Below are 70,189 nucleotides of genomic sequence, written 5' to 3'. Positions count from 1 at the left end.
CATTTATTAACTGCTTGTTTACTTCTCCAGCGTCTCTTTCAAAAGCTCTTCTTCTACTTTTCAAGCTTTCTGTAGCAACAGAGCTCTTTGAGGCTGCTTGGAAAAGCCTCACATCCAATAACGAGCCTCTGAAATATCTTTAATATTCTGCTCTGGGATTCTCTGCTGTTCACAAAACACTAAAGCAGCTCTGTATTAATCAGAGGTCGTACCAGCTCCATCGTGGCCTCGGAGCCGTTCAGGTTCAGGGTGTAGATTCCCTCCTCAGCTGCCAGGATCAGATGCTGGTCTGAGGAGAGAGAGAGAGGAAACACGAGCTGGTCAGACGGATGAAACACCAGTTTGATAAGATTGATTTAATGTGAGCTTTACTCAGTGACACAACCTTTGGTCGCTGAGTTTTCCCAGGATGTGGCGGAGTTCACTTTAAGAGGACAGCCATGGAAGATCTTTTTAAAGTAGACCTGGAGAGACAGAAGTAGTTTATATAAAAACCTCTGCGTGAGATCTCATAGCTTTTATCTGCTTAATCTACAAATAAACACATGCAGCACTCCTACAGCTTCAGCGGTAAAGGTCAACGAAACAACACAACGAAACTGTGGTTATCATAAAACCACAGGGTCGACATTTAAACATCTGATCTTTGAATTATGTGTTATTAGTTCTTTATATAGAAGCGACATGTTTATATGTCTTCGTCTAACTTTGATAGCCTGAAAAATACGTGGTTAGAAATGGTGGTTAAACATAAATGTGCAGAAGGGTGCAAATATGTGGAAAATGTTTTCAAGAATATCTTGCAAAATATAATGAATGTACATTTCTTAAAACACACTGCTAATATATACTGATATGTATCTTTTACATTGCAACAACATTAATTAATATTTTCAAACATAAGCTTGTGTCAACGCTTCATAAATGTGGAATTACAAAGTAAAAACAATGTTTAATCGGTATAAATGATGACAGAACACCTGGGATGTCAATATATTAGATCTACATCTATAGGAAATATATTTAAATATAACAATTTGTGTGTATTGATCATCTGTGTGTTAACAATACATAAATATTAGACCTTGTGAATGTTTTTACAGGCACACGTGTCTGAACTTCTTCTGTTCCTCATCTTATACATTATTCATCAATATGGTTTAAAAAAAATAAGTATGAAAGCATCTCTTCAAAATAAACATCATGAAAAAGTTTCATAAAAAGAAACATTTCGCTGTTAATATTTAAAAAGTTTGAGTTACACAACCGTTCTGTCTGCTGGGGCTCCGTGAATCTTTGATGCCGATCTCAGAATCACATCCAGCCTCATTATTTTAAACTCTGGATATTATGGTGAATACAGATCCTGCCGAATTAAACTCTGCACACACATGAAGCATCAAACACACAACACAACGACTCAGACACTCAGCGGGAGAGTTGACATGAAGGCAGGACAAGTTTTGTTGGAAGAATCAGAAACTCACAGGAGGTTTCTTCATGACGGGGCTCGCACAGTCTGCAGGGTCCTGAGAACAAAACAGAGAACCTCATGATCACTGTGACGAGGGGAGGATGTGGATAGTCGAAGAGGAAATGGAAAGACGAGCGACTCCTTTTGCTTCACTAGAAATTTCTCGTCTTCCGTACCTTTACGGCGGGTTGTCGTCTGCGTATGCCTTTAGGGGGGGAGCTCAGGAGGAAGCAGGTCTGCCGGGTTCTCATTGAACTGGACAGGTAACGACGCAGGATCTGGTTCACAAAACACATCAGAACACCAAATAAGAAATGGTGTGGTATCATTTGCATGATATTCATATAAAAAGGCATGTGTTTTCTTGTTATTGATGCTAAAAAACAAATCCATGGACTGATTATTCGTCTTTTTTTGGGTGAGTGTGATGACTGAGGATGAAAAACAAACTAACACCTGAAGTGTTTCCTGTTTATGGATTGAAGATGAGGATTATTTGCATTTATATTATCCTATAAAAGCAAAAACATACTCATGTTTGTAGCTAACATGTTCCTTTAGCTGTGATGTCGTGCTGTGACCCTGAACGTCTCACCTGAGTGTCGTGATGTTCGCGGTCGTGGCGTCGGTCTGACGTGCGTCCCGCTGGAGGTCCTGATGAGAGGCGAGGGGGCGTACAGAGTGGTTTGGTAGGGTTTCCTCGCCCGGTCGTCCTCCCCGGCCATGCTTTCCTCCGAGCTGGTCCGCGCTTTGGGCTGCACACACAGAAAACATAAAGACACGGTGATGCTCTCATGTCAAACACTTTAAAATGTCAGACCGAGAGAAAGTCTGACGGGATTCAGGGCTCATTAGCTGAGATAGGAACTGAATCTGTGACCGTCACTGCAGCTGTAGAGACGTTTGTTAATCAGTTACACACAAGTTTCCTTTTAAATGTGAAAATGCTTCAGGAAAACACTAAGTTAACATGATAAACTACTAATTATAATAATCAATACAGCTGCTAACCAAAGCTGCAAGCGACTAATCAGAAAAGTCCAAATTCTTCTTCTAAACTGAATATCTTTGTGTTGTGGACAAAACGAGACATTCAAGGACGCCATCGACATATTTCACCAAATTCGGACATTTTATAGACATGCTAACGAATAAATAATACAAAGCAATTCAAATTGGGTGTTGGATCAGTGGTGTGCACAAGGGCAGGGGGGCAATTTCCCCCGCTCGTGGCCCAATTGTTGAAAAACACGCGCTAAAGTGCCCTCTTAGGAGCCAAAACGCATACTAAAGTTCCCTCCTGGGATCCAAAATGTACGCTAAAGTGCCCTCCTGGGAGCCAAAACGCATACTAAAGTGCCCTCCTGGGGTCCAAAACGCATGCTAAAGTGCCCTCTTGGGAGCCAAAACGCATGCTAAAGTGCCCTCTTGGGAGCCAAAACGCGTGCTAAAGTGCTCTCCTGGGAGCCAAAACGCATACTAAAGTGCTCTCCTGGGAGCCAAAACGCATACTAAAGTGCCCTCCTGGGAGCCAAAACGCATACTAAAGTGCTCTCCTGGGAGCCAAAACGCATACTAAAGTGTCCTCCTGGGATCCAAAACGCATACTAAAGTGCCCTCCTGGGAGCCAAAACGCGTGCTTAAGTGGCCTCCTGGGATCCAAAATGTACACTAAAGTGCCCTCTTGGGAGCCAAAACGCGCGCTAAAGTGCCATCTTGGTTGGCAAAACACACTAAACTGCCACCTTGGCTGGTTAAAACATGATAAACGGCCCTCTTGGGTGGCAAAAATGCTCGCTAAAGTGCCTTCTTGGAAGCCAAAACGTGCACTAAAGTGCCCTTGTTTTCGCTCCTGCCCTTCAAAAAGTCTGTGCACGCCACTGTGTTGGATATTGTAAAAAAATACACTGTCACTGTAAAAAGCACACGTATCAAACTATGTGTCGTGTATAGAGTTTAGTAATCGTCTCTTGTCCTGTTAATAATCACCTTCGGAGGAAGTGGAGGTGGAGTTTCATCATCTGGCAGGATGAGACTGTTGGCAGAGAGAGTGTTGCTTCAGTCTGGTGTGTGTTCAATGATGACAAATACACATTAATGCAGATGTGAGTTTTGCGGACACTCGGCTCACCTTGTGGACTGCATCGTAGGGCTGAGGTGGACCGACGGCAGAGAGAAAGAGTCAGTGCAAACATGGAAATGACAAAACACTCCGATCCTCTGAACTTACTCTGAACATTACATATTAGTCGTAGGCTGGATTTAATCATTAATATGCTGTATTTATATGTACTGTGTGAGGTTTTCTTACATGTCCACATCGTCATAGTCATCGTCTGAGTCTGTGTCCCTGCTGGAGAGAAAAGAGAAAAGAGAGGTTAGAAACTTCATCAGGATATTTAATGTGTCTCCACGTCTGTGATGGTTCTAAATGACCCGGTTACCTCACTGGACTCTTGCTGCTGCCGGTCGACCCCGGAGACGGCCTCAACTGTAAAACAATGGCAATATTTGTTTAAAAAAACAGAGAAACAGTCGATATCTTTAAACTAATATCTGTAAAACAGACGACCCGACAGCCACATATTACCACCAGCGCTCTATTTGTTGTGTTAAATTACTGTTTTTGCGTGATAATTATAAGCTGTGTGCTCAGATTGATGCTGGAGAGACGACAGAGACGTCCTGAACACAGAGTTCACCTCTCGCTCTCGCTCTTATTGACTGTTACAGGACGTCACACAATCAGTTCTGTTGACTTTTCTCTGATTGTGATGTGAGAATAAAAACAACATTGACTTTGCGGCGCTGACAGAGAGAGAGAGAGGCTGCACGCTCCACCAGCTGCGCCCTCTACGTACTCCGATACACCACAAATACTACAACACAACACACACCCCGTGGCATCGATCAGTGTGTGTGTTTGTGCTGTCGTCACATTAAATGCGTCCTCAGCTTACCGTTGTGTTGGGCGAGTCTGTGTTGACGGGCCTCCGAGTGTAGATCTGTTCCACTGAGCAAACACAAGCAGAAAAACATTTAACACAGCGACACTTTTCACATTAAACCTCTGAGTCATTTTCACTTGGCAGAATACACGTCTATTATTTCACCGGTGTGATTATCATCCAATAAACACAGAGCAGCAGCGAGGGGTGAAACCAATGTGCCAAGACATCAGGATGAGTGAAACGATGCGATCGCTGCGATATTAAAACATCTTCAATTATACTGACAGCTCAGATGAAGATGAAGCGCCGGGAACAAAAGTAATGGCCAAGAAAATGATTCATTAAGTTGAGAGAGCTCAGGTGAAAAGAAATATCTGTCTGTGTTACGGTTTGGCAAACAAGGTGAGGACACGAATGAAAGACAACACACAGGAAGCAGGACGGGGGGAGAAAAGTTGACAGACACGGAAAAAACAAGAATCCAGGTAAAACGAAACTGAGTCATAGAGACAAAGTAGCAACAAAAGAGCTTAAAAGAAAGTGCAAAGTACAAATCAATGAACACACAGGAACGAAAACCAGACAGGAGTACAAGGAACAAACCGACAACACACACTAATGAGGGGATGCGGTGCAGGTGGAGTGAGGCTGGATTAAAGGACAGGTGAGGGAAAGGGATGGAAAAACACTGGAAGGAGGGAAAACAACACCGAGGGAGGAACTGACAAGCAACACGCGACAGATCACGACACTCTCTCTGTAAAGGCGTTTAAACACTTTACGTATCAGCAAGATTGTGCGGCTGTAAACAGATTTACATTATCACATTATCTCCAGCAGATTTCCTCATTTTTGCTGTCAGGAAACACTGAACTGTTGACTTGTAGAAGTCGAGCAGGAAACTCGGCATCTTGCATAAAAAAATAAGTCAGTTCAAGTGAGGGAGCGTTTGTTTTCTTACAGCTTATGTCAGAGCTCGTCCTCTCCGCCCGGTTGTGTTTGTTGACAGACTGGATCCTCTTCAAAGATCCCGGCAGCGCCACCTTTGAATCATCAAAGACAACAGGATTCATTCAGAGTCTGCGATCCCGGGACGAAGACGAAGACGAAGACGAAGGTGAATTAAGACAACATGCAAAGTTTGACGCCACACGGCTGAATCGTGACCGACCTCCATCTCTTCGTCCTCCGTCATCAGGCAGCTCTTCAGTTTCTCAGGGTTTCTAAACTTTTCCAGCAGGTCCAGGGTCAGCTCCTGGTTCAGGCACTGCTGGGTCAAAAACATGTGCTGCACAGAGGAAGAGAGGAGACACAGGAAGCAAAGGAATGAAAGAAAGAGAGAGAGACAATCAGTACAGATTAGTCCGGTCCAAAATAAAGAGAGAAACCAGACGAGACGTGGTGACAGTCAGTCTGAGGTTTCCCAATACAAGAAGACTGAATGTTGTTTTAATCCTGCAATAACTGATTTTCTGGCCACTTGGGGGCAACAGAAAGAGAAACAAAGCTCTAATACATTTATCATCATTACGCATTTTAGACTCAGTAAAAGTTTGTGAGCAGTTCTGACCGAGAGCATCTTGGAGGCGCTGGGTCTCTTCTTTGGGTTCCTCACCAACATGGCCTTTACAAAGTTATAAAACATGGAGGACCTGCAGACAGGAAGCAGCAAATTAAAACACAGAGCTGATATAAGATACGATATAATCCACACACACTTTACACACACAATGATTGATTATATTTAGATCTCACAGTTAAACACCAGTGGGAATCTTTCTTCTCTCTTCTCCACATATAGATAATTGATAAATGTAAATATATACAAAGAAAACGAATTCCTATAATGTACAATAGTGTTGTAGTGAGGTTTTTTATTTACCATTTGGACTTGTCCTTCAGTTTGGGGGGCTGGTAGCCGCTCTTGGACATGAGAAACAAAACCCTGCAGGAAACAACGCAGCAGATCAGTGAGAATCTCTGTCGCACACCAGATTCACTTCGTAGGCTGAACTATAACCGCGGTGTGTGTTGTGCTGTGTTCAGCAGAATAAGGAGGGTCGTGTGTGTGTGTGTGTGTGTGTGTGTGTGTGTGTGTGTGTGTGTGTGCATGTAGGAAACCAGTGATTACATGCATGAACATACAGACAGTTTGCTGGAGACGTGGGTGGTGGAAACAAGACCTGTTGCTGTTTCGGTGGGAGTTTGTGTGTCGAGACAAAAATCAGATGACTTCACAGTGTTTCTGCTCCATATATACATCTCTGCTCGTGTGTGTGTGTGTGTGTGTGTGTGTGTGTGCAGAGGGGTTCACACTCAGATATGTGTGCTTCACTGTGTATTTACCGCAGCGGGTGGACATCGAACAGCGGTGGCTGCAGCTCTGCCAGCTCTATGGCCGTGATGCCCACAGACCAGATGTCACAAAGTTCATTGTAGCCGCCTTTAATCTCCACGGCTGCAACCTCTGGTGCCATCCTGAGGACAGGAGGGGAACAACAGGGCATCTTAACGTCACAGATACTGCAGCATGGAGAACCAGTCAGAGAGAAATACTCTCATCGGATGAGTTGAAGCATCAAACTTCAGAGATTATCGAGTCTCGTCAGATAAAAACAGAAACATAAAGAAAAGGAATCTTATTATGAAATCTTATCTAAATCAAACCAAATACTTCTTGAATGCTGCTCACATGTAACTACAGTAAACGTCTTTACTTGTCGTATGACCAACAGTAACGATGGACAAATCTTGTTCTCAGGCTCCGACAACAACCACAAAATGTGTTTAGAAAAAATAATCACACGCCATCAAGAAAAAGGAAAAAAGGAATCAGAGACACACAGAGAAATATAAACAGGTTAACATTAAATAAAAGCAGTATAAAGGTCAAGCGGCAAAGTTTATAATAAATGTAAACATCTGTGTTTTAATCTCACCAATATGGCGTCCCGATGAAGGACATCCGCCGGGCCAGCGTGGCCGTGATCTGAGCTGAGATCCCGAAATCAGCTGCACGACAGACGAAACAAAAAATATGAATGATGTCTGAACTGAACTGAACCTTCTTGATGTCACACAGTTTTTACATCCTTGAATACAAATTAAAATAGTTTTTTCGACGTTTGCCTTCAGAGCTCCTGCTGCAAACCAACAGGCACGTCTCCAGAGCAGAAACCCACTTTGTGTATGAATAAATCACAGTGTCCCTTCAGGGTTATTCAGTTTTATATTGTGCATTCCCCTGAGCAGACTTTTGCTTTTGAATGAAAGAATACTCTGCAGCTGATTAGTAAGAACTGGATGCAGACACATTCAGTTAACGTACAAAACAAGCAGACATCAGAGACGTGTTAATGGAGTTGTTACTCTTGCAGCGAGTGACTCATGTTAACCACACGGTGCAGCGCACAGCAAACATCCACCTACCCAGCTTGACCTCGCCCTGGTCGTTGAGGAGGATGTTGGCACCCTGGAGGCAAAAAAAGAGGGCGAGACAAACATCAACACAGACACGACCACGGAGACGTCTCATGATCCTTTAACCCACTCGGTGATCTTTAACTGAACCCACGCAGGATGGAAATCAAACACACTCTCAAAGTCTCATTTGAAGTTCATTATGAATCCCTGTTGTGTTTCCTCTTAAGTGTCTGCTCGTGCTCACCTTTATATCTCTATGGATTTTCTTCTGTGCATGCAGGTAGTCCAGACCCTGTTCACACACACACACACACACACACACACACACACACAGCAATAATTATAAAACTGACTGCTGGGTTTTTCTTTGCATCGACTAACACGGGGAACAAAATAGCTGCTGAAGTGGGTGTTTGTCCTCTGATCATCATAACGTCGGCAGCAGCGTGTTTTCAGATGATCAATAATGAAACTTCAGTTACAAATGTGTCAAAGTCGTCAGTAGGTGATCGTACCTGGAGCATCTCCCTGCAGGTGTAGGCGATCTGCGGCTCAGACAGAGGTCCAGTCACTGTGGAGCACACTTCAGTGTTACAACACTTTAATGGAGACGCAGCATTTAGAAAACTAAACGTGTAATAAAGAGAACGACAGTAACGAGCTTCAAACATCACGTTTCCTGACATTCAGTGCCGAGGAACAAACATCTTACAACTGGTGCTGATCCAGTCTGACTTACACAGAGACAGTTTAAAGGATGATTGCAGGTTTTTACAACCTCAGTCCGACTTTTCTTAATTTGAATATGAAAACATTTGACTGACTAACTTTAATGGAGAGGCACACTAACTTGAGGGCCATAAATAACTTGAGGTCCATAAATAACTTGAGGTCAATATTAACTAAACGATTTAAACCGCTATCATCATTTGAAAACAGACCCGACCGTGTCTGCGGCTCCCTTAAACAAACTGTTTGCACTGCAGTCACACTGTCCCTCAGTCTCTACACTGACACTGGTGACTGAAATATCAGATCTGTTTATTAACGTAAAGGATTTACAGCAAAAACATTGATGACATTGATCTCTTGTCTCTGCAGGACTCAGATCCAAACATCCAAAGTGCTAACACGTTACTACCAGTAATACTAATTGTATAAATCTGTGTTGAAAAAGAGCGTTCAAAAGTCATGCTTGAGTAAAAGTAAAAAATATCTTTTTAAAACATCTAAAATCTAAAAAGTAAAAGTAAGTTACTCGTATATTTACATGTGCGTAGATACTGATCATCAGAATCAGTGATTGTTTTATCAGGTTGCTGATTAAATAGATTTAATTTAAACTGTTTGGCTCTGACGCAGGATGTAATCTGCAATCTGCAAAGTAACTTAAGTCATCAGATGTGAAGTGGAGTAGAAGTATAAAGTAGCAGAACATGGAAATACTCTCAAAATATCGGTCAACTTTTTTGGTCTTGATTCGTAAAAGCACCAAATCTCAGCGTAGCAAAGATTATAACTCCCTGTAGACACATTATTGTCGGTTTTAGAAGGTCAGTCAGGTCATAAAAATATGATGTAATGCCACTTCAATCCTTTATCGAGTTTAAATTAAGTTCCCTCACGGTCGGTTCTTCAAATATCGGCCATACGAACACTGACTCACCGTGGTAGATGTCCTGCAGGGATCCTCCTCCACAGAACTCCATACAGATCCACAGTTTATTAGCCCTGCAGATGGAGGAGGAAGCCTGTAAGTTAACGACCGTATCTGCGATTAATAACAGAGGGAGAGGAAACACAGAAGCAGACAGCTCACCGTATGTAGCTGCCATAATACGCCACGATGTTGGGATGTTTGCAGCTCTTCACGATGACGATTTCCTGCTGGATGATGGAAAAATCGTCCTCTGTGGAGACAAAGGGACACAAAACACACGTGTTGGTAATATCACATTAGGTGTAGGTGTTCATCAAACTGATCCATTACTTCCTACAGTGGGATGTCCTCCACTGTAAACATCTGTCAGCATGTCTTTAAAATAACATCACAATGTTTTTATGCCACATTGCAATTCACAATTTATATCTTGATATTTCTAAATCCCCTCAAAAGCATTTGAAACCAGAAAAAGAGAATTAATTATCATGATATTACGATATAATACTGATATATTTCTCAGCCCTTCATGAGAGTGGACAGTGTGAATGCACAGGAACACAAACTATTGATGTATTCCTCCTCAAGTAACTCAAAGGTTGTTGTTGTAAAACTCCTGACGCTGACACGTCTGAGCTCCTTCAGTCGTGCTTGTGATGTGTTGTTTGTCTCCACAGTTTGGCACTGACGCGTCTGCAGACGGGTCAGTGTGGTTTGTAAGGTTAAAATAAAGGCTTGAGCAGAAGTTTCCACCACTGACGCCTCAGTTTACAGCAGAAGAACAGAGTCGGTCTGCTGCAACAGAAACATTTCACTTCCATTCAGTGCAGATTTAATAATAAGCTGAAACACCGAAGGAGTCAGTGGGGTCTCTCACTAATTACAGAGGCTGCTTACACGAACATGATCAGTGTAATCAAAGCGTTGGAGGGATAATTGAATGCAGTTGCAGCCTCTTTTCTTGGTTTATTGCTGGAGTCTGATGGTTTGTAGCTCTGAATTGTTTGATTTATGTCACTGGGGGAAATAATGAGTCTCTCTTTCTTCCTCAGTATGCATGAACCCAGCTCTGCCCTCAAGCACTGAATGCAGTGCAGTGTTTTGTTAAAAGCTCCCATAATGGAATCATAATGAGTTCAGGAGCGAGTAATTGTGTTGCATTAAAAGACATTTGGGGAAGCTGGGACTGTGCAGTAATGTTTATTACCTTTGTCTAGGGGGCAGATTGAGGTTCAGGTAAATCTGTAGTCAGAGGCCAGACGTGTAATAGCACATTTTAGTATCTTACATTGCAGTAAATGTTGTAAAATAAACATTACAACTCCCACCTGGTTCCATCTTGATGACCTTGATGGCTGCCAGCTCTCCATTCTGCTTATTACGTGCCTGAAAGCACAAAAACAAACATGCAAGTTCATTATTTGCAGGCTGTAAACGTGTTTTGTTATAGCTGCGTCTCCCTGTGTTTCTCCAGCAGGGCGTCATTTGCATGTTTGCCGTCCAGATCAGTGGAGTGTAAAAAAAACCAGCTGACTCTGTGACATTAAAGATCCAGAAATACATCCACGCACACACAGTGACCTTTAGAGGTGTGATACCATGTGAGGAAAGTGTCACTTCTCTTTGCTTGTTCACACAATTTGAAACCAGAACTTCCTTCATGCCTGAATGTTTGTTAAACTGGTCCAGGTAAATTTTCTCTTAAAGCATTCTGAACACGCTGACGGGAAACTACCGGCGTGCACAAACAAACACAAAGTTCATCCAGTCAGTGACGACTATGACACACTGTTTTGTACTCTACTCTTTTACCCAGATGTTGAGCCGTGTAGATCTGAGTGACGCACACTTCATGTAAAACATAAAAAGCTGCAGACAAAACACATATTCTGGTTTCCCTGCCCACTTCATCCAATCAGGACAGAGAACCAGATAAAGAGGCGGTCCTGTTTGTCCCGTCTGAGAAGCCACAACAATTTTTAACAGCAGCTTTAAAGTTTTAGTTGTAAAGACAAATGTGATGTTTGTGGCTCAGTAACACCGACAGCCTGTGATGCTGATTGTCCATCACAGGGCTGGAATTTCATTATTTGAGGGGCACAAGTAGGGTTAGTAAGTAGGGTTAGGTGATTATGGTGACACTACACTGAATATTAGTAAAGTTAATGAATATTTCTCCCAATAGAAATCCCCCCAAAATTATGGCAAAGCACATTTTTTCCAAACAAACAGTTGTAGAATAACCAGCAGGAGACCATTAATGTGTGTGTGAGTGATTTTGGTGACACTACACTGAATGATAGTGAAGTTACTGAATATTTTTTGTAGTTTCTCTTTTCCGTGTTGCATCTCACAGACGGCTGACCGTAGAGAGTTAACGTCCAGCCCGGAGACAGTGGCGGCTCTAGACCAGTTTTAATAGGAGGGTCAGTTTGGGGCCGGCTTTTTTGTTAGGGGGCACATACAACCCGGGTAAAAAAGACCAATCCTTCATTCAAAGAAGGATACATGAGACTTAAAACTGCGTTTAGAATTGGGTATTAAACTGCCGAGACACGTTATTTCGCCACACGTAAATCATCGCAAGAAATCTGTCATTGTGTTATTGATGCAGACTCACTGTCAGGGGGCCACAGGGGGTCCGGACTGGCCGCTGTTGGACCCCCCCTAGAGCCACCACTGCCCGAGGAGCGCTCGTTTTGATGAAAATACGGCTGTAGCTCGTTATCTACCCTCCTACAGTAGGAAAGAGTTGTTCGATTATGAGTTGTTGATCCGGGAAGTTCAAATCTGTGAATATATTTCCAACTTTACCGAACTAAATCCTACCACGTAAGTCAGCTACGTATCATATCAAACCCGGCTGAGCTTGCCTGCGTACCTGAGCTGTAAGTGCTTCTGTTTTGAAATGCTGCTGCTGTTTGAGAGGCTTCACGTGAGATCATCGATGTGAACTCACTTAAGTTCTTTCAAGGCGAGCCCACTACGCTGCACTGGTGCTTTTTATATTTCTACATTTTACAGGTGATTTATTTTTCTCGTGTGGGGCAATGGCCGCCGTGAAATTCCCACCCTGGTCCATAACCTTGCTGACACGTTGTTTTTTTCTTTTTTAACGTGAGTTTAATTTATTTATTCACGTCACAAAATGTTCAGCGGAAAAATAACAACATAGATCGACACTGAGAGCAACTTATCAAGACTCATTTAGTGATTACAGCAGCAGAAGAGTCGCTGTTACGCTGACGATGACCACATGTTGTTTGGGAAACACTGAAATATGTCATCCTGGGAGTCACAACCAGTTTAACCTATAGAGTCATTTTGATAGGAGATAACCTTTTGTGAGGCTGATTAATCCGACCATTTTAGCTGACACATGACACATTATCTGGTAGCTGTCAGACTTTATCAAGAGGAAATCAAAGGAGAAATTGGAGGAAGCATCACAGCACTGAGCGACAACGACGATGAATCCAGTCAGAGAACGACGTGAACCGGCTCATATTGAGAATAAACTCCCTACGTTGGGTACAGAGGCTCAACAGTGAGGGGAGACAATGACTTTACACATCTCAGGCTTCCAGTCCACCCACTACACTCGAGAGGAAATACCCATTCACTATCTGCCACTCCTGAAATAGAACGCAGTCATAAGTGAACTCGGCCAGTGAGAACAGGTAGTACAGTTACAACGGAAACGCCGCCCTCTCAGAGAGGGATTTTCAAAAAAGCACACATGACACAACCATGTCCGATGGAGGGTTTTGACCAAAGCACTCAAAGAAAGGAGTGAGAATACTTTCAGGTGGAGTTGAACCAGCAGGACAGGGTCTAGGGCAGGACCAGAACCAGAACCAGGACCAGAAGACAGCTACTGCTAACTGAAACATATTGAAGTTAACACGAGGGAGAGACCCTGTCGCCAAGGAACTGCTCTAACAAAACAAGTTCGTCATCACACATCTCGTAAATTGAGAAGAGCATCATTTGCATTTTAAGAACGGGATGCAACTGTGATCAGATGACAAACAAGTTTTTCAGAGACACGAGGAGAAGGCAGACGTCGGCCTCCTCCGCTGTCACAGCACTAGTTTCGCTCGGTCGGAAAATTGAACCCACCAACAAAATGATAAACACCATAATGAAAGGTGACACTTCGCAGATTAACGTTAGCCGCTGTGATCTTCTGACAGTCTGCCTTTGAGTTCGACGTTGAAATGGCACAGTGGAAAGTCGAGGGGTTGTGGTCGCAGAGGAGGACGGTCACAAACAACCGTCTCGCGTGTTTATTTATGGATGACATTTTTATTTACAGCAGAAGCTTCCTTTTAGTTAACCGTGACCAAAACCAAAAACTACCTGATCTTAAAGTGTCAATTTGCCAAAATCACAAATACACCTCTCACTTTCCTCTAGCCGCGTTAAGTTTGATGTACCGAGGCCTCCAGACGTCTATCTCTGAGATTTCATCCGCTGTCCAAATATAATGCAACAGCTCTGACAAATTAATTACTCCTCTTCAGAAACAATGCCGTGATACACTGACGTCATTGTGCAGAGGGCTTTTATCAGCAGTGGCGTGCGAAGACTTTTTGAAGGGCAGGGGTGAAAACAAGGGCACTTTAGCACACGTTTTGGCTTCCAAGAAGGCACTTTAGAGCACATTTTTGCCACTCAAGAGGGCCGTTTATCATGTTTTAACCAGCCAAGGGGGCAGTTTAGTGTGTTTTGCCAACCAAGATGGCAATTTAGCGAGCGTTTTGGCTCCCAAGAGGGCACTTTAGCATACATTTTGGATCCCAGGAGGGCACTTTAGCATGTGTTTTGGCTCCCAGAAGGGCACTTTAGTATGCGTTTTGGATCCCAGGAGTGCACTTTAGCGTACTTTATGGATCCCAAGAGGGCACTTTAGCACGCGTTTTGGCTCCCAGGAGGCACTTTAGCGTACTTTATGGATCCCAAGAGGGCACTTTAGCACGCGTTTTGGCTCCCAGGAGGGCACTTTAGTATGCGTTTTGGCTCCCAGGAGGGCACTTTAGCACGCGTTTTGGATCCCAGGAGGGCACTTTAGCACGCGTTTTGGCTCCCAGGAGGGCACTTTAGCGCATGTTTTTCAACAATTGGGCCACGAGCGGGGGCAACTGCCCACCCCCACACTTCAAATTCAGTCAAATGAAAAAGCATTTTTATGTCAAATTGTTTCTACTTCTGTGGCGTATACTAATCCTGATACGTTGCCCGCGATAACGATGGCGTCGTAACTGAGTGATTCTGTGATAATCGATTCATTGCGTCTAAAACACATCATGATATTTTGTCCCTATGAACACTAAAAATACCCCTAATGACGAGAAATGAGCCTCAAAATATCCCTCAGCGCTCTAGGAAAATGTTTTTCTGTCTGACGTCATCTGTAAAAAGTGTTTCTGAGAACGTTTAGTCACGTTTATCGTTAGAGAGCAGATCACATTCACCTGTACTGTACACGCGACATTTCCCGTTAAAATTGAGGCATAAAGGACTTTTAGACGGCATGAACGTATCTTCTGGTAACAGTCAGTCATCTCGTGTGTGTGTGTGTGTGTGTGTGTGTGTGTGTGTGTGTGTAGTCACATGTGAAGTACAGAAGCAGAATAATGAAAGCAACAATGACAGTGGAAAACTCCACTCAGTCTAAAGAGTGTGTGTGTGTGTGTGTATGTGTGTGTGACATCAGAGAGGTCACTGAGAGGAAACACACCTGAGAAGTAAACAACCACACACACACACACACACACACACACACGCACAGACATACACAGACATACACAGACATACACAGACTCTTCCACAACAGCGTTTCCGTCTTTGCGTCTGCGCTGTGATCACCAACGAGGAGGGTGTTTCCTCTCGCTGACCTCTGTGATCACACACACACACACACACACACACACACACACACACACACACACACACACACACACACACACAGGTACGGATGAATCCAGCAGGTGTGATGCCAACGATGCACCCCCACAGAAGAGAGTGAAGTGAAGGAAATAACAACGTGAAGCCCAACTTACTTCCTTTCACAGCAAAATGACTGAGATTTGACCTGCTGATATTAAAGCTCAGAGGAAAATTTAAGTAAAAAAAAGTTAATATAAGATAATATTTCACACAGGAAACTCTGTGAGCAGCAACTTTTATCTATAATCTCCAAAACGAGCCCTCGTCAGACCCAAACTGAGGCTCCTCCTGGTCAACAGCACAGAAAAAGTCCTTGTTGTCCGTAGAGACGAAGAAGAGACGTGACATGTTTTGCTTCTAAGAGTATTTTATGGATTATAAAGACGCATTAATAGTAATAATCAGGTTGTTATGACGACACGGCTGTGAGTGACATACGAAAGCTTCACGTCAACGTTTTCATTCATCAGATATTTAACTAAACAGACGTGATAACGTGTCTCACTTGTTCCTGTTTTCATCATCTGTTTGTTAGCTTTTGATTTCTGTTATGTTGATTTTAATGTGACACATTAAACAGAAATATGTGTCAATAGTTGAGATGCTTCGACAGGAAGACGGCTGACTCACACCTGTACAGGCAGAACTGGGTGAAGTGTTAAGATCGTGGTTAAAACTCTCTTCACGGAGGTCCAGGGCGACTTTGCGGAGAAGATATCCTGATAATGTTTTTTATTCTCCTTTTTATGTGTCTCAAACATCCACTTTCTGTTCTTGTGTACTATAATTACACCGTGGAAAGCTCGAGGGATGAAGAAGCACTCTGGAACGTTATCTAACCATATGTCAAAGTCGTCACGTCGCCAATCTTTGCACACAAACAAAACACAGCTGACTTTTGGCCGCAGTGCTGACCAGCTTTTTTTTTTTTTTGCTATCTTACAAGATAAAGCAGAGAAAGTTTCCTCCTGTTTACATTCTACGTGCTCATATAGGCAGGACGAGTTATTTCACACACGAAGGACAAGAGCAGCTCGTTCTTTTTTTAGAAAACATAATATGAAACACTGAAACTCAAACAGGAAGGACAGGAACCTTTTAAAACAGAAGAGATAAGAGCAAAGGAAGGTTACAGGATGATAACGAGAAGTGCTGAAGGTTTTATAAATAGCCGAAGAGAATATTATTCTTGGATTTAAAGGTAGTCGAATTCGGAGAAGGCTTTAAATCCTCTGGAGGTTTGTTCCAGCACGTGATGACTAAACTAAATAAAGCGCTGACATTTTAAGTTTCTGTAAACCACAGTTAAGGTCAAAGCTGTTGATGTCATATTTATCACCAGAATTTCTATAATAGGTGTCATATCATGTTCACATACGTGCTGACTTTCATGTCAGGCGGTAACGAGGACGGTGGTCATCAGAGAGACTGCTGCTCAACACAGCTGCTGCACATCTCAGGTGTTAACCGCTGGATGTTTCCAACAGGACGTGTTAAAGGTGGCAAAACATGTATTTTAAGCCAAAACATGATCTTTATCTGACCAAACTGTGAGCACAGCGTTATCAACAGAAAACTGAAAGGTCACATGATTTATCATCAGGCGGCCGTTACTTAATAAGTATCAGCACTCTGACTGAAGAACGAGCGGCGATGAAGGCCGACTGTTGTGTTGCCTCGCGTGTCCTGTGGCTCAGGCAGAAAGCTGCATTTAAAGGGATATTCCGGTGTAAGTTTAATCCATGGTCTAACACACCGTGAAACTGTGTTAGACTCCCTCTCGAGAGATCAAGTTAGCAGGCCGCTAATTTACGGAGTTTTATCAACCTCAGAAATGACCGCACGACAACAATACACTGCAGTTAATGGATCCAAATATAAACCGCCACCAAAAAGCCACAAATAATGCTCAGAACAGCACCAAACTTCAGCAACAGTACAAATAGGGTCTCAGCACATAGTCCGGGGCATCTAACCTCCGCTAGCTTAGCTGGATTTCTACTGAAAAGCTGACTAAATTTACCACTCTTCTGCAGCAGCTTCCTGTTGACGGGAAGTCCCGACGAGTCGATTACCGAGTGCAGTAGAGTTCCGCGGCTCATGGATGAAAATGTATGATTATGACTCCATGGAAAAGCAATCAAAGTTCATATGTGTCTTACCTGCCAGTTTATAACAGTTATTATCGAGAGCGGACAGGGAAAAGAACGGAATCGAGCATTTCTAACCGCACTCGGTAATCGTCGGGTCGGGACTTCCCCGACCCGGAAGCTGATGGAGGAGAGTTGAAATCTGTTTTTAGCTTCACAATAGAAATCCAGCTAAGCTAGCGGAGGTTAGATGCCCCGGACTATGTGCTGAGACCCTATTTGTACTGTTGCTGAAGTTTGGTGCTGTTCTGAGCATTATTTGTGGCTTTTTGGTGGCGGTTTATATTTGGATCCATTTACTGCAGTGTATTGTTGTCGTGCAGTCGTTTCTGAGGTTGATAAAACTCCGTAAATTAGCGGTCTGCTAACTTGATCTCTCGAGAGGGAGTCTAACACAGTTTCACGGTGTGTTAGAACATGGATTAAACTTACACCGGAATATCCCTTCAAACACACCGCAGAGACAGTCAGCAGTGAACTGGATCGTACACTCTGCGCCTGCATGTGAGGAGAAACCTCTCCGGACCACCAGGTGGAGTTTGCAATCGATTTTCTGTGGACATTTGAGGTTTTAGCTCTGAGATTCCTGACTTGGTTTTTAGTCAGACGAGCACCGAGTCTCACTGTCAACACATGTGTGTCTGTGTTTCGCTAAAGAACGTCCACTTATTCATGCAGTCATAGATGATAGCGAGGCGAAACACACCAGGGAGCTCTGAAGAGAACTCACACACATGAGAGTCATGCAGCAAATAAGCACAACTTCTGAAACACACACACACACACACACACACACACACACACACACACACACACACACACACACACACACACACACGTTACGGGCTGGTGACTGCGACATGTTTGATGCTCTCGGCACCGTAAATGATCTCTCTTCCTCTTTTTGGTGTTAATAATAAATCAAGAACCCAAAAAATTCAAGTGCATTTCATCGTAAAACACAAGTGTGCCTACATGCACACACACACACACACACACACACACACAAAACCACACCGTTTCAGCAGAAACCTGACACAGTTAAGTCGGCGCTCCTGTGTGCAGTCCGCTGCTCACTTCTTCATTTTTGCGCCTGAGGTTGCACACACACCAGGTGCAGCCCGCAGCTTCTGAGAGGCCACAGGTCTGAAACTAGGAGCTGCACTATATCGAACAGCAAAACCCCCGAACTGCACTTCAGTAGCACAAGCCACATCTGATAAGGAGAGTCGGGCTTTGACTGTAAAGGAAGGGAGATCCTGTCAAAGGTGGATGCAACGCTGCAGTCAGCTCGTTCAAGTCTGAGTCAGTTCTGAGTCCCTGATGTTACACACATCAGCACAGGTGGAGGCCGTTAAACTGTGTGTTTGGCTGTGAGGGAAACATCAGTATGAAAAGAAAAAAATAATGCACGAGACTTTGTTAAACATGCAGGAGCCCTCCGACCGTCATCGAGTGTGACTGAGCGCTCAGAGGAAGTGACCTTCTCATGGAAACCAGCGCTGCAGCTCGTGTGTGTGCTGCATGTTTGTGCTTTCATCGACTGACGTAGAGGAGCAGCCACATCTGGGTGTGGTCCATCAGGACGAGTCAGGCTCATCCTCTGCTTCACACATCTGACGCAGAGTCGATGTTTTTATATCAAAAATGTTACCGTGCGGTAAAAAAAACACACTCGCTTTTGTAGGTCGTGAACTTTTGCCCTCTCCGATTCATCGTAGAAGAAAAGGTGAGGAGATAAAACACGCAAAAAAATCCCTAAAATGACTTCGAGACGCAAAAGGTGAAACTGGCTTTATAAGACGTATGCGACAATAATGAATGTGTAACATAAAAGTGAGCACATTTAGCTGCCAGAACGTTCTCAGAAGTCAGTTTTTTTAATAGACGAAGAAGCCACGTGTGTCTCTTGTGACTGCTACAGTTTATGAAACCACTCAAGTGCTGTTGAAGAACAGGTAGGAGGTCGTTCAGGTCGGAGTGCTTCCCTAAAAGTAATGACGGCCTCTTTATCAGCTGACACAGCTCAACTTTTTATGCATTCAGAGAAACACAAACAGCTTCTGGTGAGAAACTCTGCGTGTGTGTGTCTTTGGAGAAGATCTATCATCAGGTCAACATTTTAATGTGTCTAATATTTTGATTCGCGATGAAATACCTGCAAATATAACATCCATCTCATCAGCCTCACCTGGACTTTGTGTTTACTGTCGGTCAGAAAACATTTGCTTTCTAACACACGAAATGAAGACACCCACGAAACATTAGCACGTTAGCATTGTCATCCAAACATGTTGCTATGCTCGTGCTACAGACACACAGAGCAGGTAGCACGGCTGTAGGGAACAGCGGGATCTAAGTAAAATAAGATCTTGGGAACGTACAGTAAGACTAGAGAACACATGAGCTTCTGTAAACATCGGACCGGGGGAACACGCTCGTATCACCCAGCAGCAGCGAGCAGATTACAAATCTATGCAACACCTTATCAATGATGTGTCGACACTTGACGTGATGTTATCTCCAAACCACCACCTATATAAACTACGAGGCCCCATTCATACGTGTAAACTTTAGTCTAAAGAGTTCTTGATGATTTTGACGCTGAGAGGATTCGTTTCTGTGCATTTGTGCTGATTTTGTAAAACGACAACAATGAAGCAAACGTTCCTCGTGTCGAGACACAGGGAAGTCTTTCTCTTTGTGAGTGTACTCATGTTGTTATTCGCTCGTCTTTGACACCGCTGGTTACTGCTCACCTGCTCACCTGCTCACCTGCTCCTGGCTGCGTGTTGTTGTCCGACAGGTGAAACCAGCTGCTATTTTCAGCACGATGACGGTTAAAGGAAGGAAGGAGAAAGGCAGAAATGTTGTCGGGGGACATGCCACCATGTCGCCGGTGATGACTTCTGTTTTTCAGTGTCAAATAAAAATGCAACCATAAACTACTTGATACTGTTGGTCCAGTTTATTCTACTTTCTATTTTTCTTTCTTATACAATCACTTAATTCCTCTTTTAATGAAACTTTTGAATGAGAGTTACACACACGTTGTCTGTCGTGACACCACAGTCTGTTTGACGTAAGATGTTCTGGATAAATCTGAGCGGATGTAATGAGCCTGTGATGTGGCTTTTATTACAAATGCTCTTCCAGGATCCGCTCTGTCGACAGATCTGTGTGTACTGATCTCATACACTCATATACTGGAACAACTGAGGCTTGTTTTCTCGTCCTTATCAAGTGAAGGTCGACATGAAGAACCTGTTTCCACATCAGAGGACGACGAGTACGCAGCCGGTCGTACTGCACAAATCTGACTCATCCAGAGCCGCCGCCACATCCTTCTGTGTGACCGTCTTGATGTCTGTGTTCACTCTTCTTTTACTCTTATCTCCTTCTAACGGAGGTGTTTAAATATTGTGGCTTTATTTTGATTCCTCTGCCCCTCCATCCATCCGACCGCCAGGAGAAAAAAAAAAAACAAGGCCTCCTGCTGCTGCAACATCGGAAGCTGACATGTTGGTTTCTATATCACGATCATCATCACACACACACACATGCACACACACACACGCACACACAGAAACACACGCACACACACACACACAAATATAAGACCTACTTTCTCACTACTGAAGATTGTGCAAAAGTGCTGCATTTGCAGGCTGACCTCCGTTTTACAGTGAGTGCAGCAACACGTATGTGTGTGTGTGTGTGTGTGTGTGTGTGTGTGTGATTACATCTGTGTGTGGGTGTATGTGTGTGTGTGTGTGTGTGTGTGTCCATTTGTGAAGGAAGGACATCTATGCAAATCTCCCTCCGTGTTAAACAGAACCGCAGGGTCGACTGACCTGTTTAGAGGAAGTGTGCTCGCTCCACAGCGAACTCGTTTGCATCAGTTACACTTCACTGTTTTCAGGACGGTTGGAGCAGATCAGAGATCAGCTCGACTACACGACAGAACGGCTCCACTCTGTGAAGCCTGATGTTACAAAAAGGTTGTCAAAATCCACATTTGTGCAGCAGCTCTGCAGAAAAACACGTTACGTTACGTTCTGTTTTTCAATCCATTTCGTGCATCGTAACACATTTATAGCGTCAAAAGGTTTTTTTTTTCTTTTAAACTCAGTCATTAAATATTCAGTCCAGTCTGGAGATTTTCAGCACTGAAGCTCAGAACCTTCTAGAGAAGAAACCATGTTTAATAACACCTGAACAGAAGTGTTTATCTATTGAACGCAGCCTGCAGCAGGTCCTGAGACGTGTTAGCATGTTAGCATCGTATCATCAGCTGACGACTATAAACTGAAGCTGTACTTGTTGACGTGTGCATGTAGTGGTGAGGCTGCAAACTGCCACCAACTGAACACCCGTCCATCACGGTGACTAACGTCCCTCTGTGGTTTGTCTGTTCTGGGCTAGAAGCATGTCAGACTCGTGGCTCCTTCTAACATTATGCACTACTGAACATGTGATTATGAGTGTTATATTCATTTGCTTCCAATAGATCCTCTGAAATCCTACAGACTGGACCTTTAATCTAATTCTTTTCTTAATCAATGCTGTCGAGGACGATGGTTTTGAGTAACAGCTGACATCAAACCACAGAGACGATCAGATAGCCGAGCACGTTTGTAACAGTTCATCACTCGAGGATTCACCTCACGGCGTGTTCGTGTCAGACGCTCCTCGAGCGCGCTCAAAGTGTTTCTGCTCAGTAAAATCACTTAAATGTGAAGGTCGAGGAAGATGAAGGTGTGTCGAGCGCTTTGTCCGCCCACAGTCTGTCACAGTCTCTCACAGCTTGTATTGGCACCGAGCCGGCCCGCCATCTTTCTCAAGACGACCTGCTAAAGATCTTTACTTTCACTTTATGAAATGGGAAGCGCCAGAGGAGTCGGCTCAGCTCAGCCAGTAAAACAGAAAAAAGAGGGAAACAGTCGACTGAAGAATTTTCACAACTTACTTCACTTTTCCACACATCATTGTTTCAGGTGTGACTGGTTCTGTGGAAAGTACCGGGCAATCCTAAGAATGCTGTCCACCTACACCGGGGGCCACATGTTCCCTCCACCGTCCTCTGACTCGCTAACTGCTGCTCACACCGTCACTTCACTTCACTTCACTTCTGTGTGGAGACTTCTCGACCGGGTCAGAGATGTAAAACAGACGCAGCGTTCCTTCTTTGACATTAAATCTGAATTCATCTTCGTGTTTTCTCTGTGTGCTGCGACCCGTTCGTCAAATAATTTGGGTTTTTTTTGCGCGCTGCAGTTTTGTTGAGACGCCGCTGAGTCTTAACACATGTTGAAGAAATCTTGTGCTCCAACTACGAGTGCGGTTTAAATCTGACACATCAGATCCAGTGGATTTATGATGATACACAGAGTTATTAAAGAATCTCATTCATCTCTGGTGGTATCGACGCGGTTACGTTTGGTTTTACGTCCCAAATCTTTGACATGTTCCTCACTAAGTCTCTCTGTCAGAAGGAAGAGTTGTTGTCTGTGAGGTTCCAGGTTCACACGTGAACAAGTCGAGCTGTGTCGTCGTTCTGAGCGCCACAAATAAAAACCCGCTCTCTTCTGTTGTGTCGGGCAGCGAAAGGCAAGAAGTTTCAGAGGCAGAACCTCAAAAACCTCAGAATATTAAACGAGAGTGATCTGAATGATAGAGGTGACGAACTGTACCTGTGTGATCATTCATTCATCCGTGTTATAGATGTTAATTTTGTGGGTAATCGTGTTGCTGTAAATGTTTAGTCAATGATTTAAAGGTTTCGTAGTCCTGAGGACGTCTGTGGAGCTTCAGAACAGACGGTGACTTCTTTCACATTATTCAGACGCTCCACATGCGACAAGTTTGTTCGGCTTTAAGCACACTTACAGACTAACAGCTGCAGTGAAGACTCGTCTTAAAAAGGGTAAATAACATATTTTCAAGTCAGTTCATGCAGGACGAGCTGTATGGATCCATTTCGTGTTTTTTTATGCTCCAGAAAAGTTTTGTGGAAGACGAAACTTCACCTGACTTTCCATCAGCGTGGAGGTGAGGAGACGATGACTGAATTCTCTCTTTTTTTGGGGGGTGAACTGCTCCTTTAATCTTTACAGTCTCACCCAGCTGTGGACAGACACGTTCACACAGAGAACTATTTGTGAGTCTGAGTAGAAACTAACTCCAGACCTCACTGACCCGTCATCATTCAACGTGCAGACGTCGAGGTCTTCTTCATTTTAAACGTTTATAACCCGATCAGACTCAACATCTTTAAATCTTCATCATGTCTGAAATAAAAATCTGTCAGGACCCAAACTGTGATGAACAGGACTGAACATTAACCAGAATAAAAGAGTGAAATCACATGAAGAGGATCTGGTCGGGGTCAAAGGTCAGATCACACTGAACACACACTGGACTGAAGCTGAATCATTTCAGAACCTCTTAAAATCTCGTGTTTAACTTTTGTTCGGCTTTTCAACAGTTTCTTCTTCTTCAACAAGAAGATGGAGCTCCTCTCCTCAGTACTCTGAGGTAATGAGATTACACTGCAGAGTCCGGATCGACCTCTCTCTCTCAGGTGGAGTAAACTTCTCAAAAAAAAAAGAAGCTACCAGCTATTTACGAGAATACTTTCACTTCTTGTGAAACCACTTCCTCCAGCAGGGCTGAAGGCTGCACTGAAGCTGTGACTGCAATCAACCAGTGAAACTAAAATCAATCACACCTTTATTTCCTTCCTAACGCAGCGAGACATTCCCAGTGAGCGCGACGCCATTTATCAACCAGCCCGGAGAGAGCGATCGATTCAGTATCGTGTTTATCGTGAAGGGACGCAGACGAAGCAGCAGAAGTTCGACACGCTTCACTTGAGATGCTCGCAGCCAAAATCCCCCTCAAACTGATGAGTTCACTGCTTTACCACCTTACAAAAATGTTTTTATCTTCTATTTCAAAGATTCTAGAAATGTCAGAACACAAGTAATGATTTTAGGTGAGTCACAAACTCAAATCACATGAAGTTAAGCCGTGTTAGCGACGCTGAGCAGCACTGAGATCAGTTCTGACGCTCTGACCTTGTAGACTTCTCCGTACGTTCCTCCTCCGACTCTCAGCAAGATCTCAAAGTCATCCTGAGGGTTCCTGGTGGAGATATCCAGAGCCGCCCGGTGATGGAAATCCATGTTGTTACTAAAATCCCTCCTCAGTCATGTCACACACACACTCTCTCTCTCTCTCACACACACACACGCTCGCACACATCGACATCTACGAGCTACAAAACCGATCAACTCTCAGCAGAAGTGAGCTGCTGAGGAAACACTCGCTTTGTCTCTCTGACTCGTGTCGTTCAGCTGCTCCCTCCCTCTCTCTCTCCCTCCCTCCCTCCCTCTCTCTCTCTCTCTCTCTATCTATCTATCTTTCTCTCTCTACACACACACACACACACACACACACCTTCCTGTTTCTGTTTCTCAGCCTGCCATCGATCCTCCCTCCCTCTCTCACACCTTCCTCTCATGCATTTTTTTTTCTCTCAGCTCATTTGTTTAATCCAGTGCTGTTTCCTGTTGGGTGTGTGTGTGTGTGACACACCGAGGGGTTTTCTTTTATGTTCATGTGTTACAGACTTGTGTGTCTGTGTGTGTGTGTGTGTGTGTGTGTGTTGAGCACATGCTTTGGGACACATGGGCCGACATGTGAGGCTCGTAGCTGCTTCATGACAGTTGTGCTGTTTGGGGTTTTTAAGCGTAAGTTTCAGTCTCAGCCTCACACCCACTGCTATGAGCCTGTTTGTGTGTGTGTGTGTGTGTGTGTGTGTGTGTGTGTGTGTGTGTTGCAGCCTTGCAGCAACACTCACTCGTGCTTGGAGCTCCCTGTCAGCTTCCTGTTCAGAAGCATTAATGTGCTGATAAATACGGGGCACCTTTGCTTCCTGTCAGCAGGTTCATATCTGCGTACCTGCTCTGAAAACTGTGTCACTCTTTTGAATCTCAGTTTTTTTCTTCACCTGAAGGTCAAAAAATGTTCATTAAATTCCTGATTTTGATCTCATATGACCGGCCAGATGTTGAGAGACACTTCAAATCCAAATATTTAGAGAGGAGTAAAGAAAACCTGGCAAACTGTGATTCAGGTTTGATCCAAATTGCGAAAAAGGAAATAGAGTAAAGATGGAATTATAGGAGCTGTTACAGATCCTGAGTCTGCAGCTCTGAGAGGACGAATCCAGTCATTAGAATTAATGAGTGAAAAGCTCCAGACACGCAGCGGCGGAGGTGAAATCATCGAGTTATAACAGAGTTGAACGTTTCCCCTGGAAGAGGTTTGTGGTGGGACAGAAACACGTGACTGTGTGTGGCTGTCCAATCACAGCTCACCTGCAGGCGAGCGTGGATCAAATAGTGGACAGAGTCACCGTGATGTCACCTCACTCCCAGATACACAAGAGTAGGCTGACAGGTGGAGCTGACAGGTGGAGCCTAAACGGTTAAACAAGTCCACCAAACTGGATGCTAACAAGCTAGCTAATGCTAACAAGCTATCTGTGTCGACGAGTAAAGGAATCTCACCTCAGGTGGTTTGTGGGTGAGGAAGCTTTAGGCGCCCCTGCAGGAAAAACCAGCATAGACCAGCAGCAAAACCAGCTGGTGCTGGTTTTGCTGCTGGTCTATGCTGGTTTTTCCTGCAGGGACAGACATGCTAACATAAAGCTAACATGCCCACAGTGACAATGCTAACATGCTAATGCTAAGCAGGTGCAATGTGGACGAAGATTACCAACAACAAAGTCAGACAGTTCGTGTTGGATGTCAGTCCATCCACCCCGTCGTCAGGACGATGTCGCTCAGTCGGTCCGGGGGCGGAGTCATGATTCATCCTCTGAGGATCACGACTGTTTGTGCTGAATTTGATGTAAATCAGTCGTGCAGTTGACTTCCTGTATTTGTTTTGTCTGGCTGGCTGTTTCTCTTGCAGCAGGTTGCTCTGCAGGATGTTTGCAGATTCATCTCGTCTCATTAACAGACACACGAACGCACTCGCAGCCTCTTTAACACTTCACTGGTCGTGTTGGTGAGGCGGCTGATCTCAGAACAGTCTCAAGCAGCTGAATGTGAGTTGTTATTTAAGGGGTTAATGAAGGGAACTTCTGCTTGGCATCTTATCACGACATCGTCCTCAGCCTTTGACATTTATCCTTCCTCTTCCCTCGGCGCTGTCTGAGGGCAGCCGGCCCACTCTGTCTGTTCTGGCTCGGGTTCTGAAACCCACACATGACAGACGACCACAAACAACTGCCTCATCCCCCCCTCGGCCGGAGAGAAAACACAGATGAGCTCGCTGATGACGATTTGGCACAAACCGTCTTTTATAACCAGGCGGCTAAAGTGTGAAACGCTCGTATGGAGACTGAGCGTCAGCTGCTTGCTCCGCTGACCTCAGACCTGCAGCTCAGGTGATCCGTCTGCAGGTGTGGCTGTGACGGACGGTGACCAACATGTCGGTGTCGGACTCTGAGCTGCAGCATCACAGACGCTGAACACGAGCCCCAAAACACTTTGAGTCACCGCAGAAGAAGCTGTAAAATGCCAATATTTTCTTTCTTTAACATCAGTTCAGTCGAGTGACGCTTCGAGCGTCTAGAGGAGCCGTTTCCACGTCACTGATGTGTGCGTGGAGTCAGCAGGAAGTCGGCTGACTCACAGAAGAAGGTTCAAACATGCACGCCACCGAACATCTTCCATAGAACATGAGGGCGCCATTTTGGAGCCAGCATTGTTTCAATATACCTATGTACTCTGACTCCTGCCCGATGCAAGCTGGGATAGCCCTCCATGTTATATAAGATTATGTAAAGTCATCTCATATTATGTGATAGTGGAACTACCGTTTGTTTTCATGATTAATTACTTCATATTTTTTGGGTTCTGGTTCTCCCAAAGTCCAAGATGATGCCTTTAGATTACTTTTGTTGTCCAATCAGCTTTCAAACACCCAATTTATACATGAAAAACAGCAAATATTCATGTTTGAGAAGTTGAACCCGGTGAATGTTTTATGTTTTTACTTAAATACATTTCTTGATTGTTGAGCAAGATTAATTTGTCGTCATTCAACCAAACGACATTGTTGTTAAAAACACCCAAATACATATGTGAGTAAAAGTAAAAGACATTATGTGAAAAGTTAAAATTGCCCAAACGATGCCTTTAGATTACTTTTGTTGTCCAATCAGCTGTCAAACACCCAATTTATATATGAAAAACAGCAAATATTCATGTTTGAGAAGTTTGACCCGATTAAGTTTTTATGTTTTTACTTAAATATATTTCTTGATTGTTGAGCAAGATTAATTTGTCGTCATTCAACCAAACGACATTGTTGTAAAAAACACCCAAATACATATTTGAGTAGAAGTGAAGACATTATGTGAAAAATTAAAATTGCCCAAACGAATACGACTCGAGGAAAAGTCTTAAAGTTTCTGTACGTAAAGTGACGATCAGGAACTTCATCATGATGAGGTCGTGTTAATGTTTCGCTCTGCACATGAAGCTTTATTGATCTGTGTTATGATCAGTTGCGTCATGTTGAGCTACCTTACACTACATTACGTTACGTTAATTACATGAATTAAGGTTTTTATTGCATTTTAATTTGAGGTTCAGAGGTGCTCTAGAATAACACCCTGATGGTTGATCTGAAGCTGCTCCTGACCTCTGACCTCCCCGATGACAATGTCATGACATTATGTTGAACTTTCAGAGGACTCAAAGCTCCAGGTGGAAGGTGATTTTGATGTTTTATTAATGTGGTTACACAGACCAGTGTGTGTGTGTGTGTGTGTGTGTGTGTGTGTGTGTGTTTGTGGTTGGTGGATGACTAAAAAAGACATCTGGCGACCCTGAGTTCACCTGTCAGCATGTCAGCATATACAAAGGTTATAAACCTGATAGAGTTTAATATAAAAAAAAATAACACATGGATGCAAATTCACATAAACTGTCACATTATTATAATACAACCAAATGTTTTAATGATAATATCTCTAAAGCATTTGGAAATATCTTACAACATAAATGATCTCACTTAGTTGCTGGACCAGCTGATCTGAGAACAGCGGCCTCAGAACAGCTGGACGTGTGATTTAATAAATAATTTAATAAAGCAAACTTACAGTGAGAAATCACTCAACTATTCAGAAATACTTAAACATTATAACATCATATATTCTATTTAATGTTTGTTGTAATGACTGTCATGGACTCATACTGACAGATTTAGCTTGACTGTCTAACACCTGGAGAGATATGGAGGTTTGCTAATGATGCTAATGTTGCTAATGTATTGGGAGACTGATGCTAATGAAGTGGAGAGTTCACTGCCCTCCAGTGGTGACTGTGAGGAACTGCAACATATATAATGTATTAGTACATTTGAAAATACAGTGAGCAAAATGACACAATAGCAAATTTAGAGTTATCATTTAATTATTGGTGTGTTTTGAAGTAGTCAGAATTCAAATTCAGACAGGAAGTAAGCAACTGAAGAAGTCTCTCTTGATGCTGAAGTGAGGATAACGATTAAGTGAGAATGATCCTGTCTGTAAATTCACTTTGTATATTTTTACTTTAAGTTGTTTGGAAGAATAAAAAGGAAGTTGTTTGGTTGTTTGTTTTAATTTGATAGTAGTGACCGGAAGTATATGTGTAGCTGCCGGTATTGACGCCAACTTTATTAATGTAATACGCTGCAGTTCCGCACTGTGGCCACAGGGGGGCAGTAACACTCCTGTTTAACACGTCAGGAAGACGTCAGTCCCTTATAAACCTGTGATTGGTGCGTGTCGCCCTCTCGCGGCCACGATGTGGAACGACTCCAATTTGATAGCATACTATTACTTCCGGTAAACACTTTCAAAATAAACCGACGCCAACGGAAAAAGGAAGTAATAAAAGCAACGGTCATGGAAGTATTGATTACTACGAGGTGTTATTTGACGGCTACGTGACAAATGAGGATATCTGATATTCTGCATTAGCAGTTATTTACGTTTTTGCCGTATAACAACATAGTTAACGGAGCTAAATCTCAGTTGGTCCGTCGGTTTTCTCTGTCCGTACACTTTCCGGTCGGCGTGTGCGTCGTTCTTTCCGCTCCGGCCCTTTTCTCCCTCCGCCCCGGTGCTTCTCTCCTCGGCGGCCCACGTGTGGATTTAATTCGGTTTTTCACCTCAAAAGATTCCCTAAAAGTTTGGACCAAATGTCGTCGCCTATCGAGCAGATGAGGACGAACGTGGGGAAGCTCCTGCGAGGAATCGACAGGTTCGGATGATCCGTTTAATGAACTGATGAGCTAACGGTAGCTTAGCCTGTTTGCTAATGTTTTAAGCTAAGCTAACGTTTGCTGCGTTCACTTAGTGGCGGTTAGCTTGTTCACAGAGGCTTTTCTGTGGGATTTACCAAGTTGTGTGTCTTGATAGACGATCTGTTGCCAGTGTGAGCAATTATTAACTATCACGAAGTAAACAAACGTCCAAATTTAACTCCTGACAGATGTTCAGAGCAGCTAACGTTAGCTATGACTGCTCGAGTTAGCTTTATTTCCTCTTGCAGGATCACATAATGAGAATTTCATGCTGCTGTGCTATAAAAACATCAACCTAACAAAGATATTATCGTCTTATGTTTATTAAAATCCATGAATTAACTCAGTAAAATGTTGTGTTCAGATCTGTTCAATGACAAAAGCTCGAACAAGTCAGTCCTGTTATGAATATAACAAAAGAAAATATTAGTTACGCAGGAATCTGCACCATCACTTGAGTCATTTATGATCCAGTGTTCATTTACTGAGCAGCTTTAGAATAAAGTGTAGTTGAGTGTCAGTTTCCTGCTCACAGCTGATTTAACACAGATGTTGACAGATGTTACCTGCTCAAGACAAGTGACGTGACGACAGCAGCTCACCTGGTCGACCTGAACAGTGAGACTTCCTGTAATAACGCAGTAATGAAGAGTTCTGTCAGGACTGCTGAATCATGGATTTTACTCTTATATTTACTCCTCACTTTTATCCTGAAATCTTCTGAATTGCAGGATAGCATCAGTACGTATCCATGACCCAGACACTCTGTAGCCGTCTACACTTGATTCATGAATTCTGATTTCCTCTCTCACAGGTACAACCCAGAAAACCTTGCGACGCTGGAGCGCTACGTGGAGACACAGGCCAGAGAGAACTCCTACGACCTGGAGGCCAACCTGGCCGTCCTGAAGCTGTGAGTTACCTCGTCTCTGTGGGGGAAGTTAATCAGGCGCGCACACAGAACCGCCTGGAGGTTCTGTTAAAAACTCTGTGTGGATGGTTAAAGGAGCCAACGCGGTGCCGGAACGTTCGGTCGTGACATTTTGTCGGCTGGGGGAATCATTTCTTCTCTGTGATTCATCTCGTCGGCCTTTTTAACTTGCCTGTTTATTTTAGTGTCTTTTACGTTAATGTACATGATGAAATGTTCGTGTCAGAACTCTCTGTACGTCTGACTGAATCTCTCTGGTGTCTGTAGGTACCAGTTCAACCCGGCCTACTTCCAGACTCAGGTGACGTCACAGATTCTGCTGAAGGCTCTGACCAACCTGCCGCACACCGACTTCACTCTGTGCAAGTGCATGATCGACCAGACTCACGTATCCTTTTGGTGCCGTCACAGTAAACATGTCCTCTTTTTGTCGTGGGGTTGTGTGTGTGCGTGTGTGTGTGTGTGTGTGGGTGATTAGCTCAGGGTGGGTGGGGGGGACGTGGGGTTCTGTCTTTGGATCGGGCCATTTCCTTGATTACAGTGTCGCAGCAAGAGGAGCGCCCCATCAGACAGATCCTGTACCTGGGGAACCTGCTGGAGACCTGCCACTTCCAGAGCTTCTGGGTACGACACACACACATTATACATTATACATTTATAATTAAAGAAATTTCATTGTAATGTAACAAAATGTAATGTTCACATGGATCCATTAAATACTTTAAAGTTTGTGAATTTCAAAAATCAAAAGTTCTAAGTCATTCAGAGTGTTTGTAGATTGTAGTTTTTTACTTCAGCATCAGTTCTGCTGTCTGACATCGACGCCTCTCTTTATTAATATTGTCTAATGATTCTCAGTGTGTTTGTGATCCTCACGTGTGTCTCAGTCTTTGTGTTGTTTGAGCTTGAAAAGTCCTTAAATTAGTTGACAAGTTGATAAGGCGCCTGAAACCTGATCACTGAGAAATGTAACTAGAAGAGACGTAAACAGCCGAGTTGTGTTTCATCACCGTCCTTTTCATCAGAAATCTTTCACTGTCTTCTTCTTTTCTAAACAAACAATGAAATGTGTTCATCATCTGATCCTTTCTTCTTCTTCTTCTTCTTCCTTCTCTTCCCGGCAGACGAGTCTGGAGGAGAACAGAGAGCTCATTGACGGCATCACTGGTTTCGAGGACTCTGTTCGCAAGTGTGAGTATCGTCCTGTGACTGACACAGCGAGGTTCTGACAGGAAACACAAAGTGGACAACGAGTTTAAGATGACAGGAAACAGTAACAGATGCAGACTGATGACATGATGAGTCGGTTTAAACATGATGAACATTGTGTTTTGTTTTTTTGTCCTCCTCCTCTTCAGTCATCTGTCACGTCGTGGGAATCACCTACCAGAACATCGAGCACCGGTTACTGGCTGAGATGCTGGGAGACCCGCTGGGTAAGAACTCTGAACCTGCCGGGTCACTCTGTGATTCCTTCAGACAATAAAATATCTCCATGATGTTCATGAAAACCCAATGTCAGCAGGGACAGAAACTCTGGAGGTTCCTCCTCTAGAACAGATTAACATTTGCAATATTATTTATTTAATACCCGACTGAAGCTGTTTATGTAAATGAAGCTTCCTCCTGTCGTCTGTCCGTGTTCGTGCAGACACGCAGGTGAAGGTCTGGATGAACAAGTTCGGCTGGACAGAGAACGATGAAGGACAGATCTTCATCTTCAACCAGGAGGAGAGCGTGAAGCCCAAGAACATCGTGGAGAAGATCGACTTTGAGAGTGAGTTCTGCTCAATAAGAGGAGACGAGAGCGAAAACACTGAAACACTGAAACACTGAGCCGTGATGAGCAGAGTTCTCACACTGAGCTTTATCAGTTTTATATTTAAAGATAATATTGAAAGTCTCTCGTCCTCATGTAAATGCTGCGTGTCAGTCTGATCTGTCAGCAGATAACTCACCTCATTTACATTTTAACCTGCAGCCGCTCTGTGTTCCGCTCACGATGGAACAGTTTGACTGATGACGTCAGAGACGAGTTCAGAAAAGTTTGAGATTGTGAAACAATGTGTGTGTGTTAATGTGACACTGATGACATCATCAAGTGTAAAACAAAACAAGCTGTCAGCAGCTTTAACCTGATGAAACACAGCAGGTGTCTCACAGGTAGAAACATAAAAACCACTGAGGGAAACATCACAGCTGCTATTTAAAAAAAAACATTATAAAAGTTTAAAATAATCCTAAAACAGTTGTTATTGAACTATATTATTATAATTCTACACAGAACCAAACTTTAGTTGAGATATTAATAAAACTGCTGGAGATTTTATGTGTTAAACGAAAGAGAAAATATTTCTGTTTATTGATTTGAATTCTGTAAAACGTTCGTCAACAACTTGTTACATGAAAACTTGTTGAAAATCGTCCCGAATGTTTATTTGATGTTCAGGACAAGTTTCAACCGGTCCAGTAAAGGTCCGACAGCCCCCGTTAGTTCAGTCAAACCAAATGTAATATCAAATAAAACATTTATATCCACAAAAACAGATTTTTATTTGGATCCTCATCAAACTACTCGATCATAAATACCTGCTTCTTCTTTCATAACGATCGACGCAGCGTTCCCTGAGACATTAAACTGTTAAAGAACGAGAGAAAGAACCTTTTATCCGGGTCCACACCAAAAGCTACTGGGTTCTGTTCTGTTCTGTTCTGTTCTTCCTCCATCAGAGTCTGATGAAGATCCGTTTGGTAGTTTTTGTTTAATCCTGCTGACAAACAAACAAACACATGGACACGATGGAGCTCGTGAGTCATTCACGAGGATCAGAAAACATTTACAAAGATTAACGACGATTACTATTAAATCCACGTCTCCCGCGTGTGGCTGAAGTGGACTAAAGAGATCAAACTCAGCTGGTTCTGATCCGCTCGTCTGTCTCAGTCGTGTTTCACATCGTCTGTTTGTTTCTGTGCTGAAAAGAGACGTGAAGTTTAATCTTTCTGTTTCTCTGCTTGTCTTTTTTCTCTCAGGTGTTTCCAGCATCATGGCGACATCTCAGTGATGCACACACACACACACACACACACACACACACACTTCAGTCGACGCAGATTCAAGCAGCTCATTTGTTGGTTTCATAATCACTTTTCTCAATAAAAGTAATTTATCATTTCCAGCCTGTGTTTGTTTTTCTTTCTGCTCCACCAACATTTCTTAAAATCTGTCTCCAGAGTTTGATCAGGAACGTTTCGCTCTTCTTCCCAAAAATCATTATTGGACTTCCTTGTTTTTTTCCCGGAGCTTTCAGGGTGTTGCCCATTAATTATTATTTAATGGGCAACACTTCAGATGGACATGAATCAGAGCTGAGTCATCGTGTCGGGTTGCTAAATGTTCGCTCTGTGTTTTCCTGTGTTGCATTAACGGTTTTAACGGTGATGTGAGGGAAGTTTCACAGGTTCACTTGTAGGATTGTGATTAAATGCAGTGGTGGACAGTAACGGAGTACATTTACTTGAGTACTGTACTTAAGTACACATCCAGAGGATTTGTACTTTACTTGAGTATTAGATTTCTTTGGTACTTATTACTCTTACTTGAATACATTTCCAAGACAAATATTTTTACTTTTACTCGAGTTAATTTCAAGGACGGCTGAAAAGTACTCGTTACTTTCAGCTCTGCTCTTTTTTTTCTTTTTTTTCTAAAATACTATCGGACACAAGCTGTGTTTGAACATCTGCATCTGCAACATCTGCTGTCCTCCTGTGATCCCATTCATTTTATCTGTTTTTATAGGTGTTTCTGCAGGCTTTATATAACATTGTGGTCCTAAAAGCAAGAACATCAGTGCAGGTGGTTTCAAAGAGTTCATTCTCAGAAACAAGAGTTAAAAGGTCCTTAAATTCATTTAGAATTATAGTAATTCATTGATGTGAAAAATAAGAAATTTACTCTTACGATTTTTTTTTTTTTTTAAATGAGCAAACGGAAAATGTTAATTTAAGAAGGGTAGGCAAAATAAGCTGATGCTTCAGCCTACACCTCTTCGGTCAAAGTGTATTGTATTGCTTGTTGTGTTTTTGTTTTGATTTGTTTTTGATTTATTTTGTTTTTGTTTTGTTTTGTTTTGTATTTATACTTTTATATTTGTCTGTTGTATTTGTTTTTTTCTTACTAGACCGAAATAAACACACTTAACTAAAACTAAAAACTTTTACTTAAAGTAAATTTAAAAACATGTACTTTTGGATACTTAAGTACCTTTAAAAGCAAGTACTTTTTTACTCTTACTCGTGTAACATGTCGACTGAGCTACTTTTACTTGTAACGGAGTACATTTTGACCAGTAGTATTTGTACTCTTACTCAAGTACTGGGGTCGAGTACTCTGTCCATCTCTGATTAAATGTGGATGAAATTAAAAAAAGGAAGATCCGGTTGTTGTCTCGTCTGCAGCGGGCTGATGGAGACGCTCTCTGGGTCCTGATCTCAGTCTGACAGACTCCAGGTGTGTTTGTGGTCAGAGCCCCGTCTGAAGTCTCTGGTCTCCTCTTCTCTGATAATTTGGGGGGTTTTTCTCCTCCATCCTCTGGCAGCAGGAGGCGGAGCTGCTCCACCCACACACCCGCACCTTCCGCCCAGGTGAGCGTGTGTTCACCTCTCCCAGAGGGCGTGGCCTGCGTGTACCTGCTCGGTAAAGTCAGGCGGGTCGGTGCAGCCGGTGCAGAAGCTGCAGCACAGCCCGACATGATCAAGTCTCTGAGCGTGTCCTCTGAAGGCTCCCTGCCGCCGCTGGAGGACGATGTGGACTCGGTGTGTTCCGACGAGCTGCTGGGCTCTCAGTCCCGCCGCTGGCTGGCCGAACTGATGACCGCCGACATGCCTCCGGAGAGCGGGGACGTGAACACGGTGGGTCGGGACGGACTGTTCGTGGACTATCACTTCCCTCTGGGGGAGCTGGAGATGAAGGCCGACGTCAAGTGGAAGAGACCGAAGGTAACGACGGAGTCTCTGAAAAGTAACGAGATTACAACGTAATCCAAGTATTTTAAATGCGAATAAGAGCATCACCTGTATGTATGATGATGCGTTCAGGTGCACACAGGGTTTTCATGTTCACCTGAGCTGCTGTTACGTGTTTAGTTCAAGTTCAGGTCTTTAAGAGTCTCTGTGTAGTTTAGGAGAATATTAATGTTTACAGTATTAATGAGGTAAAAACACAAACTAACAACAGTAAGTGAATAAACAAGCAATAAGGTCCAGAACACTGAGAGAAGCTGGACAGGTGGCAGGGTCCGCCACAGGTAAAACAAACGTGTGTTGTCAGTTTGTTGATTCAGTCATGACAACACACACAGAGAGTTTGATTAATTAGTTTGTTTTGGCAGTTTTTTCAGTATTTTATTGAACATGAACATCTTCTCGTTGGCAGAAGATTCTAATATATGTGACAAAATAATCCAAACTAAAAATAAAGCGTTCACTCTGTTCCACATATAATCATCTGTAAACCTGCAGTGCATCTGATTAAATATCCACAACGTGTCCGTTAAGATCAATAAAATACTGTTATAATACTTCAATAATATAATAATACATGAGAATACAGCTGAAGTTAACGGCTGTATCATCTGAACACAGGCTGAGACACTATGAGGCCCAGACAGGGTTATAAAAAACAAACTGTGGACTTTAAATTATAATGATTATAATAAATCTTGAAGAATATCTTGTGTAAAACGTTCAATATGTTGAGATTTAATAGTTTTAAAACCCACTGTGAGCTATTCTTTTCTCATAAATACATAACTAACCATTCGTGTATGAATACTGAAACATAAAGATAAGATATATCACACTAGATGAATGAGTCTCATGATAATCATGTGGTATTTAAGACGTTTTGTTGGTTAACCATTAATCTGAGTGTCAGGATGCGTTCGTCTACGATACATCAAGAAATCTAACTGAGGAAGAACGACTACTCTCCAAACTGCACGAAGCAAAAATGTTGTATTTATTCACTGGATTGTGGTTTCACGTACGTAATTAGACAAACTGAGATTGAGATTAAACAATGTTCAAAGAGTGCACAGAGTTTAGTGCCTCTTTAGTCTTTATGACAAAACATCTTCTGACTCCTGCTGGACGTTTGGGAAAGTTTGAGTGTCCTTGAAATGAAGTCGGATTGTTTTTATCTCAGCTGATCCTGAGTCAGTCTCAGTTTATTACTGAAGCCGACGAGACCATCAGACAGAAGACTGTTTCTGTAGTTATTGATCGATCGATTCTTTTTTAGACCATAAACTAACAAAATAACAGTGTGTAAGAAAACATGTGATTCTGATTCATGTTGTAAACAGAGCGGGAAGAAGAGTGAATATATGTAATCCAACCTGCTCTCCATTAATCTTTATCAATCAATCAATCAATCAATCAATCAAACATTATTAATAAGGCATCTTTCAGACAAATCAAAATTCAATTCAAGGTGCTTTACAAGCGAATGAAAAAAGAAAATGGGATAAAAACTGTTAAAATAATGAAGATAAAGAATAAAAGATCAAAACGAGCCCTAAAAATTATAACAGACATGAAATTAAATGTGATTAAAAAAGTTTATAACATATAAAATAATATTTAAAATGACAGTAATAATAAAAAGTGCTGAGACATTCGATCGCTCTCTGTGTTTGTCGTGCTGGCTGCACATTTCATCGACACGCTGAGACGTTATACAAGAGTTATTAGTTGCTATGACGACCCTGAAACACCTGTAATGATGATATCACGGGTTCGACACCGACGCTGTGACATCACACCGTGCTTCTCATGAAATCAGACTTACTGTCATGTAGAACCTGAAGCTACCTGAGCTTCTGATCTGGGGACAGTTAGTGAGTTCACCACGTTCATCACGTGGACATGATAAAGACGAAGGCCTGATAAGATAAAACCTGCTGCTGTATTGATACCGGACTCTGTTGAGTCATCAGGTGGAAACATCGCAATAAAATTCAACTTTACGAGCTCGAGTTTATTGCCGAGCTGTCAGAGTGAAACAACTTTATTTTCACTTTCCTCTGAGAGCAGACGGAGAGACAGTGATCGTCCTCAGTGATCGGACCTGATACGTTTATCACAGAAAGTATTTAATTTATAAACTGTTTTGAAGAACACGTACTTTCTGATCAGGGTCACAATTCTTCCACATTTCTCACAGTTTATGAAAAAAGTCCCACTTCAGCCGCTGGAGTGAAATATTCTGCATCGCTTACTGAGGAATTCAAAGTGAAAATTAAGATAATTTGACCTGTTTTTGTTATTTTCATCGTTAACCAGGAAGCAGGAAACAGTCCTTCAATCAATTTTTTTTCAGAACCTCACTCACTGCCCCTGAGTCCAGGTGTGTCAGGACCAGTTCTCTGCAGAGTCCTCGCTGTCAGAGGAGGTATGCAGCTTTCTAAAACCCTCTCACAGGTGGACGGCTTTAATCTTTATGGTATTTGCTTCTTGTTGAGACAGCAGGATGGCCGAGGGCGCTGAAGAACAGCCGTGTTTGAAGAGCGATGGTTGGGTCAGTGTTACACAGAGGACGGAGTCAGAACGTTGGTTTCTGTATGTTCTGGTGTAGTTCTGTTCGCTGCTCATACATTGGATCGCTCTCTTTCTGTGCTGGTCGTTCATGAAGCAGATTTTCTCTCCTGGTGATGTTTCATCAACACACTGACATCAAACCAGGACACACACCCGGAGAAAACACAGTGTTGTCAAGCCTCAGGCTTATTGTTGCGTTGTAGTTGTGGTTTGATACACATGGATCCGCAGGCGGTCCAGCCCGAGGACACACACTGATCCAGTTAGACTTGTCCTGCAGCTCTCTGTCTCCATAATGAAATATTATCTGCTCTCTCCTGTTTCATGTCGTCTTGACAAATCAAAATCCCACAGAACGTACGACTGAGTGAACTTCCTCACAGATGATACAAGAACTTTTGTTTCAGCCTCACAGTGTCGACACATTTTGTAATAAGACCAAAGCACCTGAAGTAGGTCAGCCATTATCTGATCTGCAGTAAGTGTGAGGCATCGCAGTGTAACTCCAGCGTTCAGTCTGTCATCGAGGGAACCAGAAGAACATGTTCCAGATATTAGCAGAGACTCAATATCGGAATATGAACCTGTAAAGTTTTTACACTGACAACATGAGCTCAGTGATGACGGAGCAGGTTAGGTGACAGTCGCCCCCCACTCGTGGCCCAATTGTTGAAAAACGCCTGCTAAAGTGCCCTCCTAGGAGCCAAAACGTGCGCTCAAGTGCCTTCTTGGGAACCAAAAAAGCGTGCTAAAGTGCCCTCATGGGAGCCAAAACGTGCGCTCAAGTGCCTTCTTGGGAACCAAAAAAGCGTGCTAAAGTGCCCTCATGGGAGCCAAAACACATTAAACTGCCCTTTTGGCTGGTTAAAACATGATAAAGTGCCCTCTTGGGAGCCAAAACTCACGCTAAAGTTCCCTCATGGGAGCCAAAACACATTAAACTGCCCTTTTGGCTGGTTAAAACATGATAAAGTGCCCTCTTGGGAGCAAAAACACACGCTAAAGTGCCCTCATGGGAGCCAAAACCTGCGCTAAAGTGCCTTCTTGGGAGCCAAAACACACGCTAAAGAGCCCTCATGGGAGCCAAAACACATTAAACTGCCCTTTTGGCTGGTTAAAACATGATAAAGTGCCCTCTTGGGAGCCAAAACACACGCTAAAGTGCCCTCATGGGAGCCAAAACCTGTGCTAAAGTGCCTTCTTGGGAGCCAAAAAAGCATGCTAAAGTGCCCTCTTGGTTGGCAAAACACACCCCCTTGGCTGGTTAAAACATGATAAAGTGCCCTCTTGGGAGCCAGAACGCGCTAAAGTGCCCTCTTGGGAGCCAAAACACATGCTAAAGTGCCCTCTTGGGAGTCAGAACACACTAAAGTGTCCTCTTGGGAGCCAAAACACACGCTAAAGTGCCCTCTTGGGAGCCAAAACACACGCTAAAGTGCCCTTCCTGTTCACTTCCTGTTGAAAACGTTCAGAAAACGAGCTCGGCGAGGTGCCGAGGGGGCGGAGGGACTTCTAGGTGAGAGGGAGGATTTTATAGTTGGTATTCGAGGTATTTCAGAGCAATTAATTATACAGCCACAGAAAAACGATGGTTATGACTTGTAGTTTATGGTTTTTGGCCTGGGCGGCGGAGAACTCCCTCACAGGATGTCTGCCAAGTTTCTGCCACATCGCTCTGATAGCTGATCATTAATTATCAGCAGCCGCTCCCTCCTGCAGGCTGCTGTTCAAACACACAGAGTGCTGTTTGACTTGTCGTCGCTCTCTCTCATCTTTTTCTCTCTCCTTTCCTTTTCTTTTTCCTTTTGTTAAACCAATTCTCCCCCTCCCCCCTTCTGTCTGCAGGAGCTCTGCCAGTCACCTCAGTTCGTAGTAAATGGAGCGACGCGTCTGGACGTCCGCCAGGGAAAACTCAGTGAGTGGACGACTACTGTAGTTTCACACAACACCAAACAGAAGAGAGACATTCTGCACACGAACTCTTCAGTGCTTAATGAGTAAAAACACCACACCACAATATATCTGAGGAGCTGGTTTCACCTGGAGTCAGACCGCCACAGACACAAACTAACAAACTGATAAGTGGTGTTTGTGCAAAATGATATCTGCATGAAAAGGAGCCTTTAAAATGAAACCAGGGTGTATTACTTTAATGGTTTATGACACGCAGTTGAAATGCTTCTTGAACTCTGTGTGTCCTCAGACGACTGCTGGTTGCTCTCCGCCATCGCGTCTCTCTCGATGCATCGCTCGCTGCTGATGAAGGTCATGCCTCAAGGACAGAGCTTCCAGGACGGATACAACGGCTGCTTCGTCTTCAGGGTAAATACCTGAGCGATCCCCGACACGTTGCAGGCTGACACGCAAATATCATTATCTTTCACGATCACAGTCACGAGAAGCTGGTGTTTAAGTGTTTAAAATGAAGAAGGAATTTAAACTTCCTGCTTCTGCCTGTCTGTCTGTAGTTCTGGCAGTACGGCCAGTGGGAGGAGGTGAGGATAGACGACTTGTTGCCGACTCAGAACAACGAGCTGATCTACCTCAGCTCCCCGGAACGCCACGAGTTCTGGAGCTCCCTGCTGGAGAAGGCCTACGCCAAGTGAGTGCATCCCGTCAGCAGAGCAGACGTCAGCCCTTTGCACACAGAGGTCGAACAACACAAGCACAACGTCGACCAGCAGCAGTGTGTGATTGTTTTTAGCATGCCGGGTTCCTGCGAGCGAAGCAGGCGTGACAGAAATGATGGAAAAGAAGTTTTACACGAGCTGCAGGCAGTGATCTCTGAACAGCAGCATCACACGGCAGAAGCATTTATAATCTCATGTTGTAACGAGCTCCAGGACCTCGTTGTCTCCCCAGTTTGTGTTGCTCTTCTTCTTCATCTTCTTCTTCTTTAATTTGTGTAAATCCCTTTCACACAGGTGTAGATTAAAGTTCGAGTCTGTCTTCACACCTTTTAAACAAAGCGGTGAAGCAGAATAACATCACAACACTCTCACCGCTGACAGGCTGTAGTCTCTCCTCCTGCAGATGATTCACAAATTATGTTTGCAAAAAGTCCATATTCAGTAGCTTTTTAAAAAAAAAATGTTGTTTCATTCAGTTCCAGGTGACACTACAGGAACGTGTTTAACCAGAAATGACACATACTTGTCGAAAGGTTTTCCCGGACGTTTATAGAGAAATTTGAAAAATGTGCAGAAGTGCTGATTTCTAAAGTCTCTCTGCTCCTTTTACCTTTCTGCCTGAACTGAGTCTGTTCCCTGTGTGTGTCTGTCCCAGGCTGAAAGGAGGCTACAGAGCTCTGGACATGGGCCTCCCTCATGAGGCCATGGTGGATATGACGGGAGGGGTGGCCGAGGTTCTGAACATCAGTTTGCTGCCCAGAGACCTGCCGGCCTTCCTCAAGGACCTGCTGTCTAAAGGAGCGCTCATCAACTGTGCCAACTGTCAGGTACATCACAAGAGATCGACTTGTTAGGTCTAGTTTTAATCTCTGGACCTGGTGGGAAACACAAAGCAGAGCATGTTCCCAGTGTTTACCTGTCAGTGCGATGAGTCACATGAGTGTAATTCGCCTCCTGTCCTGACTGTGGGTGGATGATTTCTCCCTGCAGGGTCTGCTGGAACAAAGGAATGAACTCGGGATCATGTACAGACACGCTTACGCTCTGACTGCAGTGGAGAAGGTAAACATCCCTCGACAAGGACGTTCACAAAATGCACCGCAGCATTTCTGTTTTGTGGAGCTGATCCTCCACATGGATCCGGGTCTAGAATAAGTTCTGGGGACATTTCTCCCGCTCCAGAAAGTCTGTGCTTTGAGTGTGAGACTTCTGAAAAGTACAGGAACCTTTGGTGCTCGTAGCTGAATGTTACTGATTAAATTGACCTAAACAAACTAAAATAATCAAACAACGACCAGCTGTAGTATTTATACTGAACTTATAAAAACAATCTTAGTAGCAGCATGTTTGATATAAATGTGTTATCCAGCCGGACTTGTGCACTATCCTCTGAGTGTTGGACTTGAGCATGAAGCTGCAATAAAACACGCACATAACCGAGTTTAAAGGGATATTCCGGTGTAAATTTAATCCATGGTCTAACACACCGTGAAACTGTGTTAGACTCCCTCTCGAGAGATCAAGTTAGCAGACCGCTAATTTACAGAGTTTTATCAACCTCAGAATCGACCGCACGACAACAATACACTGCAGTAAATGGATCCAAATATAAACCGCCACCAAAAAGCCACAAATAATGCTCAGAACAGCACCAAACTTCAGCAACAGTACAAATAGGGTCTCAGCACATAGTCCGGGGCATCTAACCTCCGCTAGCTTAGCTGGATTTCTATTGTGAAGCTAAAAACAGATTTCAACTCTCCTCCATCAGCTTCCGGGTCGGGGAAGTCCCGACGCGACGATTACCGAGTGTGGTTAGAAATGCTCAATTCTGTTCTTTTCCCTGTCCGCTCTCGATAATAACTGTTATAAACTGGCAGGTAAGACACATATGAACTTTGATTGCTTTTCCATGGAGTCATAATCACACATTTTCATCCATGAGCCGCGGAACTCTACTGCACTCGGTAATCGACTCGTCGGGACTTCCCGTCAACAGGAAGCTGCTGCAGAAGAGTGGTAAATTTAGTCAGCTTTTCAGTAGAAATCCAGCTAAGCTAGCGGAGGTTAGATGCCCCGGACTATGTGCTGAGACCCTATTTGTACTGTTGCTGAAGTTACTGAGCATTATTTGTGGCTTTTTGGTGGCGGTTTATATTTGGATCCATTTACTGCAGTGTATTGTTGTCGTGCGGTCGTTTCTGAGGTTGATAAAACTCCGTAAATTAGCGGTCTGCTAACTTGATCTCTCGAGAGGGAGTCTAACACAGTTTTAATCGTGATTTAGACCATGGGTCTAACTTACACCGGAATATCCCTTTAAATGGAGGATGTACAGACCATCAGGGCCGGCTCGCTCTCCTCACCTGTGTCCTGTCTTTCTTCTTCTTCCTCCTCCAGGTGAGGACGCATTACGGCACCGAGGACTTGGTGCGACTCCTCAACCCCTGGGGCGGCACGGAGTGGGAGGGTCCCTGGAGCGACCGGACTGGGTCAGAACTCACACACAGGAGCCGAATTAAACTAATGATTTTATAGATTAACTGCCTGAAACTTTGCTAATCTCTGTCTCTGTCTCTGTGTGTTCAGTAAAGAGTGGAACGCAGTGAGCGCTGAGGAGCAGAAGAGACTGGACCGGGTCAGACGGGAGGACGGGGAGTTCTGGTGAGTTGTGCATCACCGCTGACTGACTCTAAATGTTTGCCTTCTGCAAACACGAGCCAGAAACACTCTGACATGTGGGTTTGAACCACAACAGGAACCACAAGGCAAACACGTCGTAACTAATCCTTCACATGACGTGTTCGCAACACTGCTGAAGGAAAATAAACATGTGACTAGTTTCAACAATCAGACCTCGTCTTTGTCAGCTGACCAGCGTCTCTCTCCGTCAGGATGTCGGTGTCAGACTTCCGGCAGAACTTTGAGACGATGGAGGTTTGTCACATGACCAACGCTCTGAGCGAACCGGGCTCCACTATGAGGCCGTGGTCCTGCAAGATGCATCATGGGAACTGGGTGCCGTTTGTCACAGCGGGAGGCGCTCCCCAAGGAGGTGAGAGACGTTTAAAGATCATGGTGAAAAATGTTGATTGTCATGTTTTCATTGGAGTGAGAAGCCATTTTTCTCCAGTCTGCTTCCACCTCAACAATCCTCTTTCTTTGAGAGGCTTTTAATGTGAAAAATCTGCAGGAAGTTTCACAGAAGAAGGTTTAATGAACAGCAGCTCTGACTGAACTCAGCACTCAGCACAGACTCTGGTTCTCTGTCCTCTTCTTCTTCTCCTCGCTGTATCGTTACGTTCATAAAGTAAAGTACATCTCCCCTCCTGCTGCAGTCAGCAGTCAACACCACAGAACAGAAACACCTGACAGTGAAAGTCACCTCCGCTGTGTAAACACACGGCAGCTCCGGCCGTCTGTGTTACAGAACCGGTTTTATTTGAATATGTCTGCTTGTGTTTGCCTTGTAGATTAAGGTGAAAGTACTGGAGTTAAAATAATCCTCTTCAGTTTTTCAAACCTTCCTGCTGACGTCGAGATCTGTTTGTCAGAGATCCGTTTATTAGGATAATGTCTGTCTGTCCAATAAATATGAAATAAATAGATAAATAGTGAATGGCTCCCTCTGTGTTTAATCACAGAGGTGCAGCAGTTATAATGACAAACTTTAAATGTGTAATCTGAAGCAGGTTTTGTTACTTTTTCACTAAATATATATTTTGACTTTCTCTATTTTTGCACCTGCACCTCAAAGTCCACCACTACATGTTTATGCTGACCAGTTAGTGAGAGATGAGTGTGTGTGTGTGTGTGTGTGTGTGTGTGTCTGACTGTGTGTGTGTGTGTGTGTGTGTGTCCAGGTCTGTTCTGGCAGAACCCTCAGTTCTACTTCGTCCTGTCGGAGGCGGACAGCAACGAGAGGAGCTGCTCCTTCGTTCTGGCTCTGATGCAGAAACACCAGAGACGCAGAGGCACCAACCTGTCTATAGCTCTTTATATATACCCGGTACACACACACACACACACACACACACACACACACACACACACACACACACAAAGATACACCTGTTGAGGTATTATAACTTTGTTCCATCTCTCCAGGCTCCTCAGGAGAATACTCACCTGTCACCTGAGGACCTGAGCAGGCGCCGCCCGGTCCGCTGCAGCCCCCAGTACTCGTCACGTCGGGAGGTCGTCCTCCGCAGCTCGCTCCCACCGGGTCGTTACATCGTCATCCCCTCCACCTACAAGGCCAACGAGCAGGGGCAGTTCCTCCTCCGGGTGCTGACGGAGCAGGGCAGCACCATCACGTGAGTCACGGATCAGCCAGATGTGGGACAGAGTTCACGTTGTTGTTGTTGTTTTCACACCACTGGAGTGCAACGAGAGGAAGAGGCAAAAAGACAAACTCTCTTATCCAGCCAAAGTTGAATATTGAGCGCCCTCGTGTGTCCGTAAAGAATAGTTTGTTTCATGATCATTTCCACCTTAAAAATAAATCTTTAGTTTCTTTAGATGAGAAACCTTTGAGAGAATAAATACAATCATTTTAATTTGTTTTCATGCTTTTCTTCCAGTCCAGCCGACAAACCGGCGCCACAAGACATCTCCTCGGCCACAGAGGTAGGAGAGGAAATCAGCCAAACAAATAAATGATTGATGGGTGCAAATTAAATCAATCAGTGTTTGAAATAAAGTCGGAAGGTGACCTCGACTGAACAGCTCAGTTCAGGTTTCAAGCTCTGATTGTAAGCAGAGTTTACTGACCTGAAACAGGTTTACGTGTCTGCACATAAAGAAATTTCACTTTGAGAAACAGCTGTGATGTGCAGACAGCTCCAGATGTTTTCCTGCCTCAACACACCTGGTTTAGGAGACCAGCTCATCATAAAGCTCTGCTAATCAGGGAATGACGCATCACACCGACAGACAGGTTGTTGCTGTTTGTTTGAAGCATTTTAAAACTCCTCTCGCCTGAACAGGGACTTGAACCCTGGACCCTCAGATTAAAAGTCTGATGCTCTACCGACTGAGCTATCCAGGCTCTGAGTGCAAGACTTTACATATTAAAATCTTGGACTCACGTTGACAAAATGCATTTAGAAAACTCACGTTCATGTATAAAATGTAGGACAGCCACAGCCTCGATGAACAGAGTCTATGTCGGTTCTCTTGTCTCTCGATTAAAGAGAGTGCGCTTGTGTTTTGGGTCACAGGAAACAAATGAGTGCGTTGGTTTCCTCTGCTGCCCTAGTTTCCTCTGAAGTCTCCTGAGGTGGATGTGAGTGTGAACATACAGATGAAACGTTCAGCAGTCATTCGTCTGTGTCTTTTCTTCCCGCAGCTCTCTTTTCCTCACCAGGCCGCCCTCCCGTCTCCCAAAGCCACCAAAGAACTGTTCAAGAAGCACTGCAACAAGGTGAGACTGGATCCTGCACATGCAGACCAGACATGAACTAACACCTGCCAGATAGGTGTGAACGTGTAACCCTCCACACCGTCACAATCACAAGAACGCGATTAAACTGTATCACTGAGCTCTAACAGCAAAGACTGGTTCAGGCCGCAGACTGTCAGCAGCTCCGCTTGTGTCTTGACTGTCTGAATCTGTGTTTTTAACCGAGCCGGACCTTTTTCTCTGCCTTGTGTCATCAGAATGGGTTCTGCAGACCGGTTCACCTCCACAGCCTGCTGACTGAGGCCATCCAGGCAGGAGGTCAGTGACGTCCGTCTGCTCTCTGCTGGGGCGGATTTATCGACTTGTTCGGTCTTGTTTTCTTTCAGCAGTAAGAAGAAAGAACAGTTAACTCCTTTAGTGATTAGAGAACAAGTCACGACAGACTCCATGCCAAGAAAAATAACGTGTGGATTTAACTTCAGTGGTTGTCTCTGTGTGGTTGTTGTTTCAGGATTCGTGTGGAATCATGTTCATCTGTAGCTTCTCCAAACTGAAGCTGAGAGCCAGAGCTGATTGATTTGTTTCTCAGGCTACATCTGGCTCGTAAAAAAGGCTCAAACTTTAGTTAGTAATTGAATGAATCAGCCAAACGTCACTTCTGCAGGAGGTGGTGACAGAACTGCAGGAAGGAGGATGTGAAGTGTAACGTCAGTGTAGACAAGACAAAGAGAGGACGCTTGTGTTTTTCTGATTAATTAGTGTGACGACTGCATCAGTGCTGCCAGATATCACCAGAGAAACAGACGACCAGGACGACCCAAAACAAGCGTCCTGGTTCTGTTAGTACAGACATACACTGCTGGGTTTTTCACCAAAACCAGTTTGGCTTCAGCCTCTTAGGTTGGTTGCAGGGATCCACACCCTCCTCTCCTGACAGTCTGCAGTGCATTAACACGACAATGTCAGCCGTCAGGACTCAGCCTGTCTTCACATCCACGCTGCAGCTATTCAAACAGAAACAGTCTCAGGTGTCACCACAGGTTCACAGCTGCTGTGTGCATGTTAAAGAAATGTCCGCTGATGATTTAACTTGTTGTTTTCAGTGTTGGCCGGCAGTGAGAGGTACCTGGTTCTGGAGCACTGCAAGAGCATGGTGGTCCTCATGGATGTATCCTTGACAAGTATAACAGAGAGACGACCCAAACACAAGTGAATGAACTGAAGCTGGAAATGTGTTTGCCCCTCGTCTTAAACTGTGTATCTGAATATCTTCACCTTGGAATGAGGTGAGGAAATACCTGTGTATGAGCGGACTGAGACCCAACGTACAAATGTTGCATGTACTTAGTCGTCTCTGTGGGCTCGATGTTCTTTAAAACTTCCTTGCCTGAACAGGGACTTGAACCCTGGACCCTCAGATTAAAAGTCTGATGCTCTACCGACTGAGCTATCCAGGCTCTGAGGAGACAAATATCTCCTTCAGACTGAATTCCAACCAACAACACTGTTGGTTCTGTTCTGATTCTTCTTACGTCATGATTTCTGCTGCCCAGGCCCGCGACAGTGACGATCTACGCCATGTGATGTCGCCATTTTCTCTTTCTTTCTTCTTTTCTGGGTGCAAAGAATCTTGGGAGGCCACGAAAGATAGTAGAGCCAAAAGGCTGCATTTAGAGGAGCCTTCGAGCGGCGTTGTGACATAATCGGCCTTCAAATGCTCCTCTGAAGGATGCAGACCCTGAACTGAGACACAGCAATCATGAATCAACTGCAAAGAGTGAAGACAGGCAGTTTGTGTATCATTCAGTAGTATCTGGGATCAGGACACAGCAGGTAACGATGCAGTTATCTGTCTAAACTTCTTGCTTGAACTGTTTTAAAACTTCCTCGCCTGAACAGGGACTTGAACCCTGGACCCTCAGATTAAAAGTCTGATGCTCTACCGACTGAGCTATCCAGGCTCTGAGGAGAGAAACATCTCCTTCAGAATGAATTCCAACCAACAACACTGTTGGTTCTGTTCTGATTCTTCTTACGTCATGATTTCTGCTGCCCAGGCCTGCGACAGTGACGATCTTTCTTTCTTCTTTTGTGGGTGCAAAGAATCTTGGGAGGCCACGAAAGATAGTAGCACCAAAAAGCTGCATTTAGAGGAGCCTTTGAATTGGGACAGCCTTCGAGCGGCGTTGTGACATAATTGGCTTTCAAATGCTCCTCCAAAGGATGCAGACCCTGAATTGAGACACAGCATGTATATCATACAGTAGTCTCTGGGATCAGGACACAGCAGGTAACGATGTAGTTACGAGTTTTTTCTTCATCCTTGAACCCTTTTAAAACTTCCTTGCCTGAACAGGGACTTGAACCCTGGACCCTCAGATTAAAAGTCTGATGCTCTACCGACTGAGCTATCCAGGCTCTGAGGAGACAAATATCTCCTTCAGACTGAATTCCAAGCAACAACACTGGCTGGTATCAGCCTTTTTGTTTGTTGGTTTGGTTCTGATTCTAAGCAGGTTTCTTGTGTGTAGTGTGTTCACATCGCTCGCAAAGAATCTTGGGATATGTGAGGCCACGAAGGATCGTAGCGGTGCATCCTGCAAAAACAGGAGCATCTGGAGGAGCCTTCAGACTGGGACAGCCTTTGCGTGGCGTTGTGACATAATTGGCCTTCAAACGCTCCTCTGAAGGATGCAGACCCTGAATTGAGACACATCATGTGTGAATCAACTGCAAAGAGTGAAGACAGGCAGATTGTGATACCTGCACTCTGTATATCATTCAGTAGTCTGTTGGATCAGGACACAGCAGGTAACGATGTAGCTGTTGGTTTTAACTTCTTGCTTGAACCATTTCAACTTACTTTGTTGTCTCTGTGGGCTTGATGTTCTCTAAAACTTCCTCGCCTGAACAGGGACTTGAACCCTGGACCCTCAGATTAAAAGTCTGATGCTCTACCGACTGAGCTATCCAGGCTCTGAGGAGACAAATATCTCCTTCAGATTGAATTCCAACCAACAACACTGTTGGTTCTGTTCTGATTCTTCTTACATCATGATTTCTGCCGCCCAGGCCCGCGACAGTGACGATCTACGCCATGCGATGTCGCCATTTTCTCTCTTTCTTTCTTCTTTTCTGGGTGCAAAGAATCTTGGGAGGCCACGAAAGATAGTAGTGGTGCGTCCTCCAAAAAGCTGCATTTAGAGGAGCCTTCAGACTGGGACAGCCTTTGAGCGGCGTTATAACATAATTGGCCTTCAAATGCTCCTCTGAAGGATGCAGACTCCGAATTGAGACACAGCATGTACATCATACAGTAGTCTGTTGAATCAGGACACAGCAGGTAACGATGTAGTTACGAGTTTTTTCTTCATCCAACAACACTGGCTGGTATCAGCCTTTCTGTGTGTTGGTTTGGTTCTGATTCTAAGCAGGTTTCTTGTGTGTAGTGTGTTCACATCGCTCGCAAAGAATCTTGGGATATGTGAGGCCACGAATGATCGTAGTGGTGCATCCTGCAAAAACAGGAGCATCTGGAGGAGCCTTCAGACTGGGACAGGCTTTGCGTGGCGTTGTGACATAATTGGCCTTCAAAAGCTCCTCTGAAGGATGCAGACCCTGAATTGAGACACATCATGTGTGAATCAACTGCAAAGAGAGTGAAGACAGGCAGATTGTGATACCTGCACTCTGTATATCATTCAGTAGTCTCTGGGATCAGGACACAGCAGGTAATGATGTGGTTTTCTGTTTAAACTTCATGCTTGAGGCATTTCAAAACTTCTCTCGCCTGAACAGGGACTTGAACCCTGGACCCTCAGATTAAAAGTCTGATGCTCTACCATCTGAGCTATCCAGGCTCTGAGGAGACAAAGATCTCCTTCAGATTCAATTCCAAGCAACATCTCTGTCTGGTATCAGCCTTTCTGTGTGTTTGCTTCACTCTTTTAAGATTGACCGTATTTTCGTTTTTGGGTCCACGCTCACGACAGTGACGATCTACACCACGTGATGTCACCATTTTCTCCTGGTATATGTGAGGCCATGAAGGATCGTAGCTGTACATCCTCAAAAAACAGGGAAAAGAGGGAGCCTTCAGACTGGGACAGGCTTTGCGTGGTGTTGTGACATAATATTGTGATATTTGTGATACCTGCACTCATCATCATTCAGTAGTCTGTTGGATCAGGACACAGCAGGTATGATGTAGTTGTTGGTTTTAACTTCATGCTTGAACCATTTCAACTTACTTTGTTGTCTCTGTGGGCTCGATGTTCTCTAAAACTTCCTCGCCTGAACAGGGACTTGAACCCTGGACCCTCAGATTAAAAGTCTGATGCTCTACCGTCTGAGCTATCCAGGCTCTGAGGAGAGAAACATCTCCTTCAGATTGAATTCCAACCAACATCTCTGGTATCAGCCTTTCTGTGTGTACATGAAGGAGAGTTTATCACAGCACTATTGTATCTGATTGTTAGTTTTGCCTTTCACTGATTCTTAAGCTCTGCATGTTTGTCAGCTGACTCTTTACTTTGAGCTTAATTTCTTTGACCTCAGTGTTTCATCCAGACTCAAGGCAACGCTCAGCTCAACTGGCTCGAGTTCCAGAGCCTGTGGGACAGGATCCGGAGGTGGACGGTGAGACGACACGGCTTCAGCCACACCACTCCTCTGTCGCTCTGACGTCTCGTGCTCATCATGTTTTCTGCTCACATCTCCTCAGGATATCTTCCTGGTGTTTGACAAGAACAAAACTCATCACCTGGAGTATGAAGAGGTGGCCCCCGCTCTGAAGGCAGCAGGTAGGACCGAACATTTACTGCCAAGACCAGCAGGGGGAGCCAGAGCGCCTCTGCTGCTCAGTCGCAGGGCAGAAGCCACTTGTTAAATGTGCTCATGACATTAAATTAACTATATATAATTAATGTCTTTAATGATAAAACCCTTTAGTCAGTTTAGTAGCTCAACACGTTTGTTTAGATTCAAAGTAAATTTATAGAAAATCTCATTACAGTAAGATTAAACCTGATATGGAGCTCAGACGTGCACTTTATTTTGAAATGCTGGACGCTTTAATCAGAGCTGCACAAAAACACACATGTTAAATATGTGAGATCACTAATTGTTGAGTATTTTTCATGGAGAGCGACACTTTGAGAAGGAAGTCAGTTAATTAAGGGAACTTTGGATCCTGATATTATTTTGCATCCTAATAAAACAATATGATGTTGCTCGTGTTTTAGTTTTTTTGTTAAATGCTGTCGTGTGAACTTCGTCCTCTCAGGCCATAAAAATCACGACTATCATTTGGTTCACCTCTAATAAGTCACTTAATAACAACACATTTTGAATGAGTGACGTTTTACTTTATTCAAGTTAATTTTTAAACTGCTTCTTTGTACTTTTAGTCGGGGAAATGTTCATCCGGAGAGTTGGTGTTTGTCTCACAGGAGAAATCTCTGAATCTGCTGAATGAGGCGATTTTGTTCTGACCCGGGTTGGATCGTCTTCTGTGTCTCTGCTTCAGGCATCAGTGTGGACGACTTGTTGATGCAGCTGGTTGGACTGAGATACACGGAGCCCGACCTGACCATCAGTTATCCGGGCTTCCTGTACCTGCTGATGAAACTGGACAGCATGATCCGTAAGGGAGGGAGACGGGGAAGGAGGGAGGGGGGTGAGGTTGAGGTGATGGAGGTAAAATATGGGTGGAGACAGGAGAAGAAGAGGAAGAAGAAGAGAGGTGGAGGAGAGGAGGAGATGTTGTAGGATGAAGACAACATTTCCTGAATTTTACTAACACAGGCCGGACAATAAAAAAAGCCATTATTTGTCGTTTCACTTTGTTTTTATCCTCTTTTGCAGACAAATTTCAAGCGTACGACATGGTGGGAAGTGGAGCTATAACTGTGAGCTACAGACAGGTGAGAACATAGAAACGGTTTATATAGATCTGCAACAACATCCACGTCCTCCTCTTTATCTGCTGCAGTAATAGAAACACAATCAGAGGTAACAGGCAAACGTGACACTGAAGTATATTTATGTTGACGTTCCACTAAATGTTTTCTGTCGTCTGATTGGTTCCAGTGGCTCCGTATGACCATGTACAACTGAGCTGACCTGATCTACTGACACTGATTCTTCGGGATCCGCTCCTCTGATTGTCGTGCATGATTTTAATGTGCAGCGTTTATTTCATGTTTAATTTGCTTTTGGTTTGAAACATTCAGATTTTACGTCACACATTTCTTCATCTTGTGGTCAAACAGTAACAGCGGAAACATCTTTAAGATCTTTCTTCAGTCGTGGAAAACATCCGGGGTCAAAGGTCAAAGTCCTTTGAGTTAACGTGAAGTTAATGATTCACTCTGTTGGCGACACACCTGTGACATCACCTGTGACATCACCTGTCAGCCTAAATAAGTCCGACTACCTGTAACTTTGTAACCACAGTTAGTTTGGAAGATTTATAACGCATAAATAAATCAAATCAATTAAAGAAAATAATGTGAAATACAATAAACTGACAAAGCAAATGAATCTATAATGTATAAATGTGTTTTAAGGTCTGTTAGTTGTTGTATGGTTCAGTTTCAGTCATCATCTGGTCAATGATCCCTGTATCCTGCAGGACAGACGCTGATGACGGACATGATTGTATAAAAGTGTATATAAAGTTGTTTTGAACGGATTTCCTCAGTTTGTTTCTTCATTTGGATTTTTAATATGAGAAAGAAAAACTGAATACAAAGAAAGAAACAAATATTAATAAGTTAAATAGGATTCCAGTTTGTTCCCTGCACATTAATTTGCTTGACGATATATTTAAAACCAACATTTCTGACTCTGTTGTATATTTTGTTGACTTGTGTATTTATGTTATCGCAGATATTTCCAACAAAGTTCAAAGCAGAGAATCTGTGAGTTTATTCAAGGTAACCGTCACAATAACTTCCAGGAGAGAGTCAGAGGAAGGAAGGAAGGAAGGAAGGAAGGAAGGAAGGAAGGAAGGAAGTCAGCGAACGTGACTAAACATCACGCGAATAAATCTTCAGCGTTATTTTTAAGCAAAGATAGATTTTGATCTGTAACTGTCGGTGTTTAAAGAAGACGACAACAACTCCCATGATCCCACGCTACTTTTGTTAAAATGGATGTGCAGTCGTCTGTGTGTTGTTCGTTAAAGTACGCAAGTCGTCCAAACTCTGAATACGACCGACTCCCTCTGACCTCTGACCTCTGTCACACCACAGACACTCAGGCCTTCACATTAATGTCACAAACATTTTGGGAGCTCTTCAGTGTTTCTGTCTCTTTGGTCCAGTCCGTTTCTGTCTGACTACGATCAAAAATGTACGTTAGCTGTTTACCCGAGCGTGTTTCTATAGATCCTCTTCTATAGATCCTCGTCTATAGATCCTCTTCTATAGATCCTCCTCTATAGATCCTCGTCTATAGATCCTCGTCTATAGATCCTCGTCTATAGATCCTCGTCTATAGATCCTCGTCTATAGATCCTCTCTGCGTCTGTCCTTCAGGCTCGTCTCTGTGCAGTGACCCCGTCCACAGGGGATCGTCTGAGAAATGACCCTCTGTTCTCTGCTGATGTCTGGTATGTGTAAATATCCGTCTTCAAGTGAGAACAGTCAGAGATTCAAATACCAGAGAGGTTGTGTGTGTGTGTGTGTGTGTGTGTGTGTGTGTGTTTCCTGTCGAGCTGCTCCTCCGTCACTTCAGACCAACTTTAAAGATGGTGTGTGATATTGGAACATCAGACACGCCCTCACTGCGTCTGACTTCCTGTTCCTGTCTCTCTTTCACCTCTCAGGAGCATCAAAGTGTTATAATAAACTCTTTTGTGTTGCATTTTATCTTTCTTTTTTTTTTTTTCTGTTTGCTCACTGAAATTACAAACAACGAGAAAACTAAACGCACCCTGACTCTTACGTTAACTAGTTTGTCCGTGCAGAGGCTCGTTTGTTTCTGAAATATCTGCCGGGTGGAGGAGATTAAATCTGGTTGTAGCCGTCGCAGCAGCTTCTTTTATCCGGATATTGTGTCTTTATTACAGAAGATAGTCAACAGAACTCGCTGCAGACGGACTGTTTCTTCAGTGGAGCAAATCAAATCAGGCACAAACAAATTCTCAAAACCAAAAGACCAAAAGTTTCTTCATTTTATCTTGAGTTTCTGCAATTTGGATGAACCAGCTCCTTAAAATCCTGTGTTGTCTGCTCGGAACAATATCAATAAATAACATTATTTACACATTTAATTCCTAAAAAAGCCATCTACCCCTCAACATCACTGCGTCTCCTGTGTTTGCTGACCAGGATTTGCTTCCAAACTGTTTCTGATGCTTCTTAAAAATCAGATTTTCAATGAGCTCAGAGAAAATGTCAGTGTCATCATTCATCTGCAGCAACAGGAAGTAAAACAACAAATGTAAAATATTGTTGTCACTTGATAAATGTGAGAATGTGTAACTCACACACATTAAAACAGTAATTATAAGAGTAACTGTGCCTCATCGTTCTCATCAGCACCGCCTGTGGAAACACCACCAGCTACAATCAGGACTCTTTGTTCAGCCCCTCTGTGAAAAAAAAAACATAAAAACAGTCCATTCATAAGTAGCTCGGTTCTGCTAATGAGCCCGGACTCACAGTGTAATTATGAGTCAGAGCTGCAGCGACCAATCACAGAGCTGCTAGTAGCAGCGCTGCACTAGATGGCATCACATGACAACCTCACACAGCTGAGAGGAGGTGCTGCTGCAGGCCGAGGTGACGCTAATCCAGCAGGACAGCCTGAGTATGACCTACTTCTGTAGGTGTCTGCTGCAGGCAGGACGGTCACCCAGCACCAGGCCCGGCCCGGCAGATGTAATGGATGACACCGCAGCAGCTCTCTGTTTTATGAGTGTCAGTCCTCTGGGTCAGCGGCTCGCTAATGGTTTTGGATCGTGACCTCTTGATGTTCACAGGCTGGACCTGAATCATTTAACAAAGATTGATTTCCTCTTCAGGTGGTTTCATTTTTACAACTGATTAAACACCTTCAGGCCCCGCGTGACCTCCCAGTGCTCACAGTTACGACCCTCAGAGAAACTACTTTATGTTATAACATGTTGTTTAAGTCATCACAGTTAATATAAACCTGTTACTATCATCTTTCATGGAGATTTGAAAAGAAAACATGACTTTAATGCTCAGTGTGTTTAGTATCAGGAGGATCTATTGGCTAAAAACAGAAATATAATATCTATAATCATGTTTTTGTTGGTGTGTAATCACCTGAATCTAAGAATGTTACCTTAGAGATCAGCCTTTATATCTAAAGAGAGAGCAGGTCATCTTCTGTGGACGCTGCCATGTTTCTACAGCAGCCCAGGAAGGACAAAATAAACACTGATGCACGTTTTTAGCAGGCAGAGGCAGATTGAGGGATGTTGAGTTGGTTAATCTGCAACCTCATTACTTGATGCCACTTAATCCAACACACTGGCTCCTAGCAACAGGATGTGCTAGTTCATAGTTTATAATATATTCATGGAGCGAATGGTGAACTGGCCCTTTAAGACAGATATGTGTGAGTTGCCCTACAAAATAAAATCATCTTAAATCAGGAGAATTCAAAACTTTACAGCTGTTAACATCAAAGTTTTCTCCATTCTGCGGGCTGATTCACATCTAACAGATATTTGCTCGTTTGTCTGCAGAAATTTCCTCACTTTAATATTTAAATGTCGTCAGATTCTGTTTCGCTCCAGTTTGTCGGACTTTAAATATTTCAGATGTATAACGTGTCATTGTTTCAAGCAGCTCACGTTCAAATATGACATGAATATTCATGAGCTGTCTGGACCTATAGAAGCTAGTGGAGGCAGGTGTGTCAACACACACACTCACACACACACTCACACACACCGCGGAGCGAGGGGAGGCTCCTTCAAAATAAAATGTCAGAACTTCGGAGGAGGAGGAAACTGCATTTTCTTTTCTCTTTTTTTGTGCAAATCCATAATACAAGATAGAAGTCTTGATGATTCAATAGTTGATAAAAAATATATGTTGTTAAAACCATATATTTGATTTTAAAAAAGTGAAATTAATCATAGTGATTCCTGTAAAAGAGAAATGAATATTAATGGGAGTTTGTTTTGTCGTTTCCAACGCGACGACGCGCGTGTTTTACTTTGAAAGGTCGGACCGGACGCGCGGCGGCCCGGTGCGGGCGGCTTGTCGGCCCGCTGCAGCCTGTAGGAGCGGCCGGTTCCTCCCAGCAGCCTCTCAGTTCGCAGGCAGAGCTTTTCTTCTCACAGCAGCAGCAGCGGGGTTTTCTGCCTGCACACGCCGGATATTCATCACATTAAAAAACAGCCTGCCTGCTGAAAGCGACAGAACCGGACTCGTCCCGGGTCGTGAATCCCGTCCCACCTTCTCATCCGGACCGTCGTTGTTTTTTTTCCCCCCCAGTTTTATTTCTTATCTTCGGACGCTCTCCTGCTGACAGTTGGTCTGTGGCGCACTCAGGTTTTCTTGTGCTGACATGGTAGATTATCACGCTGCTAATAACCAGAGCTCGACCGGCGGGGTCCAAACCTACATGGAGCAAGAGAATGACTGGGACCGGGACCTGCTGCTGGACCCGGCCTGGGAGAAACAGCAGAGGAAGGTGAGTGAAGCGAAGTCTGGGCCCAGCTGGGCCGAGTGGAGCCGGGCTGAGAGGAGGAGGAGGAGGAGGAGGCGGCGGGCTGAAAGAAAATGGCAGGGGAGGGATGAGATGGGGAGTGGAGGTCAGGGACCGAGTGCGGGCCTCCGTCAGCCCCGCAGCTGCTCCCGCTGCCCCACTTTCCACCAACCATTTTCTCCTCCGTGCCCCGCTCTCCTCTCAGCTCGTCCCCAGGCTCCCCTCAATGTCAAGCTGCTCCTTCCTCCCCTCTGCTCCTTCCTCCCCTCTGCTCCTTCCTCTCTCTGAATGTTTGAACTATGCGCTTCTGTTTTTTTTTTGTTCCCGGCACTTTTTCCTCTCCGGGCGGAAACAGGGCGCCACATTGTTGCAAGAATCAAACATTGTGAATGTGCAGGTCTGAGAGCAGCACAGAGAGAGGGAGAGAGAGGGAGAGGGGGTGCTGGTGCTGGTTCTGGTCGGGTTATCTGACCCACTTGTGTGGCTGCTCGGCTGCTCGGAGGCCGATGAGACCGCTGCTCACTATACAGGAAGCAGAGCGGACCGATACGGTTCTGCTGAGGGCCGATATGTAGACGGTTCTGCTGTGATTCATCGGGTCCACCTCCCATCACGTGTGTTCTGATCCATTTATATCTCAGGTCCTGCAGCAGCTATTTAAAACCTTTTTAGACTCGGGACAGTTTTATGTAAAGCGGCTGTAAAACCAGAATCACGGCCGAGAGGTAACATCACCGCAGCTTTGCATGACACCGACCCGCTCGTCTGACGGGTCAGGTGACGGTGCTACACCTGTGAGCTGAATGCACAGGTGATTGTTACATGTGGTGCATTCTGGGATGTTACAGGTTCCTGCAGCCATGCACGCCCACTCGCTGTGCTGCGGAGTTTTAGCCACAGAAATATTCTGCAGAACTGTTTGGACACGTCGGCAGATCGTCGCACATCAGGTCCTGCGTCCACGCTGGTCGTTACACCCGTCTGTGCCTGCGTTAGCATCCAAATAAGTATATTACCCATCAGCCCCCAAATCAGCAGGCTGTAACCTTCACACAGCGCTGTACGTTTATTTATTCAAACACACCCACTCCAGCTTCTCCTCGTCCTCTCGTTCTCCTCGTGTTGAGTAACAATCGGTGCTCGTGTTTCTCCCACCTGTGTCCGTTTTCCCTCAAGGATGGCAGAGAACGCCGTCCACTAATGTTCACTCTTAAACGTTACGGAAAACAACAACGACGACGACGACTACCTGAGCTCGCAGCCTAGACGCTGAAATTGGCGGGTTACCCTATAATCTGGTCCCCAACAGCACCAACCCAAACAAGCCAACAGCTGTTTCCTTCCTTTTTACGGGGATTTAGGCGTTCTGGTGCCAGCGCTCGCCTCCCTGCGCGCAAAACAGGTTCCCACCGACATGATTGTGCAGGCTGCATCCTTCAGAGACGACTGTGATTTGGTTTAAAGGGAGACGAACGAGGAGGAGAACTGGTGCAGTCAGTCAGTTTTCCACAGATCTGCCAATGTGAGACTAGATTAAGGTGACCTTGTTCTTTTTTTTTTTTTGTACCCTCCGTTCCCCCTCGCTACACTCAATAATCACGTCTCTACTAGAAGAAATGTGTCAAAGCGCTCGGCCCTTTTTTCAGATACAGCTGAAAATGGAGGATGCGCTCGCGATCCTGATGGTGGAAGTTCCATCATGGCGACCCTCGTGACCACACGGACTCATAACAGGACACTAAATCTCTCTCTCGTCAGTTCTTGTACCCTCCGAGCCGCCATCGGGGAGCGGAGCGGCCGCGTAATAAAGGACGATTTGAAGAATCATTGCTTAACTGTGTGGAATGATTGCGAGGGTGTGTTTCCATGTGTGTGCAGCGCTAACCAGACTACGCACCCTCTCTTCTCCTCCAGCTAGCCAGATGACTGGCATACCTTCCAGTGGTGTGACAGCATGCCGAGCATTGACTCGTGCATTTTTATTAGGCCACTCGGCACTATAGCCGTCAACATCAGACATTCCTCGCAGCTGATTTGCGTCGAAACCTGGCGGGTCCAGTCCTTCACCGCTGGTTAGTCGACTGTGTGGACTCTGTGTGTGTGTTTGTCTCGAGATCACAACGGGTCAAAGTTTCTTCAAATCTCACCTAGCAATCATTAACAGAGCGAGGCTTGTTGTGCAAACCTGGGCCGAGGTCCACTCCTGAGTCTTCACTCAGCAGCGGAGGGCCGGCGTGTGATTGGTTGATTGGGCGCAGTGCGGGCCGGGGACGCCGAGCTGTGCCGGCCCCCGGTGAGGCGGGAGGGAACCGAGGGCAAATTCCTGCGGTGTATTCACGCTCGCTGTGCCAGTTTTATTGCGCAAAAGCGAGCAAGCGCCTCCCGCAGGAATATGGAGAGAGTCGTGGATTTAATGAGTGTGGGAATGGTTAGAGAGCGAGGCGCGAGTCCGTAAGGTCAGAACCAGAAGCGGCTGGTCAGGTGCCGAGTTTTCCGTCATGCTGACTCTACACATTTGCCGTGTTGAGTAATACAAGAGGGGGAACAGACGGCGATGGGCAGGATTTATTTTGAGCATTCTTGCCTTTATTTGGCGTCCACAGCGGAGGCAGAGAGACAGGAAGCAGTGAGGTGGACGTGTGACGGTCGGATCAGAACCTGAACACTTCAGTTTGCACTTTGGGCAAAACAGGACGTTTAAATGACGTCATCTGACATTTTAGAGTCCAAACAATTTATCGATTAATCAAGAAAACCATTCTTAGTTCCAGCCCAATTTTAAAAGAAGACGTTTGGCAGAATTCAGGCTTTTACTTAATTTGTTCCATTTGAATAAAATTCAGTTTCCCACACTCGTACAGCGTGACTGCGCTCCTCTGGCAGGAGCAGAGGTCTGTCCTTACAGCTTGTTTCCAGTTGTCCATTCCATGCGTGGAGCAGCATTTCTCAACACCCCAGAGAACCTGGCCCGGGCCCAGCCGAGTCCAGCTCGCTGCAGTTTGTTACAGGCGAAGCTCCTCCGCCTCACAAACATGTTATTAAGTCTTTCTCACCGCTCTCAGGTCGGGCCACACGTTGAAACATGTCAAAGTACGCAGTGACGCCACCAGAGGTTTTATTGTAACCCTCAGCAGTGTGGCAGGCGGCGCAGCGACAGTTAGGCTGCACATATTTCTCATGCAGGGCGAAAGTACAGCGAGGTGGGTGGATGAGCTAACAAGGAAACGCAGTAAAGTACACAAGCCAAAGGGCCCGGAGCGCTGACTGATCGCTCCTATTTGTCGAGGTGATGTTCTCTATGAATCGGACTAATAAGCAAACTTGTCCCCGTGTCGTGATGCAGATGTTCAGTTGAATCACGTAAAAAAAAAATGAGATTAATGCGACTGTGAATCAGCCGACGTACGCACGCAAATCCAAACAGATGTGCTGCTGAAAGTTGACAGAGGAAATGTACGTCTGGATTCACGTCAGAGTTACGAAGCTGATGTCAGGAGTGTGTCGCGCTGACGGCGAAGCGCCCGCCGTCATAAATCAGCCGTGGTCACAGACTCTGATGTTTATCTGTCTTCATTTTCCTGCACTGACAGCCGTCTCCATCCATCACTCTGTTTGCACACAGCTGATTGGAGCTGGACTCGCAGCTGAACACACGTTGCAGTCAACAGCTGGAAACGATGGAAAAATGGGAAGGTAGTCAGAATATTTGGACGTAACTTCATTTTCCTTTTTCTTTTACACGACTTGTGCTGAATCAGCCTCATTTTTGTCCGATCACACACTTTGTTTCTCGTCCTCCAACTCCAAAACCCAAAGATTTCTCACAAGAAGCCGGGAGAGGCATTTAATTTTTTCACATCCTTGCTTGAATAATGGCCGAAACCATTAGTTGATTATCGGACGATCAGCTCGTGATGACTCGATTAATCGCTGCAGCTGTGGTCGGTGCAGATGTGTCCTCCAGCAGACTTGCACACAACACAAACTGATCTTTTTCCAAGGTGGGCAGCTGGACACAATGTTAGTTTGTTCTTCTTGCCGCCCACTTTCACATGCTTTCTGTGTGACTGGCTGGCAGCAGGCGGCAGGCGGAGCCGGTTCAGACGGGCCCGGGTTGGCTCAGGACGAGCTGCGAGTGACATTTTGTCGGGACGGACGGATCGAACAATGCAAACGGCTTTCTCTAAGATCTGGTGACATGATAAGCTTCTCTCTCCCTGCTCCGCATCAACGTTTAAGGGGACCGAGGGAGGCTGACAGCTCGCTAAACAACAATAGACAATGCTCCGTTTGTGGGGAAGTGAAGGAGCAGACGCTTTGATTGGCTGTCTGTGTTTGTGGTGCGCGTGTGATTGGCTGTTGCAGTGCAGCAGGACCGACCTGACTCGGGTGTGGCGGGTACAAGAGGAGTCCACTCCGCTGCTGAATGAAGGAGCAGATGTGAATGTTTACCTGTAATGTAGTTACGTCTGCGTTATCAGCCTCGGCGTTGCGTTTTACGTGAAGCTTCGTCTGCAGACACAAGCTCACACACCTGAATATAAACGTGGTCGTTCTCCACATGTGTTCTCAGTTTATTGTAATAAATCACGTGTGAGTTGGAGCCATCGGCATGCTGGATGAGGAGCTCGTGCCACAAAGATCCATCTCTAACGTAGTTTTGTGTTTTAAGATGCTAATGGAGAAACGTGAAGTGCAGCTGAAGTCTACAGGGGATCAGTTTTCTGATCCACTTGCACTTCCAGAAGCTCTTCCTGACGTATTCGCACGTAGAGACGTAACTTGTTGTTCTTGTAACCGTGGACGAGTGAAGTGCTTTTTAGGGAGGTGAGATAATGGAAAGTGTAGCCGCTGGTCATCCCCTCGGTGCCAGCTGATTCCAGGTCAGCTGTGGGAAAGCCCTCCGCCTCAGCTGAGCGCGATCCAGAATCAGCTTGTGGACCTAAACAACGAAGCAGTCAGTGAAGCAGGCAGCCAGCGAGGGGACAGAGCAGAGAGGAATGTAACCCCTCGCTGTCTCCCCCCGTCTCTCTCTCTCTGTTCTGCCATTGGCGGCGGTGAGAGAGCATGCAGGGGGAAACATTCCTTTGGTGGCCCATTATAGCCCGCTAGGCCGGTGGGAGGGGGCTTTTTTTTTTTTTACTGACGGGGGGCGGGGTATCCTGTTTTCTACCCGACAGGAAAAAAAAGAGTTGGGGGTTTTGCAGGATTGCAGATGTGGCCTGTGTGGTGGAGTCCAGAGGGAGAATCCTCCTCGGGGGCTGAGGGTGTTTGCAGGAGGGGGGGGGGGGAGAGTTTCCAGCCGGTTCTGATGGGGCGGAAGTCGCGGCGCCGATCGTTGCTTTAAATATTTGTTTGTAGAAATGTATTTCAGGCAGCACCACCCTGTGATCGATCGCACCGTGGGACCATGTGCTTTGTTTTTAGAAGTTCAGAGTGCAGCGAGTGAAACACACGGTCCAATCAGCGGCGAGGTCTGCGGCGTTAGCGTTAGCGTGGCGCTCGGGGCTGTAGGCCTGTGTGTCGAGGTGCTGCAGCCTAATGTGTTTCTCTTTCAAAGAGATTTCTTCACGGTCTGTTTCTCGCCAACTCTTTGTGTGCGAGCGAGGAAGGCGTTTTGCATTTCGGGGGGGGGGGGCAGAGAGCAGAGAGGAACTTGGGAGCATCCCAACGTCACACAGAAGCCACGAGTCCAGGATTCAGTTTTTTTTTTGCGGCTGACATAACCACGTATCCCACCGCTCAGGAATACTGGCCGCGCTCACAAAGCTTACTTCTTCGGCCATTGTGCATAGTTGTGAGGATTAGTAAATGGCATTTCCCTCTGATGAATTGAAATTGGCAACAATGGGGACTAAGAATTTCCTTTTGGTCGTCTGCCAGGATGCATGTCGATGGTTTTAGCCTTGTCCCCAGAGAACACCCTCCACAAGAGGATTTAAAGGCACACACTGCCTGTTTTTTTTTTTTTTTTTTTTTACTAAATAAGCTCTTTGGTTCATTTGTCATTGTGTAAAAAAAAAACAGTTGGAAGCATTTCCGTTGACCTCCAGTACTTTTTATTCAAAGTACGCTGCTAGATTTGCATCATTTCTAGGATCAATTTGACTGATTAAAGATAAACTGATCAATTTATGGAAACATTTGCTGCCTTTCTGTTGTCACTGTGAGCTGAATATCTTTGAGAACTGTAACGATCAAGTACAGCTATCAACTATTTTGATAATTGATAAGATTACGTAAATATTTACTGGTTCCTTTCCTCCCCTGTGACCGGATATCTTTGAGGTCGTCGGATGGAAACAGTTTTCACGATTTTCTACCAGCTGCTTTAATAATTTAGTTATCAGATTAATCAGCAGTGAAAAATAGCCGTTAGCGGGATCTTTAAAGTGAATAATGGAGAAATAATCCGTGATGAAAACCATCATTACTTCCTGACTTCTGTCCACATATTTGTTTTGGGTTTTTTGGGGGAATTCTGCATGATTCTGGACCGCTGGACCGCGACACCGGGGACCAGCCACAACCTTTAGATCTGGGAAAAGCAGTTTACGTCATGTTGACGGTTAACGTTAGAGAAAACGTGTCTCTGCTGACCTTCTGGAAAGACGATCTTAATGACTGAAAGGTATTTCTGTGTGGGTTTATTCCTGCTGTCCTCAGCTGACTGCGGGTCAGTCCTCCGTCTGAAATGCAGCTCAGCGGCGGTGCAGCGTCACAGTTTGGGCAGACTGAGATCTGATTGGGACATTTGAATATTTCAACAGAGAAAATTGTGTCTGCACCGATTGTGTCATGAGCTGTGTGTGTGTTCCAGTGCAGACTCGGGCGGGACGGAGGCGGTGGGGGCTGTTGTTTGTTGGAAAGCAGCAGCAGAAGAAAGGGATGTGTGTTTAGGTGTGGCGTGTGTGTTTAGATGCCTGTGTGAAGGGTGGGGGCACCGTCATAATCTGGGTCTCGGGGTGGAGGGGGGTCGACCGCGTCGCCTCAGGCTGCCGGTAAACAAACACAACTCACGTCCTCACCGACTGCTCGGGCGACGTTCTCGTTGTCATCGTTCGGTGTGTGTTCGGTCCGTTGAACTCGCAGGGAAATAAAGTGAGGAACACGTTGAAAACAATGTGATGTTGAAAAAGGCACTTCAGCTTTTATGGCAAGTTCCCCATAAACAAACCCCCTCTGTGGTGTTTTAGATGGAAGCATTACAGTAACTTCAGCTCACACCTCCGCCGCCTGTAGGTGTGTGATCGGGTTTACAACATATTCTGCACCGCCGCAGTTTCTTCTGCAGGTTATATTTCAGAGAAAATCAGTTTAAGGCACCAAACTCGAGTCCTCTAAGTGAAGATCTCGACTCAAGCTAACTTGTGACGTAAGAACCTGACAGATATAAAAACAGCGTCACCGCTGCAGCCATTCAGAGCGATGCTGTCTCACCGTGTTACCCGCATTTGAATATCTGTGCTCAGCGTCTCTATCTCCGTATCTGTCTCTACATGACTGCAGAGTGCGGGCAGCGTTCATGCATGTATCAGTGCGGCTGCAGCCTCTCAGCTCCGAGCCACAGCGCTCTGTATTTTTGGAAACACCACTTCAGAGCTCTGCTGTCATGCTGCACCTGAGAGGGAGCGAGCGAGCGAGCGAGAGCGAGGGTTCAGATTCAATAAAAATTTGATCAGAAAAGCAAAACGCTGTTCTCACTGTTTCTATTTCAAACCGTCCTCAACAGAAGTGAAGGAGGTCGATGCAGCGGCTCGTTACGTGCGGAGACTATAGATGGAAACGCACCTTTTCTTTATAGAGTGTTTTATAAAAGGTGTTTTTCAGGTGCGTGTGGTCGTTGGTGGAGGGTTGAATGTGCAGATTAGTGAGACGACGTGTTCGGATATCGTTGCAGTTGTTTGGTTGTTACGAGGACAGATGTGCTTTCAACACCGCGTCCTGTCACAATGTGTTCAGCAGGCCTGACATGACAACACAGAGCTGGAAAACAATATCTGCACATGTGTTTAACTGTCAGTCTACAAAGAGTGGAGGGAAACATCGCTGTGTTACTGAGCCTGACACTGTTAGTATGGTGACGTATAGAGTCTTCTCTGACTCAGGGCAAAGAAAAGTATGTTTCAGTCGTATTTTTTAGCTTGATACCAGAAACTCTGGATATCTGCGCTGCCTTGACCTTCACACAGGGCTGAACAATGTGGCCTTAAAATGATACCACGATGTACAATATATATCACGATACTTCATAAATATCACGATATCTTTCGATTAAATACCTTGATATCGATGTTTCGACGGTGAAGTCGGATGGTTTCTGTACCGACACACAATATTAACACTGATTGTTTAAATTGAAGACCAGGAAAAGACAATATTTATGCCAAATCACAATATATTTGATATATTCTAACCCTGTTTTGACCGTTTGAATCTCCCAGTGTGATGAGAATGAATCACCGCAGCGCTCCTTCTATTCTCTACCTGAGCGCAGCCGTCGGCTGTCTGAAGGTTGAGGAATAACTTCATCCAGATTCATGTAGCTGTGACTCTAAATGTTATAAATGCAGTTTGTTGAGTCTCAGTGGGGAACAGACCTCATGTCAGCACATGTTTGTTTGACTGTTTATTGTTTGAGGTTGTCCTCAATCTGGTCGTCGTCCGGAGGCTCCACAGCAACATCTGTCAGAGTGGGACTGAGCTCCTCCACCTCCACCTCCACCTCCACCACCAGACAGAGATGAACCCCCAGCTCAGATGACCAGATTATTTCCAGATCAGACACATAGCCAGGGTGAATAGAAAGGTGGCGAGGGACGATGTAGGCGCAGGATGTACGCCCGGACGCGACTGCTGCGTAACGCTGCAGCGCTGAAGTGACGTCAGAGTTCAGAGTGATCAAATGTAACGAGAGGGTTTTAGATCGGATTATGATCAGACACGCTGATCTGCAGTCTGACAGCCAGAGCGCACATTCGTCACAATTGGAGTCATTAAAAGACGACGCTGGCAGCTTTTATCTCACACGAGAAATTAAGTGGAGATGAGATGTTTTATCTTAGAAAACCTCCAGAAGAACTGCAGTCAGATCACCTGATGAGCATCACAGATACGCAGAGCTGATAGATTTTCTCAGGCTGCGTCTTCGGTGCAGCTCAGGATCCGACACGCACGCCGTGTTCGTCTGATAATGTTGTTATTCTGTAGAATAAAGCTGGATGGATGCAGAGGTGGCCACACCTAGACAGGTTATTCTCCCCCCGGGGAGGGTGTTTGAGCGAGCGAGAGAGAGAGAGAAAGCACAACAAACAGGCCCTGCTAGTCTGGTAACAAAGAGCGAGCTGCCTCATGCTACACACACACACACACACACACACACACAGCCGACATCTGTAGTGATGCTCGGCTGCTGTAGCAGTTTAACGCTGTGAGCCTCGTTGGTTCGACCTCTGCTCGTCACCACTCTCTCCTCAGAAACGTCTTTTATTATTTCTGTTCCGTATCGCAGCTGTAATCACAGCAATCAGCCGTCCTCCTCTGACCCCCGCTCATCACCTGCACGATGCACCTAGCCGTACGTTTGCGTTTGTTTGGTGTAAACTGAACTGAACTCGACCCTGGCGGGGGGGGAATCACCTGCTGAGGCTGCTGAGGGCGTAGGCATCGCTCAGTGTTTGTTGTGGTGTCGAGACGACTGCCTCCATCTATCGCAGCGGCTGTTAAACCCCAACACATGTAACGACGGAGCAAACAGACCATGATTCGAGCTAAGTGTGCGTGTTTGTTTCCTCTGCGGCTGTCTCTGATTTCCTCAGCGAGCTCCTTGTTGGATTATTTAACAGCTTTTAAACTAGGGCACTGGGCGAAGAGGTGAAGCGGAGAGGCCTGCAGGGACGCGGCAGACACAATGGATGGTGTACGTACGGTCGTTTTAAGCCGTGCACTCGAACTAGAGCAACATTTTCTTTACGTGAAATAAACTGGAAACGCAGAGAATCTGCCGAGGAGACGTCGACGTCTGTGAATCATCGCTGCTCGTGCAAACAAACTCATTTCTTCTTTGAAACCAGAAACATAAACTCCATCACGTCTTTAATCTGCAGAACGTGAAGTAGTTTGAGGCTAAATTTAGGAGCGCTCCCTGCAGGTTTGTGCACCTGGAGCAGAAGCGTTTCAGCGGGGCGTCTGTGGAGCTGTGCCGGTTTCAAAGCACATCACAGCAGCATTAAATATTTACCGACTGCGCCTGGCCTTCAGGTTCCTACAGCGAGGAGGCTCCGCTCACCAGATGATCCCACGCAACACTCTCCCTCTCCCTCTCCAACTCCACGTTTTATTTCTCCGTTAGCTCTTCTGTCTTTGTCAGAGTCGTTAAGGCAACAGGCTCAGACAAAAGAGGATAACAGGAGTGTGTGCGCTGCTATTTTTAGGACACTTGGCCGGTTTTGTTTCTGGCCATTTTCTGTGTGATTTAGCAGTTCAGCTCTGGGGCTTCTCCATCTGTATGACTGTGGGATGATGTATATATTTCTGGTCAGGCGTCTCCAGGACCGGCCCGGAGCCTCTTCATAACTCCAGCCTGTTTTTTTATTTTTGTTTGTTTCTTTCATTGTTCGGACGACGTCCCTCAGAGACGACGAGCCTCGAGCTCTAACAGAGACATGGACGGACGATGGGGGGGCTGGTTAAACACAAAGAACGACTCTGCACTCGACTTTTACTGTCTGAGTGAATAATCAGAAATACTTGTTGTTGGCGTTTCTGAATACGTTGCCTCTCTTTGGTCTGAGCTTTAATAACAGGATGATTCCTGGTTATTTTGCAGAGAACGAGGAGAGACGAATGATGATTTTTAGGAAGCATGAGAGTAAGAATACATTTAGGCTCCTCATGCAGGCGTGCAGACAGATGGATGATAAACGCTTCCTGCAGGTTCACTCCCAGTTTATGCAGCTGAAGAGACAAACACTGCTGCTGCTGTTTGGCCTCGGGGCGAGAAGAGAAAATGGAAAGCAGGAGGAACTCTTCCTTTCCTCCCTCGCGTCTTTCTGTACTTACTGAAGGCTGCAACGGGAGATTGTTTTCATTAACATTTCAATTATTCTCACAATTAATCCTGTATTCTGTGACAGATTTCTTCTTTTGCAGCCCAAAACCCCCAAAAGCTCTTTATTTACTGTCATAAATCAGAGAAAAGTCCTCGCATTTACAAACCTGGAAGCAGCAAATGTGTGAAGCAGTTATTTAAATCGTCTGACGTTGGTGTTCATGGTGACGTGGAGTGTGTGCGGTCAGTGTTAATGGAAGAATGATTAGTTAATATCGGCACCTAGAATGGAGAAGTGATCGCTGCTTTGATCTGACCTCAGAGAAGACGTGAAGAAGACGTCGGCGGCGCCGCGGCGTCCTGCTGGGAGTCGTAGTACTGGGAGAAAGAGGAAGGAAGGCTTCTGTGGTTTCTGTGGTTTTCTCCCCCGTCCCTGTTTCAAATATAAAGTCAGGCAAACCCTCTGAGTCAGAAGTCAGAGGACAGACGGGTCGCTGTGTGTTTGTGTGTGTCACCCTCTCCTTAATGGACCAGATGGCGCAGAGAGCCGGGGACGCCTGCAGACCCGCCGGACTGTACGTTGGGAAAAAAAAAACTACAGAACAAAGAATAATTTGACTCCAGTTGTATTAAAGCTGTCACATTACTGACCTGAGAACTGTTGAGAGTAATGCACTTCACACTCCAGCTACAGCGATTAATTGATTAGTTGTCAACTTTTGAATTAATCGCCCGCTGTTTGGATGTTCTGGTTTCCTTCCTCCTCTGACGGTAAGCTGAATATCTTGGAGTTGTGGACAAAACAAGACAGTCGAGCACGTCATCTTTATAAAGATAAATCGAGAAAATAAACAGCAGATTAATCGCCATGAAAATAATGTGATGGGTGTTTTTAACTTCCTACAGAACAGCGACAACATATATCTGCCTGTGTTGAGGAAGTGTGAACGTCTGAGCTGCCAGTTTTCTGCCAGAACCCTCTGCAGTAGATCCTCTTTTGAGCCGATATTGTATTTAAAAGCGAGAGTTGGTTCCCCCGCTCCTCTGCCGGTCTTAATGTGGGTCAGGGAAGTCCTCTGCCCTCTCTGCTGTCGGCCACGGGCCTACTATCCTGTCTGATCCAATCAAAGCTGGCCTGCAGGGGATTATTTAGCTACCGTTCCCTCGGCTAACAAAGACTCTTCTGTTGGCCCGGCTCTGACTCACGGCGCTGGTACCCTGGTACCCGGCCTCGGCTGCAGACCGGCACAGTTTTGTCTCTGTCGTGTGCGTCTGAGCTCAGCGCTCTGGTTTTGACACCACTGCTGTGGAGACACGCCGGCCTGCGAGAATCACGCCGCAGTGTTTCCTGCTGAGCTCGTTTGTGTGCCGACACTCTCTCCGAACACCTTCGTCGTGCTGACGGGTTATTTTTTGCACATTTACTTTCATGCAGCACGCTGGCGGCTGCAGCGGTGCCGCTTTCAAGCCGCGCTTTGTTGTAATAAAAGTCTTTGCATAGCTTGAAAGAAGACTTTTACTTTGTCATGTTGTATCCAGGCAGGAGGGAGTGAGATCTATTTAGAGGAGGAGGAGGAGGAGGAGGAGGAGAGACGGGGAGGTAATGTTAGCAGTAAAAAATCTGACGAGAGATTGAAGAGCAAAAGTGATTTTAACAACATGAAGCATGCGGAGCTGTGAGAGAGTTGCACTGTTCATACTACGGACACGAGGTGCTGAGACACATTCTAAACCTGCTAAAAATAAGATGCTGTAGTCTTCTGGTTGCTTAGCAACAGCCCCGAAGCAGGGTTGCGGTACCGATATGGCCGCCGTGGTTTCCTGCATGACAAGAAGTCTGTTAAAGGATTTCCTCAACGACACTTGAAATCGATAAGAGGAGCCGATAGCTGAAC

General features: G+C 44.8%; 3 protein-coding genes and 7 non-coding genes across 12 annotated transcripts in view; 2 read left to right on the top strand and 8 right to left on the bottom strand.

The window, feature by feature from the left end:
- LOC115576080 (mitogen-activated protein kinase kinase kinase kinase 5) overlaps window positions 1-24,955 on the bottom strand; it is a 28,874-nt gene extending 3,919 nt beyond the window's left edge. The window contains 24 exon segments of the mRNA XM_075488166.1: window positions 213-289; window positions 386-464; window positions 1,488-1,529; window positions 1,651-1,689; window positions 1,691-1,752; window positions 2,070-2,229; window positions 3,464-3,509; window positions 3,606-3,626; window positions 3,786-3,827; window positions 3,919-3,965; window positions 4,435-4,487; window positions 5,387-5,468; window positions 5,597-5,713; window positions 5,996-6,077; window positions 6,308-6,370; window positions 6,772-6,903; window positions 7,365-7,437; window positions 7,855-7,897; window positions 8,093-8,140; window positions 8,364-8,419; window positions 9,515-9,579; window positions 9,668-9,758; window positions 10,837-10,894; window positions 24,690-24,955. Coding sequence (XP_075344281.1) covers window positions 213-289; window positions 386-464; window positions 1,488-1,529; window positions 1,651-1,689; window positions 1,691-1,752; window positions 2,070-2,229; window positions 3,464-3,509; window positions 3,606-3,626; window positions 3,786-3,827; window positions 3,919-3,965; window positions 4,435-4,487; window positions 5,387-5,468; window positions 5,597-5,713; window positions 5,996-6,077; window positions 6,308-6,370; window positions 6,772-6,903; window positions 7,365-7,437; window positions 7,855-7,897; window positions 8,093-8,140; window positions 8,364-8,419; window positions 9,515-9,579; window positions 9,668-9,758; window positions 10,837-10,894; window positions 24,690-24,797 — 1,686 coding nt within the window. The 5' untranslated portion in view covers window positions 24,798-24,955.
- Window positions 24,956-29,655: 4,700 nt separating this feature from the next.
- On the top strand, window positions 29,656-45,209 carry eif3k (eukaryotic translation initiation factor 3, subunit K). Of its 3 annotated transcripts, XM_030406714.1 has the most exons (9): window positions 29,656-29,939; window positions 30,797-30,895; window positions 31,181-31,301; window positions 31,460-31,537; window positions 32,038-32,104; window positions 32,272-32,349; window positions 32,565-32,690; window positions 33,947-34,013; window positions 45,157-45,209. In XM_030406714.1, the coding sequence occupies exons 1-8, from the start codon at window positions 29,878-29,880 to the stop codon at window positions 33,976-33,978; spliced, it is 663 nt and encodes a 220-aa protein (XP_030262574.1). In that variant the 5' UTR covers window positions 29,656-29,877; the 3' UTR covers window positions 33,979-34,013; window positions 45,157-45,209. The 3 variants fall into 3 exon arrangements, with proteins under 3 accessions (XP_030262574.1, XP_030262583.1, XP_030262564.1); XM_030406723.1 differs by lacking the exon at window positions 45,157-45,209 and having other exon boundaries at window positions 31,463-31,537; window positions 33,947-34,092; XM_030406704.1 differs by lacking the exon at window positions 45,157-45,209 and having other exon boundaries at window positions 33,947-34,092.
- Window positions 35,630-53,243, top strand: LOC115574972 (calpain-9). The gene is made up of 20 exons (XM_030406693.1): window positions 35,630-35,914; window positions 40,361-40,430; window positions 40,719-40,837; window positions 40,984-41,117; window positions 41,801-41,972; window positions 42,136-42,207; window positions 43,546-43,637; window positions 43,735-43,809; window positions 44,040-44,200; window positions 45,009-45,154; window positions 45,253-45,461; window positions 45,729-45,774; window positions 46,496-46,570; window positions 46,807-46,867; window positions 47,653-47,717; window positions 51,119-51,187; window positions 51,273-51,351; window positions 52,077-52,193; window positions 52,415-52,473; window positions 52,640-53,243. Exons 1-20 carry the CDS (start codon window positions 35,666-35,668, stop codon window positions 52,664-52,666), a joined length of 2,097 nt encoding a protein of 698 aa, XP_030262553.1. The 5' UTR covers window positions 35,630-35,665; the 3' UTR covers window positions 52,667-53,243.
- On the bottom strand, window positions 46,123-46,195 carry trnak-uuu (transfer RNA lysine (anticodon UUU)). The gene has a single exon. It is a non-coding gene; the product is annotated as a tRNA-Lys (tRNA).
- Window positions 47,934-48,006, bottom strand: trnak-uuu (transfer RNA lysine (anticodon UUU)). The gene has a single exon. It is a non-coding gene; the product is annotated as a tRNA-Lys (tRNA).
- On the bottom strand, window positions 48,438-48,510 carry trnak-uuu (transfer RNA lysine (anticodon UUU)). The gene has a single exon. It is a non-coding gene; the product is annotated as a tRNA-Lys (tRNA).
- Window positions 48,895-48,967, bottom strand: trnak-uuu (transfer RNA lysine (anticodon UUU)). Its single transcript has one exon. It is a non-coding gene; the product is annotated as a tRNA-Lys (tRNA).
- Window positions 49,453-49,525, bottom strand: trnak-uuu (transfer RNA lysine (anticodon UUU)). The gene has a single exon. It is a non-coding gene; the product is annotated as a tRNA-Lys (tRNA).
- On the bottom strand, window positions 50,337-50,409 carry trnak-uuu (transfer RNA lysine (anticodon UUU)). The gene has a single exon. It is a non-coding gene; the product is annotated as a tRNA-Lys (tRNA).
- On the bottom strand, window positions 50,840-50,912 carry trnak-uuu (transfer RNA lysine (anticodon UUU)). The gene has a single exon. It is a non-coding gene; the product is annotated as a tRNA-Lys (tRNA).
- Window positions 53,244-70,189: the final 16,946 nt, after the last annotated feature.

Source organism: Sparus aurata, chromosome 2 (genome assembly GCF_900880675.1).
Source record: "Sparus aurata chromosome 2, fSpaAur1.1, whole genome shotgun sequence".
NCBI classification, from domain to species: domain Eukaryota; kingdom Metazoa; phylum Chordata; class Actinopteri; order Spariformes; family Sparidae; genus Sparus; species Sparus aurata.
This window is presented reverse-complemented; position numbering and strand designations above follow the sequence as displayed.

What these genes read in the sequence shown, in the direction of transcription:
- LOC115574972 (XM_030406693.1), top strand. Translation starts at nt 35,666, where the DNA reads ATGATCAAGTCTCTGAGCGTGTCCTCTGAAGGCTCCCTGCCGCCGCTG. An exon ending in CCCTGGAGCGACCGGACTGG is followed by an intron (nt 43,638 to 43,734) that starts GTCAGAACTCAC and finishes CTGTGTGTTCAG; the next exon opens with TAAAGAGTGGAACGCAGTGA. An exon ending in GCATGGTGGTCCTCATGGAT is followed by an intron (nt 47,718 to 51,118) that starts GTATCCTTGACA and finishes TGTTTCATCCAG; the next exon opens with ACTCAAGGCAACGCTCAGCT.
- eif3k (XM_030406714.1), top strand. Translation starts at nt 29,878, where the DNA reads ATGTCGTCGCCTATCGAGCAGATGAGGACGAACGTGGGGAAGCTCCTG. An exon ending in GCCACTTCCAGAGCTTCTGG is followed by an intron (nt 31,538 to 32,037) that starts GTACGACACACA and finishes TCTTCCCGGCAG; the next exon opens with ACGAGTCTGGAGGAGAACAG. An exon ending in CGAGGACTCTGTTCGCAAGT is followed by an intron (nt 32,105 to 32,271) that starts GTGAGTATCGTC and finishes CCTCCTCTTCAG; the next exon opens with TCATCTGTCACGTCGTGGGA.